This window comes from Biomphalaria glabrata, chromosome 5 (assembly GCF_947242115.1).
Source record: "Biomphalaria glabrata chromosome 5, xgBioGlab47.1, whole genome shotgun sequence".
Lineage (NCBI taxonomy): Eukaryota > Metazoa > Mollusca > Gastropoda > Planorbidae > Biomphalaria > Biomphalaria glabrata.
In genome coordinates, this window is record NC_074715.1 from 25,111,796 (window position 1) to 25,173,679 (window position 61,884).

General features: G+C 34.2%; 4 protein-coding genes across 8 annotated transcripts in view; 3 read left to right on the forward strand and 1 right to left on the reverse strand.

The window, feature by feature from the left end:
• LOC106060083 (ankyrin repeat domain-containing protein 29-like) overlaps positions 1–3,088 on the forward strand; it is a 12,546-nt gene extending 9,458 nt beyond the window's left edge. Inside the window, exons 9-11 of the mRNA XM_056030345.1 lie at positions 456–551; positions 777–875; positions 2,906–3,088. Of these exons, the coding sequence (XP_055886320.1) occupies positions 456–551; positions 777–875; positions 2,906–3,007 (297 nt within the window). The 3' untranslated portion in view covers positions 3,008–3,088. The remainder of the gene's footprint in view (positions 1–455; positions 552–776; positions 876–2,905) is intronic.
• Positions 3,089–18,602: 15,514 nt separating this feature from the next.
• LOC106060082 (mucin-4-like) lies at positions 18,603–48,617 on the forward strand. Of its 4 annotated transcripts, XM_056028382.1 has the most exons (18): positions 18,635–18,760; positions 20,653–20,695; positions 29,985–30,149; positions 31,161–31,336; positions 31,436–31,794; positions 31,957–32,060; positions 32,478–32,615; positions 32,843–32,988; positions 33,681–36,846; positions 39,264–39,423; positions 39,542–39,705; positions 40,255–40,453; positions 42,492–42,571; positions 42,658–42,822; positions 44,622–44,996; positions 45,208–45,327; positions 46,328–46,420; positions 46,508–48,617. In XM_056028382.1, exons 3-18 carry the CDS (start codon positions 30,024–30,026, stop codon positions 46,610–46,612), a joined length of 5,676 nt encoding a protein of 1,891 aa, XP_055884357.1. In that variant the 5' UTR covers positions 18,635–18,760; positions 20,653–20,695; positions 29,985–30,023; the 3' UTR covers positions 46,613–48,617. The 4 variants fall into 4 exon arrangements, with proteins under 4 accessions (XP_055884355.1, XP_055884359.1, XP_055884357.1 ...); XM_056028380.1 differs by lacking the exon at positions 20,653–20,695 and having other exon boundaries at positions 18,603–18,760; XM_056028383.1 differs by lacking the exons at positions 18,635–18,760; positions 20,653–20,695 and adding an exon at positions 18,922–19,079.
• Positions 22,680–27,117, forward strand: LOC129926158 (uncharacterized). 2 transcript variants are annotated; one of them, XM_056028385.1, is made up of 4 exons: positions 22,680–23,540; positions 25,097–26,396; positions 26,515–26,579; positions 26,735–27,117. In XM_056028385.1, exons 2-4 carry the CDS (start codon positions 26,153–26,155, stop codon positions 26,888–26,890), a joined length of 465 nt encoding a protein of 154 aa, XP_055884360.1. In that variant the 5' UTR covers positions 22,680–23,540; positions 25,097–26,152; the 3' UTR covers positions 26,891–27,117. The 2 variants fall into 2 exon arrangements, with proteins under 2 accessions (XP_055884360.1, XP_055884361.1); XM_056028386.1 differs by having other exon boundaries at positions 22,682–26,396; positions 26,735–26,816; positions 26,924–27,117.
• Positions 48,618–55,195: 6,578 nt separating the features above from the next.
• LOC129926311 (cannabinoid receptor 1-like) lies at positions 55,196–56,278 on the reverse strand. Its single transcript, XM_056029622.1, has one exon. The coding sequence runs from the start codon at positions 56,276–56,278 to the stop codon at positions 55,196–55,198; it is 1,083 nt and encodes a 360-aa protein (XP_055885597.1).
• Between the last annotated feature and the right edge of the window lie 5,606 nt (positions 56,279–61,884).

Genomic DNA, 61,884 nt, shown 5'->3' on the forward strand with positions numbered 1-61,884 from the left:
GGTCTTAATGTTCTTGAATGTAGTGAAGCATATTGTCTGTCTGAGATCAATGGGGAATGAGTTACAAACATTTGGTCCATGTACTGAAAAACGCCAGCAAACCATAACTTTTGAGGGAGAAACGTGGCATTGCTAGAAGCGTTGAGCCCACAGAGCACAGTGCAGAGACATATGGAGTAATTAGTTTACCATGGTACAAGGGTGTTTCTTTATTGTAGATTCACTGATGACAGTTGTAGTTAGTAATTATTACTTAGGATTTTATTTACAGAGTTGTATTTCTCTTGTATACTGTAAAAACACAGCTGTCTATGCTTGAAATGTGTACCTGTATGCTAAAAGTACTATAACAAGAAGAAACATGCTCTACAAATTATGATATCACAGTTATTATAATAGGCTGTGGGTTATTACTTCTAAATTTTGTTATTTCATCTTTTACTTTAATCTTCCAGGATGGTGCCACACCATTGTTTAAGGCTTGTCATAAGGGGCATTTAGATACTATTACTGAAATCTTAAAGCATAAACCAAATCTAGGTATTCTGAAAGTGAGTATTCATCATTTAAACTTTGCATAAATTTTAAACTGTTTTTTTTTTTCAAATTTAGATTTAATCCTTCAAAAATTTTATGTATTTAAAGTTGTAATGTGTATCTTTTTTTTAAACACAGTTTTTTTGTCACAAAATTAATTTCTACTACTGCTACAGTGCTAAGTAATGTTATTTTTAACAATTCTTTAAATAATGTTGAAGTGCTCACTATTTGTACAGAATGGTGAAACAGTACTACATGCTGCTGCTTTATTTGGTCATTCAAAAGCTGTTAGATTATTGTTACAGTCAGGAATTCCAGCAGATATAAAAAATAAGGTAAGTTTATTTTTTGTGAATTAAGTTTATTGACAATGGTGCAATTATCTGTTTATCATTAACATAAAATTGTTTATTAGCATCAAATGATTTTGAATTAAATTCACTGTCATGAGGAGTTAGTCACAGCATCCTACATTCCTTAAAGGGAAACTCCTATGGTTTTGAAATTTGTTGATATAATATTTGCTTTGATTTGATTTACATCAGCTGCGTAAAGAGGGGGAACTGATGTGTGGGCGACATCGTTCTGACCACAGCTAATGCCCAGGCATTCATCTCATGTCCATGAGATGATCCATAGTCGCTTCGCGACTGAAGGAGGCCATAGATTTGCTTTGATTTACAGATAATGAATATATATATTCTTTTTATTTTATTTTCAATAATAACATAGTAAGTTATGTTTTTCAGACATAATATTTCTGCGCATCCAAAACGGTCTGATTTTCCCTGGGTTCCTATGTGACGTCACACTAACCTATTCATTTAATCTATTGACTTACTGTATAAAGGAAAACCATACAGTATAGTTTTATAATCTCGTAAAAGAAATAGATTTGGTCATTGCAGTTAGATTGGATCTTTTAAGCAAAGAAAAAAACATGTTAAGAGTAGATCTACATGCTTGACTAACTATGTCAGTGTGTATTTTCTCACCTGACCACTCAACACACAACAAACATTATTGCTTGGTTGTCTGGTCATGACCAACTACATGTAGCCTAGGCTAGCCTTACACTGACCAGTTTGTTAGAATCAGTCAAGCACACAATGTATTTACTTTTTGGGACAGGGCGGGGTGTGGATGAAAATGTTACTTTTTTTTCTCAAGTAGTTTATCCTAATGCTTTTAGATCTATATAACTGTAAATTGACTTTCAGTATTATTGAGGCGATTGACATATATGCCTCACCTAAAAAAAAAAATGTCAAAGAACTGTGTTTTAAATGTCAAGAATTTACTGTCTAATTTATTAAATATAAATGTTTCTAATCATTTAAATAAAATGGTTAAATATTTAATATTACAACTTTTTACGCAGAATTTAAATTTTAAAAATGTTAATAACTCAAATTTGAAAAACCATCTGAGTTCCCCTTTAATTTTAAGCTAAAAGATCTTATCTTTATAGAGTAAAGACTCTTCATTGAGTCTGGGGGACTGTCTAATAGCTACCAATTTCCTTAAAGTTCCATTAGCTTTACTCCATGAAAATGGCCTGGCAGACCACGGTTCATTTGGAATAGTTCACTCTATTCAATACATTTGGATGATACATTTGTTAGACTTCATCCATTTTGTTGGGCTGCTTACTTCCCATTGTTCTTTACACCAGGAATACCAATATGTCAAGGCTTCAAGAAATAGTTGTGAAAAAGCAGATATTATATTGCTTTGCTTTTTTCAATACTGACATTTAATTTTTACATAAATAAATTCATCGATTATTTTGAGCTTTTCAATCATTGTAGTTGCAATATAGCAATCAAATTGTGTTGAACAAACCTAGTTAAAATGTCATTTTATGTTACTGTATGTAATACATAAAACTAATTTATTACTTACTTTCTGTGTTGGACTTGTAGATATTTAATGTAACTAATCTATAATCTTTCACAGTAATAAAAGAAATGCAACTAATATAAAATATTTCACAGTAATAAAAGAAATGCAACTAATATATAATCTTTCACAGTAATAAAAGAAATGCAACTTATCTATAATCTTTCACAGTAATAAAAGAAATGCAACTAATCTATAATCTTTCCCAGAAATGCAACTAATCTATAATCTTTCACAGTAATAAAAGAAATGCAACTATTCTATAACCTTTCACAGTAATAAAAGAAATGCAACTAGTATAAAACCTTTCACAGTAATAAAAGAAATGCAACTAGTATAAAACCTTTCACAGTAATAAAAGAAATGCAACTAGTATAAAATAAAACCTTTCGCAGTAATAAAAGAAATGCAGCTAGTATAAAACCTTTCGCAGTAATAAAAAAAGGAACTTTTTATTTTTCAGGAAGGACAAACTCCTGCTGAGCTTGCCATTGAAGCAGGCTACGATTATATTGCTACATATATCAATAGCTTTCAATTAGAGACTGATGCCAAATCGAATTGAATGTTAGTCCATTTGGACAAATCAAAATTGTAACTTCGTAGATAATCATTATTTATTGTTTTCTGTTGAAATATATTTTTTTTTAAATTAGTCTTGATCTGCCCCTGTATGGAAAAGCCATTTTTGGTTTTGTGCTCTCTCATTTTGTCCATCTGTCTGTCACTTTTAGATCTACTAAAAATCTGATTTTACCATTGCCTCTATTGTGTTCACAATTTGTGCAACTACTATTGGTGATTTGAAAGCAAATCCTTTTGTTTTCAAAATTAAATATGCAAACTGTTTAGTCACGTATGAACCTTTTGTAAAAAACATCATTAAAGTATCTTATATAGTTGTTAAGCAGTGAGAGCAATATTTCAATAGAATGTTTAATAAAAGGGGGGAGGGGTCAAACTGAACTGTCTTCTGTAACAAATATATAAAGTCAAAGGAATGATATGAAAATCTAATTTTTGTGTATGCTTATGTTCATTAATGCACAGCAACTGATGGTCTTTAAGCATGCATTTTTGTTTTTAATAACTAAGCATATAGTTACAGAGAGACATTTTCCAACACAATGTTTTAAAGGGAAGTTTGCATTAATGTGTACTCTATTATGTAATATACATGTGTGATTTATTGTGTGATGTGGAAGTATGGCAGACCACCAGGGGCTATCCATGAGTTACTGTTTAAGTTTATTACCTTTTTTAACTACATTTTTAAGTAGAAGTACGCTTTGATTTTTTTTATTGTGCTTGTGCTAAGTAGATAGATTTTTCTATAACTTATTTTTATTTTATTTTTTTTGTATAGTTTATTTTTTTAGTTTCTTTTATTGTTAATTTAATTTTGAAATTTAGTTACCATGGAATTTCTTAGTTGTTGTTTTCTATCTGGTTTAAAAACACTATATCTATTATACCACTATTTGTTATTATATACTTTAAAAAAGAGAAACCACGAAAAATTATTTGTACTAAATAGCTTAAACAATTATAGTGTAACATATTTGTAAGCATGTTCAATTTATGAGTTGGTTGCTTGTTTGTTGCTTGTTTGTGTGTTTTAATCTAGTCTTTTATTTATATTGTATATTACCCATAGCTTTTTGTTGATATATACATATTAAATAGAAACCTCACGACATTATTATTTATTGTATTTTTTTTATTTAAATTATTTATATTTTGATACATTTTACTGTTTTATTGCAATTATGAAATGTATTAAGAAACTGAAGAAAAATTTTACTATTACTAATTGGGGGGGGGGGGGGGGAGAGAGAGAGAGAGAGAGAGAGAGTTGGAAGTGTATTTGTTTAAGCATGTTCAAAATGTAAGGCTTGATATTCTTATGTTCTTTGTTTAAATTCTCTATTGTCTTGATTTACTTTTTAAATCATAGAATGATTTCATTTTCTATTTTTAAAACTAATTTAAAAACTTATACGCAATATCTGCTTCAAATGTTGAGCACCGGTTGATATTTAACTGACTTTACCTCAACTCAAATACAGATGTTTTCTTTCTGAATCTGTTGAATTATCAATGTCTTTTCAAGTAACCTGTTTGTTATTTACACCTGATGGAGGGAAGGAGGGTATTTTACTTTCTTGAAAAAAAAAAAAAAAGTGTATAGTGTTTGTTAAGGACAGAAATAGGAACAACAAAAAACTTTTAAAATAAAATTTGTTACTGTTCAATAGTTTATGTACTGAACATTGTAACAATTGAATCTACTTGTTACTGTTGGCAGTAAGTAACTACATGTTTTCAATGTGAACTGTAAAGTGTCAGTTTAATTGTATATAGCTTTCACAATAATTCATATGTAAAGGGTTTTTTGTAAAACTCAAAAATGTTGACAAATTTTTCCCCTCTAAAAACTAAGAACTTTCCAGTTACTCTATAAAAAAAAAGTAAACTATCATATTGACAGCTAAAATTTCTCTCTGAGAACTACTTTTTTTTTCCCCCTCCAATGTTACACATGAGAATAGCAAGAAATTTACTACTGTCCATCTGTAGAATTCATGTACAATTAGGCTCTTTAGTGAAAGAAAACATGAAAACCCAATGTATGAGAGAATTTGAGAGAATCAAAAGAAATCTCTGATATGTTACATATTGTGTGATTGTTAATAAATATCACATATAGAGTGAGATGTATTTATTCTCTTGGTTTTGAAGCATTTTGACATATATGAGTCTTTATGGTGTAATCAGTGTTTGCAATCAAAATTATTTTTTTAGTAACTGATATGCTTTTAGTTTACATTTTTTTTTTACTATACATTATGATCTTTAATCAGCATTCTTATGTAGCTGTATAAAAGCCCCATTATACAAATGTAGAGAAATAGATCTATTGAATGAACATACAAGTACAAGTGAGAAAACTCTGCAGTTACCTAAACAAACACTTCATAGAGATTTAAGGTTAGAAATATGCAGGAGGTTCAAGACCTTCTAGTCATATCTCTTGTCAAGGTTTACAAATTGATAAATAATAGATCTTTGTTCACACTGTTTACCACATTTTATACAAAGTTTTAGAAGATAAATTGAAACCCATTGGATTTATGGTATACAGCTGCCACGTTTACTTATTTATTATTTAGTATCTAATATTCATCTCTATAGATACATTATACAGACTGTAAGCTTTATTTGGTGTTAGTTCATTGGATTTTATGATTTTACTGCTTTAGTTATTCATAACAATTATTTTAACCACTTAATAGTAGTAAAGTTCATTTTGCCTTTGACGCTACCAGTATAAACATGTGCTAATGTATTTACTTGTATATTCTGCCAGTATAAACATGTGCTTATGTATTTACTTGCATATTCGTGCTGCAAAGATGTTTACCAATATACTAAGATGAGCACTTTAAAAGCAGGCTGCTAGTTGGTCATTTCATGCAGTATGTTCTCTGATGTCATCACAGCAATAAAATGTTAGGGTCTAGCTCATACATAGCCCTAGAGATGACCATCAATATCTCCTATGACATTGTGGAAGCTTTATTAATCTGTTCATAGACTGATGAATATTTTTCTGCTAGATTTTAGAGTACATGTTCAATACCTGGGTGGAGAAGAAGAAAATAATGTCAAAGTTTCATCCAATCATCTTGTTTTTTTGTTGTTGTTTGAGTGTACATTTGTCCTCAAACAACTGAGTCAGGTTGCAGGATGTAATGATCCCTGTGGCATTTTACGTCTCGAGAGACGATCTTTTCCCTTTGTAATGAAAGCATTAGTAAACCACTATCAACAATACAATGTACCTTCTGTTGGCTTCTTTGTTTAGTCAAGCTGTAGACTTAGTTTCAGTGCTGTTGTTGTTTAATGACCATTAAGTTTGCTTCCACTTGAGCAGTATTAATTTGCCCCCATCCTGTACATTATAATTGTGTTAAAATAACTTTTCAATTTCAGCAATATGCACAGATCACTAAAAATGGTTTCAAAAATAAATGTGAAACTGTTTTGCATGAATCTATATTACTTTTTTTTCTTTACGGTTGTGAAATTTTCTGCAGAGCTTTATAAAACCTGCGCTATATGTGCCATTGCTCAGGGTCTATATTCTACTAAAAGCCTGATACATCTACAACTTTCTCTTTTCTCTAAAAGTACATTTTCAACAATTTGGATGAGATTTCTAAAAAAACAACAAAATAAACTATATTTGTATAATTTTGAAATATCAATTACAGTAAATTGAAAGGAATCCTAAAAAAGCAACAAATGACATAGTACTTTTTGTTTTATTTTGTTGATTGCTGTATTGCTTTGTTTTAAATGATAATGATATAGAAGAAAAAAAAAAGTTGTATCATGATATGTCAATTTTAAAAATGCTTGTGTACAGCTTTTATCATATTCTCTACACTTTGTTAACATGACTTGATATCCAAAAGATTGTTATTATATCACTATCAATACCTTGGAGAAACTGTTGAAACTCTGTCCTCTTCATAAAAAAAAGAATTTTAGTAAATGATAATGTACAATTTTTAGACAGTAAATTTATGTATTCACTTTTTAATAGTATAAGAACTGGTATTTTTTACTATGTCTTTCAGAATTCTGAGTAGCTTTACTTTGTGGATTAACTTCAATACCTTCTTGGAATTTCCCACTTTAAAAAAATGAGACATGATGTTTTTTTTGGCAAGACACTGCATCTTTGGAACTCTTTTTCTTTCATTTGTTAAGGTACAAAACATGCATACAACAGTTTCAAAGAAAAGAAACCTAACTAGTTAGCTAAGAATCCCTGTTAACTGTTACCTCTTTCTTTCAATGTGTTGGACATGTCCATTGGTGCTGTCATTTTTTTTGTGATAACAAATTGCTTGATGTGAGACTAACAATAAATTTTTAAAAAAATTGTGTTTTTTTGTGTGTTTTAATGCTACGTGGAAAATAGTTATCCATGGTGGGCACCTGAAATCTCAGATTTAAATCTTATTCTCTATCATGATTCCAATTCAATCCCCAACCCCAATAAAGTAGCCAAGTGGTTTAGAGCACACAAGCACCACAGCTTCCCCTCCTTTAATATGAATGTCAGAAATAGTTTGTGTTTTATCATCTCTAGTTGTTTTCTAAGCATCAACTACAGATTCCTGTCCCTCCTAGTTGTCATGTGCTGCTGGGAAAAGGCCCCCCATTGTCGTGTGACTCGGGGGGGGGGGGGTAATTAAAATAAATTAATTATTGAAATAATTTAGTTTTGATGACGTTAGGTCTAGGGGTTTCAACGCCACCACAGACCAATAGACCAGCGTGCGTTACAATATCGGAAACAGAACACACAGGGGGTACCATACAATAGAGAAAAGAATCCCTTTAGTTAACAAGATAAAAATGTTGAATGTAATTTAGATAAAAGGGGGAGGTATTACAAAGGTGAGGAGTTCATCCTAAAGAAACATTTACATATATAATTACAAATAAAAGATGATTAAGTCATCATAATGACGTGCTGACTTATAAATGTGTACTTGCCCTAATTGTTTGTGTGACTTAGCTCTTAGGTTCCTGGATTTGGTCGCGGTCTCAGAAGTTTATCCCTCTGCCTTGGTGCTGCAGACCGGTGCCAGCTCCAGCTGAAATACTGGATTTGGATTGGGAGTATCCCGACCGCTGTTAGGTGTCCTCGGAGTGGGACTGGCACAGCGGGCTGGGGCAAAATCAACGATGATTAGGCAGGCTGCGGGTGCTGAGAATTGACTTCAGATGTATAACTTTGTACTCAGTTTTCGCTGATGCAAAGATTCCTTTCTCCAGCTACGGGGTTAAGGGTGGGTTCAAGAGGAACGGGAGCTCTGGAAGTCGTGGTATTGAGCAAGAAGGGCTGACGGGAATTCAGATATGGTAGCTGAGAGGAATCAAGGATTCGGAACCTGCAGTAGGTAGTCGCAATCAGGCACAAGGTCCAAGTGAAGAGGATAAGGGAGAGCATCATGAATGGAATCTGTCATTTTTTTTTTTTTTTTTTTTCAGCTTTTTAGCTTTTGACTTCAGTTGTCGAGCTGTTTACATCCTAGGAATCCTTGGGCCTTTGCCTCTTTTCTTTGCCTCTTTTTTGGGCATTGCCTCTTTTTTGGGCTATTGGCCTCTTTATTGGGCTTTTTTTTTTTTTTTTTTTTTTTTAATTTTTATTTTTATTTTTTTTTTTTATAAAAAAAGGTGCATATTTTATTAGTAAGCGTACAAATTAAGTAGTTACATTTTAAAGTACAATGATTGCAAAACATAGCAATGCATATAGTTACATTTAGGTTGTCATAATATTTTAATGTTTTAAATTGCTTTGTATATGGCGTTATTTTTTTTCCAATAGCATATAATGAATATTTTTGAAATTTAAGGTCTTAAAATATATGTAGTGAGAATGTCAACAATAGGTAATTAAATAGAAACAATCAAAGAGTGAAAGTAGAAACTTAAATGATATTAAAACATTTTAAACTTCGTAGTCACATTTTTATTCCACTTTGTCTACATTGCTTATGGTTGTTTCCTTTGTGCTTTGCTACATTACCCTAGTTCTTTATATTAACTTCTATCAAACATGCATACACATCTATGTGTGTACACACTTATGCGAACATAGGCATTTAAACTTTTATATTGTTTCTTTTGTTGTCTCCCTTTTAAAGACAATTTTTGATTTCCTCCCTTGAGATTTGGAAAACTACTTCCTCATCATCAAGGTGGAAATCCTGTCTGCTAGAGTCAGTATATCGGGAGTTTCTGTTCAGAAACAATTTCTCTGTGGCTGGTCACAGGGACCAATTAGAGTCGTTCTGAAAGTTATTTTATATGTATCTTTTTATCTCTCTATATATGTATATATATATATATATACTTTTTTTTTTTTGAATATTTTCCCCCTTCTCCTTTTTTTTCCCCCCTTTTTAAATTTTTCCTCTTCCCCTCTTTAATATATTATTTCTCTGTAGACTGCACAAGCATGCGCAATATTGACAATGGTAGTGGAGAATTTTTTTTTTTTTTTTTTACAACTTTTGACAATGAAACTAAATACTAATTTAGTAACAATTTGATCTACAAGCTTGTTGAGATATGAAGTTATGTTGATGCTCCATATTAGAAAAACAGAAGAAAAATAATATATGTACACACTGTAAACGTCTGCAAGGTAGTAAGAAATAATATATTTGTATGTAGACTGCACAGGTATGCACAATACGGATAGTGGTGGTATTTTTTCAATATTCGTAAAGAAGTCACTATGGACATAATTGTTAAAAAGTACAAATGTATACAAAGAGTTGTTTGCTTAGATATCATGTGGTCATGCCTGATTCTCAATACAGTAACAACAGAAGAAAAACAATGTTTACATAAAACGTAAAGGTCTGCCCTTGTTCTTGATTTCTTGGAGTTACTCTTTTCTTTCCCTTTTCTTGGGTTTTCACGTGTTCGCTCCTGGTTCCTCATTGTTTTTTCCGTTCCTTGACTTGACGGCCTAATGTTCCATTTCGATATGATTCTCTGTTTTAATCGAATGAGATCTCTCGTTTTCTCCTGCCTAACTCGCTCGTCTTTGTAGATCAAAACTTTGGTTAAAGTCTTTACAGTCACAAGGTCAAGGCGTGGCCTTCGTGATTGTGTACTGTCTTGAATTGTCTTAACTCTTGCCAATTTTAAGGGGCGATCACTGTTTTTTTTTTATTTGGAGTACTAGCTTTTTTAATGATATGGTTACAGGGTCTTTAAACATATAAAAAGGATCATTTAGGATATATATCTATACACACGCATACACACTCGCATACACATATTCATATATATATTCCCTTTTCTTTAAGTTAATGGACAATCTTGGTATTTTTATGTAGCACTATATTGTTTCACTTTGCGTTCAATAATTTTCTTAAAAATGTGATCTAATAATACTTTCGAATATTGTTTATTATGGTAGACAATTTGTAAGTAGGTATTCCAGATAAGGTTTCTATATTCTGATAAAATAATTACATTGATGTCTCTTAGTTTTGTATTTATGGCTTTAGGTACTTTGTTAAAGAAAATAGCAGTATTTACATTTGCACAGGTTTGACTGTTTGCGTCAATAATATCTTCTAAAGTTTTTTTTGCTTCCTCAACCAGCTCACATTCACTAAATAAGTGTTTCTCTGGGTTTTGGTTTTCTTTTTTACAAATTGCACAGGTATATTTGGACCCTGTTGTAGTTGAGAGTCTTCCTTTTATTGGGGTCATCCCGAAGAGTAATCTGTAGGCTACTTCTCGTGCTTTGGGTGTTATGTATTTGTTGTGTAAATGCGTGAATGTGTCTGTTCAGTTGGTTGGTTTAACCCCTAACTCCCTGACCCACTTTATTCTAACTTCTAGGTTTTCTTTCAACTTGTCTCTGAGTATAGTGTATATTGTTTTTGAGTCGTGGTGTGTTATGTTTTCATTGCTGGGTAGGTGTCTTGTGAGTGATCTATAGAATGGATGTGTATGGTTACCAAAATGATGGGGTGTGTTGTTTTGAATGGGGAGGAGTTTGTTTAGTCTAAGTCCAAAATAATATAATACTAAGGGGAAGTTATTGGGAGACCTTACTACTTTCCCTACAAATTTTATTCTAAGCGTTTTGATTTTTGTGTGAATGTCTTGTAAGCCTATCCCTCCTTCTTTTTTGTCTTGTATGAGAGCTGTGTGTTTTATGTTCCTTATTGTGTTTTTGAAAATAAAATTTCTGATAGTGGTATTGATGTTGTTTATGAAATTAGGAGGAGGTTCTACTATATTTGCTAAGTAGATTATCTTCGGGATGACCAAGTTGTTTATTAATATAGCTCTCCCAAATATGGTTGTCGCCATGTACTGAAACATTCTAATCACGTTCTTTGTGTGGGCCAGAATCTCCGCCCACTGTTCACGGCAATAGTGTGCTGGGTTGCTAGTCCACACGATGCCACATACTTTTATTTCTTTCTGTATTTTAAGGTTAAAGGGAATGTTGGGGGGGATTTCCCACCTACCTAGTCCCATAATTGAGGATTTATTAATGTTTATTTTGGACCCGCTCGCCCTCCCAAATAATGTAAATTTCTCTATAATTTTAGCTATGTCTTTTTCTGAGGTGGGGAAAAGGGTGGTATCGTCGGCATAAGACTTAATTTTTACTACGGGGGTTGTACCGGGGATTTTTATTCCTAAAATTTCTTTGTCTAACCTAATATTCTCTAACAGGGGTTCTAGGCAAAGGGTGTATAAAAAGGGGGATAGGGGACAACCTTGCCTAACAGATCTTCTAATAGAAATCTTGGTGCTTAGTGTTTGATTTATTATTAGTTGACTTGTGGCATCGGTGTAGACTAGCTTTATGTATGTTATCAAAGTCTTGTCTATGTCAGTCTTGTCTAGTATTTTGAATAAGTAGTCAGGGTCAATTCTGTCGAAAGCTTTTTCTTGATCAATGGACATGAGGGCTGCTTTGAAGTCTTTGTCTTTACAGTAATATATGATGTCTCGTAGAAAGTGGTTCAGTTCGTCTATATTTTTTTCCGGGTTGCTACAGTACTGGTCTTGTCCTAGTAGGTGGGGTATAAGGGGCCTAACTCTTAAAAAAATCATTTTGGTCAGCAGTTTATAGTCAGCATTTAAAAGGGAAATGGGTCTAAAGTCACTAGGTGTTGTGTTGTTTTCAGGTTTTTTTGGTAATAGTGTGATGTATGCAAGATTAAAGTCTGCAGGCGTCTGTCCTGTTTCTAACATATCATTGTATAGTCTTAGTAGTAGGGGTCCTATTTGGGAGAAAAAGGTTTTATAGAATTCATATGTCAAACCGTCTGGGCCAGGGGATTTGTTATTTTGTGTTGTGTCTAAAGCAGCCCTCAGCTCCTCTAATGTAAAGGGTCTATTTGTCTTTTGTTTTTCTGATGGAGGTAATGTTTTACAGTGTTTTAGAATTATGTTTTGTGCGTCTGTATCTGTTTGTTCTTCATTATACATGTTGACGAAGTGTTTTGTAAAAATTTCTATAATTTTGTCACTCTCCTGTATTTTGTTTCCTTCTTTGTCTGTTATGTTGTTTATTATTCTATTTTGTTGTGTATTTTGTTCTAGCGCCAAGTATAATTTATTAGGCCCTTCCGACATTTGGGTGTTTTTGCATCTGATTTCGGCTCCTCTATATTTGTGTTTGTATAACTCTTCAAGTTGTGTGGTTAGGTCTGTTTTTTCAATTTCATCCTGCGTTTGAGTAAGCAGATTTTTTATTCTGTTTTCTTCATTTACCCTCTTTGTTTGTTTGATTCTTGCTAAAATTTTGAATTGTTGTTTGATGGAATTTTTAATTATTGTCCACGTCTTGGTTAATTTGTATTCGTTTTCTATGTCTTGTGTTGTTGCTAGCAGGAGTTGGTTTATTACTCTTTGGATTAGTGGGTCTTCCAAAAGGTTGTTGTTTAATTTCCAATGGGATTCTTTTGTTTTTTTTCTTTTTATTATTTTTTTTCCAAGTTCCAAAAGTACACCTTTATGGTCGGAGTAATGTAGTGTTTCTCCTAAATGTGTCACACTAAGTATGTTGGTGTCCGTGGGTGCGTAAAAACGGTCAATTCTGGTTTCAACCTGGTAGGATCTGTGTCTTAATGTAGTTTCCTTGCCATTCGGTTCTAATTTTCTATAAGCATCTACCAGGTGGAAATAGTTTACTATTTCTCCCATGTAGTTGTGTGTTTCTGCTACCGGCTGAGAGGGTGGATATTGTGTGTGTGTGTATTGTTTGTCTAACTGTGCCTCTATAAAGTTAAAATCCCCTCCTATTATTAGTTGTTCTCCTATGTTTATGGTTTGTAGTGTGTCATTGAGGTTTTGGAAAAACTCACGTTTTTCTCTCCCTCTCTGAGCGGGTGCGTAGATATTGACTAGTGTATATTTCTGTTCTTGTGAAACTACTCTAAGTATTACTACCCTCCCATTGTTGTCGTTGTGAGTGTGTGTGATTTTGTATCTATCGGATGTTTGTAAGATGGCTACCCCCTTATAGTCTCTGCCTAAGCTAAAATAACCTCCCATGAATCCCAAGTGTGTTGTAGTTTGTTTTGCTTGATATGTGGTAGAAGTATTTGTTTCTTGAAGGAAAATAAAATCCGGTTTATATTTTCTAGCGAGATGTACTATGTATTTATGTTTATTATTTAAGCTACGGATGTTAAGAGTTAAGATTTTAATGTCTGCCATGAATACGTGATGATGGGTTGTGTGTATATGAGTGTGGGTGTGTATGAATGTTTGTGGTCATTTTATAAAATGTTTTTCATTAACCTGTTTTGTTGTTTATTTACTGTATGGATGTGGGGCTTCCCCCCTCGTCTATTACTAATTTAGTCGAGGAGTCGGAAGAATTCTCCTCGATCTCCCCCTCTTCTTCCCCTCTCTCTTCCTCCAACCGAGGATCTTCATTCGTCCTCTCTAGCTGTGTGTCCCCGTTAGGGTCGTCTGAGGAGGAGGATAGCGTTCTTTTTCTTGTCAATTTGGTTGGGGAAGTTGGTGTTGCACTGTCCCCCATCGTTTTCATTTTTTTGTGGGTTTTTTTCTTATCGATAGGATTTGTAAGGGAGAGATCCCCACCTCTTGTATCTGTGTCTACTGTGTTGGCCACGGCCCCATCCCTTTTGTGGTTACCCACCAAAATAAAACCATCTCTCTCTAGCCATGTGTCATTTTGTGTTTCATTTTGTGCGTTTTGTTTAGTACTTTTTTCTACTGTTTCCTCCCCCCTCAGGACCGAGGCATAGGTACCTTTAGCATTGTGCTCCTGTTTTTATCGGGGATTTTTCCCTTCCCTTTCAGGGTGGTCCTATTTGGACACTGATTTGACCAGTGTTGGTCTTGTCCACAGTGCCAACATTGCTGTCTTCTCCCCGGAATGGTGATAAGCACTTTATATACTCTGGGGTCATCTACATATTTCAGGTGGATGTAATGAGGGACTTCTGTCCCTTTCTTGATTTTCAACCAAGCGGCCCACTTGTCCGAATTGCCTAACTTGACAGGCTCTACTTTGGAACCTTCTTCACTGAAGGATTGGAAAATCTCAATGATTTTGTTTTTTACAATAGTGGGTGCCACCCAATGCAGTGTAATTTTTACTTTTTCATCCTCAATGGTTGAAACTTCAACTTTGAGGGTGCTTTCAGTCCCAAAAGTCTTTCCTAGAATACGGGCTCTCACCCTTGGACTATTGGGAACTAAGAACCAGACGAAAGGGTTCTCGAATCTATAGAGAGAACCCACTTCGTCAGGAGACAGACTTAAAACAGTCATGAGGCTAGCCATTGAAGCCTTAATAGACTCTTGCCCTATCAATTTGAGCAGCAGAGTACCAGAAGGGTGAACCAAACCACCTTCCAAGTCTTTCTTCTCAATTAAGAAAGTTTTTATTGACATGACTGTGTAAATAAATGTAAACTCAAATGAATTAATCAAATAGTAAATCAAATAGAAGTAAAGATGAACGAGTGAACAAAAAATTGAAATATCTAGAATAGAGTGTGTAGAGTGAATACACGAGTGAACAAAAAAATAAAATATTTAGAATATAAACACTATGGAGTGTGTAAAGTGAATACCAAAATAAAAGGGCTTCTCACGTCACACTAATAATCCATAGAATAACACAATAATCCAATAATGAATACACAAAAAAATACACAAAATACTTTTAAGAATTCATAGACAGAGACCGTCAAGATCAACTCAACTCGACAACCTCGGAAACCAAGATTTTTTTTTTTTAAATCTGTAAATGAGAAATAAAGTTGAGCGACTGCCCGCGATTGAAGAGGTTTGAAACTTATATGCCGCTTGTCCGGAAATAAGGATTGGGCAGGAAAGCATGTGATAGGTCAAGATAGATAATGAGAAACCCGGTCAAGTTGACCGCTTCCCACTCATTTATTATTAAGAACACCTGGTTAGAGGTCAAGCGTGAAGTGCGCTCAGGGTCTAGACAAAGGGGAGAGGACAGACTGGCTGTCTCGTAAGATGAAAGGATCGTCTCGCGCTAGTGATCAAGTCAACAATGTCGAGACATAGGAACACTAGACTAGAATAATGGAGGCTTGCCCAGATGGGCAAACTGGTGAGTCGCAAATGTGGTTTGACATTTGTGCTAAAATAAGGGGAGATAAGCAAAGGAGCATGGTCACGTGGTCGCCAATGTGGTAGAATTAGTCTAGTGATAAGAGGAAAAGGTGGGTTTTGGAGGGGAAATAATAAGGATGAAATTAATACATAATAATTATTGCTGTGATAAAATTCTCACAGTACACGTTTCAGTGTCTCCAGTTAACTTACAAGTGCATCTTCCCAAGAAACTTCTTGGTTTTTCTAAAATAACTTGTCACTTTCAACATTTCTGTTGGCTGTCCCTCTAGGTCATTCTAATATCATGTTTATCTATTCCGAGTCCCTCTAGGTCAGTGTAGGGTAATTTTTAACTAGACTATTCCCAGATATATGGACGTAAGCTCTAGCTATATGGACGTAAGCAATAGATATATGGACGTAAGCAATAGTTCTGAGGCAGTTTTTCTCTACGTCTAGAACATCTTTTGTGTTGAGGGACAAGTAGAGAAAAAAAATCATTAGTTCTCTACCCTTGCGGTGCTTTCTCGTTAGAAAACATGATAATGTGTCGTAGCTGCAAAGTTTAGAATTTCTCTAGGAAATGTGATTGCTCCATTGACTGGTCAGATATAATTGAAATAAGGGGAATCACACTTACAACCGTGAGAAGAGGCCTGATTCAAAGTACATACAAAATAAGTACTGAAAAATATAGAACTTATGGGGTAATATTTGAAAGCCTAAATGTTATTCAACCAAGTATCGTAGTTTATAAATTGCAGACGTTAGGCTACTTCAAAAGAGAAGATAATTACGCCATACGCGTATCTATGTCTCTATCTAGTCGTGCATGATAAAATAGTCTAAATACTAGCCCTGTATTTCAGAGGCGTCAATTACATTGATTTCACACGCCCAGTTAGCTAATCGTGATCGCAAATCATCCATTTCAGAATAAACTTTCCCAATAAAAACGTATCATTGTTTTGTTCTGTATTAATTGCAAAATGTATGTATTCAATCTCATCCGTTCGATACAATCAGTTAATCTGGAGGGGTTTTAAACTTAAAGCCCTCTGTAGGAGGGGGTTTAAATTTAAACGCTCATAGAATTTAGAGTAATTTGCTTTTTTTTTTAATATTGAAGAGTTGGTTTTTAGCTTCAAACACCACTGGCGAGGGGTTTTAAACTCAAAACCCTTTGGATGGGGTTTAAACATAAAGCCCCATGGTGGGGGGTTTAAACGCTCATAGAATCTTATGACTGACGTATGCTTTAGCCTTATACTGAAGATTGGGTTTTATCGTAAAAAAAAAATAATTCAGAGAGGGTTTTAAAATCAAATTCCCCTTTGACGCGCTGGGGAAAGTGATGGTTTAATATTAAAATCTCACCTAAAATAAACAAAATGAAAGCAAACAAGGTTACTGGGACAGTTTGTGTGGAAACACAAACTTAAAATCGGCCCCCAAAAACTGTCCACCCAGGCAGGTAAAAAGGCAGGTTTCAATATTTTCAGAAAGAGTATCAGCAGAATGAAATTCTATCAAAGGCAAATGACGAGAGGAATGGAGAGAGTAGGTTGACAGATCTTATGTGGTGCCCCAACGATCCAACAGACCAAGGGAAAGGTGAAGTTAGATGTGAACCTGGCCTATCAAATGATCATATAAAAATATAGTATATAGTCATCTCCCTTACTAAATAGCCTCCCGTGTTTTTGCTAATAATAGTTGTAAAAATGGTGTATTTTTATGAAAAAACTGCTTGCATAGTTGATTTAAAAAATTAACATTTTCGCTTTCAGAAAAGAAAAAAGTAGCCGTTTCGTCAGAACTTTCAAAGGTCTAAAATATCATGATGTCGGATTTTCAATATCTTTTCTAGTTTACGAGCTCTAAACGGGACAGACTGACATACAGACAGACCACACAATACCAATAGCGTCTATACCCCTTTCGGGGGCCGCTAAAAATCAGTCACAAAGTTATCCACTCCCCCAACCCCTCCCCCGGCTACGCCCATGTTAAACTAGCCTATATAATTATTTCCTTTAGCTGACAACACAAGAATCAATGAAAAGAAAATTAGTTAATTACCTACTGGTTATTAATTATTTTGTTTAGTATCTTGAACAAGGGAAAGGAATCGTACTTGACAGATGTGGTTTTACAAGTTGAATATATTAGTCCCCTTGAGAACTCTTGATCCCTGAGTGAAAATTTGTTATACATTTAAAAACAATTATTTAAATGTTCTCCAAGAGACCCCTTCTTCCTTCCCCCTTACACAATTCTAACTGGTCCAGATTTTAAAAAAAGTAATAGCTCTAGGTTCATATCGCATTGAGAAAGCTAAAAGCAAAACAAAAATAATTGGTAAAAATATTTCTATCGCAAAGATTTATATCTCTGGGTCAATCATGCATATGTGATATGATTACATGACTGATCTGAACTAATTGATACAATTACACTTAATATAAGATTTGTTTTCTTCTAAGTACATTATATATAGTCATGTTTTACTTGTTTGGGAATTAAATATATCGAAAAGTCAATAGGCCTACAAATGGTAAATATGGAGCTTGTGGATTTTCGCGAATTTCTACACTAAATTCTGAATATATCAATATTATTATATTATTTATATAGATATAAGGACAGTTTATTTCGGTTGCTCTGTTTCAATAATTAAAGTTAAGTCCCTAGTGCATCAGCATTCATTTTAATTTGTGAAAACAAAATGTAGATCTACTAGGCATAGACTTTTTTTTAGTTGGCAGTATATTGATATTAATATTCAAGCAACTTTTTACACATGTATTCATACGCTGTAGCGATAAAATATATTATTCCTTTACAAATATCAAGTTCAAAACGAAATCAAATTTAGAACTATTTTAATTTTATTTTTCAAACAACACTGAATCATTGCAATTGTAATATATTTATAATCATATTATGTTTAAAGACAAAGTTTTTATCGCGCACTATTGACTGTTTGGTTTTAGGAGTGCTTCGGTTTGTCATGGATAGTTCTTGAGTCTTCAAAGTAATGTGTTTTGTGTGCTATTCACTTATTGGATTATCCTATGTTCGTATTAATCGATACAAGCAGATCTACATACTAGTTAGTATTTCATGTTGTGCTTAATGCTCATTAATCTTTACTTTAAAATGCTGCATCAGAATGCCGGTCGACAACCTCAGAAACTTGTTCTGTAGTATTAGATCCATATTCTTTCAATAATCCTAGATCTAGATCTAGATCTGGTTGTCGTGTGTTTTGCAACACACGCAATGGCTGATTTTTGTGGACATTCGCAACACAGTAACTACAGTATCATTGAGATCATTATCCCCATGATCTTGTATGCTTAGTATAGGGCAAATAAATCAACGTGTTAGAATCATGTGCTAATTTCGTTAATAAGATTTAATCATGTTCGGTATGCTTCAACATAGATATAATATACTATTATAGATCTATAGACTTTCACATTATTTAGATCTATATACTATATTCTAAATGTAGTCAGTAGTGTCTACTGTGTTAGTAGGTCAGTTTGTAACGCCATCTTTTATTGTGGAAATAAAATGTGGAATGGGAAAACAATTGGGAGTAGGGGTGGGGGAACACAAACATTTCTTATTTTATTCTAAATACTAGAGTCATTTATATGATTAGATTATTTAGATCTAGACTCAAGACTAGATTCTTCTAGATCTAGATTATTTTACTAGATAGTCTAGAATAGTCTAGATCTACTATCTAGTCTAGATCTAATTAATCTGTCTCTGCACATCAAATCATCAAGTCTACAACTACAAGTACAATCTGTAACAATCATCTTTCAATTCATCAAATTTCATGGTAATTCTAAATTAAATTCATGATTATGATGATTATATTATTTAATTATTATTAATACAAATTATGATTCTAAGTTAACTAAGTATTCTAACATATCATAAAGTCATAAATATAAACATTCTAATCTAGTCCTAGTCATTCTACTAATTCTAGTCTTCTAGATCTAAATCTAGATCTAGTTACTAGTAGGGGTGTTCCGGATAGTACTTTTTGATATCCGGCCGGAGCCGGATATGACCGGATAGTAAAATTTGATATTCGGCCGGAGCCGGATACCTAAGTGTCTTGTTAATAGCTTGTGTTGCTGAACATTTTACGAAACTATTAAATAACATACCTATATTGGTTGGTTTTATTTTTTTTCCTTTTATATATCTTATTTTTTCAAACTCTGTTACTGATTGATTTATTCAAACTTAACAGTATTTCTAAAAATCTGTATAGCATGAGTGTGTCTGTATGTACGATACCACCAACTGTAAAGGATGTGTAGGAAGGTCAATGTAAATAATGTTAGTATATATTTAACTAATTACTAATGTAAATCTCTCATAAGTAAAGTGCAATCTGCCTTATATAGTGGTCGGATGTATGTGTTCATGCATTTCAGAGCAACAACCTGGTCAGATATACCTAGTGAGTCTACACATGTAGTCCTAGAGTAGTGTGTATAGTTGTTTGTGTTAACCATCAAGCATTGTTTTTTCCTTGAGCATACGCACGCAATAGAGTTGGGTGTCAGTCAAAAAAGACAACACATTGGCATGGTCAGTCAAGCATATAGATACATTATACCCGTCCACTAGTTAGAGGTCAAGGTTTTTTTTTGTTGTTTTTTTACACTCCAGCATATTGTTTCTTTGTTTGCTAGATCTAACTGCGGTACTATTGTTCAATTTATTTTATGCGATTTAAAAATTTACTGTAAGGTTTTCCGTTATTTATTAAGTCAAAAGAATTAAATAATGAAATTAGCTTTCTTTCTAAAGGTTTTAATACAAGGCAAAAATACACACACGCAAACATGCACATCTTTGTTTTATTTTAAAGTGCAAAGAACGTACGTAAGAAACATTAAATGCAAAGATCGTATGTTTGAAACATCTTTCTTAATTAATACTTATTAATTATTTTATTCGTGGTTTCAGTAACTGTTACAAAAGGGAACGATAGTAATTCTATGAACGTCAGGTATGTAAAAGTCGTCCTCGCCTGATACACAGTAGCTAAGTACGCATCTTAAATAAAAAAAAAATAAATAATAACAAGGAGTTGACTGTCACAAATTATTAAGAATATTGTTATCAAATCAAGACACTTAACTGCAGGAGTAATATTCAAGTTAACACGTTAGAAAAATTATTTAACGTTAATATTTATTGACAGTGTAATATCCTTTGTTAGCAAGTTGCGTTTTTTTCAATCTGGCTTAAAAATGGTCAATGTCTATCAATAAATTGGGTGTCAATGACCAAAGAAATAAAATAAAGAGTAGGGGGTGTTTAGCTCTCCATTTAAAGATAGCCCTGTTCGTGTCTTCTACAAAATAATTAGTTACTGGCTTACTGGGCTATATAGTCTCGCGGTTTGTGTTCTGTGTAGCTAAAGGTCACTCGTTTAGATGCGTGTGATCTTTAGTCCAGTTTACTAATTGAGATTTATGTTCAAGTAACGTAGCACACTTGAAAAGGTGTGGCCTCTAGACCAACCACGTGATTAAGATTTTTCTCCAAATAAGCAAACTCTTTGTACGGATACCCGTGTAGATGTTTTGCTTTAAGTCCAGGCCACCCCCCACCCACCCCAATTTAGATTAACTACTAAGTAAACAAACATAGTTCCCTCGTGTGACCTCTAGAGAGTGCTTATGTCCATCGTATCTGACTTGGGGTCACCTGTCAATCAATGAACTCAATGTGATGGACTAAACAAATAAAAGGGGGAGGGAGTTAATCTGGAAATATACCTAGTTACCTTAGAGGTGTGGCTCTTGTAGTCCAGCCCCCCTAATAAAGATTAACTACTAAATAAACAAACTCAGTACCCTAGAAAGGTGTGACCTCTAGAGAGTGTCAATACGCTGACATTAAACCTACGTCCATCGTATTTAACTTGTGGTCAACTGCCTATAAAAAAAAACTCAATGTGATGGACTAAACAAATAAAAAGGGTTGGGAGTTGTTCATCTCTTCCTCTGGATATATACTCGCACCGCTAGACAGACGTCTGGTCAGCATGACGTAGTCAAGGAATGTAGCATTTTAACATGTTAACTAACCTACTCAAAGGTCAAGACAAATTGAAAAAAGTGTCAGCCATTGCTGCTCTGTATGTAAAGTGCATTTATGATGTAAAGTTTCATTTCTATTTATATTAAGTTATTAACACGCCTTGTCTTTATAATAAACGATGTTTGGTGCATATTCATAATGGCTCTATTTTTAAGCACATTATTTTGTTTTAATATAAACATTAATACATTCTACAACAGACATTAATGGAACGAGGTCCACTTTATGCATATTAAATAGGTGTATTTTTTACTATCCGGTAGTGATATCCGACCGGAGCCGAATAGCACCGGATAGTAAAAAATGACGGATATTCGGCAGAAGCCGGAGCCGGAGGGACTATCCGGTGCACCCCTAGTTACTAGTAATAAAAAGTATAGATTTATAATAAATTAGAGATCTAGATTTATTCTAGATCCATAGATCTTTACAATAATACAAGAGTCCAGTTTCTAGATCTACAAAAAATATTTAATTAGACTTTAGACTACATAGAATCTCTCTATATATAGATTATTCTTATTATTATAGAATATTATAGATCTATTTCTATGTCAGCCTAGTCTTCTAACGTCTATTCAGTCTATTGTCTATTAATATTAATCTATTGTAAGTCTGTCACAGTGTCAGGCTCTGTCTTAGTTTCTAGTCTAGTATAGACTATTACTATAACTATAAGTTATATGTCACTGTAACTATATCTATGTAATATTATTGGTAAAAGTCTACATTCTACATTGACTTTACCTACCAATGAACTAGATCTAGAATTAGATCTAGATGGATTGATCATAAAATCATAGATCTAGAATTCTAGATTATTTATATAATATATTGTATTTACAGGTCTACTAGATTGACTAGATATAGATTCTATATGAGTGTTTCTCCAGTACTGGTTACAACTAGGTGTTGGTTCACTAAAAAGTCCGTATTTCATAAGATTGTTATTCAAATGTGACAATTTGCATTACATTGCATTAAGAAATGGTTAATCTATAAATTTTGATATTTTGAGCTCATAAGGTGCTAGGGAAATATTGAAATTGTAAAAAATGTGTGAAATTACTACCCAAAATGGCAGCTTTTGATGTAACACGGAACACCATGGTATGATTGAATTAATATCGTACTAAAACCAAGGGGCATAAAACTTCCATCTTTGTTGGAATATGTTAACAAGATCCTCATATTTCAATGTCATTATTTAGTTTTTCTCAAGGTTATTAAAATATTGATTAAACACGGCCACAAAAAGGCGTTTGAGGCGCATCGCGATGTGTCCCACTTTATACGGAATTACAATCCTCTATGAATTGTAAACAAGAAATAAATAATATGCTCAACATTGCATTTCTGTTACAACAAGCATTAAAGATTTCTTTTAAAGTATTTTTTTTGTTAAAAGCTTTCTAAACATGCATAACGAGCTTAAAATAGGTCGAGGTGTCCCAGATGAAGCGCCTGTGCTGCGTGTGTTAAGAATGGGATTATTTTTCCCACAACACTACTTTTTATGAATGAGAGTTCTTTTGAGCATCACAGGTATTGTGTAGAACAAAAGAAGTGCCGTTTCCGCTGGAAATACTGGCGTAGTAATTAACAGGAGTACGTAAACAATAGCGTGTCCCACAATAAACCATTGATGCGCCTCAAGCGTCGACACGATCAATCGCCGGCAATCTTGCACAAAAACCTCATTTAATCTGTTTTTTGTGATCTTTTGTGAATCAACAACCCATCAGGTACGTAGATATTTCATTATTCTACTGAAATTTAAGCTTATTACAAATAAGTTTGATTGCAATATCCAAATCGAAGTGCTTTTTTTATTACGAGGTTACTAAATTTAACCATTCAATCATGACGTCACGTGAAGCGTCTTGAACACAATTTAGTCTTAAATCGTAAAGTTAATCAATTTTAAAGCCTGTTACTAAACAAAAAGTTTATATTTCTAAAACAATTATGTTGATGTAATAGTAGACGTGTGTAGCGATTTAAAATAATTAATTTGTTTTTATTTTGAGAAGTAAATTGGATTAGGCGTTGAGGCGCTCCTTGGGACCCCGTGCTGGTGTTTTCCATGCTTAAATTATGGCGTCACATGTAGCGTCTAATGCGAGTTCAGGATTTGTTACGTTTTCTGTATTCATGGAAGTTTTAATTAAGATTAAATGATTTTAATATATGTAATAAACTATTTTCATAATTAATCATTTTAAATGAACATTTTTTGACATCTTTTATTTTATATTTTTTGTAATTTTACTTTACATCGTTTGGGGCGTTTCAGTGGACACTACTCCGTTTGTTTACAAATGGTGTCCTAGTTTGCGTCTGTTAAGTCCAAATAGATTTTAGTGATAGTTTGTTAAAGATTTTACAGTGTCAGATAATATTAGCTACATCTAAAAGAAATAAAGCGGTACTGTTTAAGAAATATTAAATAATTAAAATTTACTTATTACTGTAAATAAGATTTAGAACTATTAGATCTTTCGTTTGAGGCGCATCTCGGACACTTGTCTTTAAAACTTTAAAGAGCTTAACTCTAGATCTAGAAATCTAGACCTAAATCTAGATTTACTCTAGATTAACTCTAGATCTAGATCTAATTATGTAATTCATTATCTAGATTTACTCTAGATCTAGATCTAATTATGTAATTCATTATATTATAGCTAGATTTACTCTTGAGTCTTGATCTAGACCTAGAGTAGAGTAGAATAGTCTAGTGACAGTCTAGTCAGTCTAGATCTAATTCACTATCTAGATTTAGATCTAAACTAGATTATTAGATTAGAAATCATTAGATCTTTTATGAATCTAGACTAGTGACTCTAGACTAGATCATTTATGACTAGATTTAGAATCTAATTTTAGATTTAATAATATATTTTTCTTTAAATTGACCAGTATCTAGAAAAATATCTAGAGACTAGATCTATATTATAGACCTATTCTATATTAAAATGTAGATAGTATCTAAAACAAAGTTTGGTTTAACCTGCACTTAATTTCCATTGTATTGTTTATACAGTATATTCAATTATATTATATTCAGTTCTTTCAGTCTACCACTGAATGATTATAACTTAAGTTAATATAATTAACAGTACTAGTCCTATACTATTGATTGAGTCTATCCCTATCAAGCAATTATGGGCATTACTAGACTAGATTTAAATAATGCACCAATATATAATATATTATATGTTTATGAAATTTATTAGTAGGCCTATATTATATATAATAGATCTATTTATTTAGATACTTATACATTTTTTATAAATTACAGATTTCAGTAATGGAGTATCTGTTAGAGTTTCAAGGCGTCTACAAGCCAAGAAAGACTCTAAATTTACAAGCATCAAAGCCTGAGTCTCTAACACGTGTTGCTGTTTTAGAGCAGAGAGAAAAGGAAAGGTTGAGAAAAGCTGCATACAGGGCCTAGTTAAGCCCACATGAAAAAGCTTGGATAAACAGAAAACGCAAAGAAAGAAAACAGCAAGCTAATAGTCCACTTAATGTCATCTCAGCAGAGGTTGGTGAATCACTAGGTACTGGATTCCAGACTCCAGTGGCAAAAAGAATGGCTGTTTCAAGGGCTTTGATGAAATTGCCTAGGTCACCCAAGAAATATGCTGCAGTTTTTGATGGTCTCACACAAATATGCTCCCCAAGAAAAAGTAAAAGCTGTCCATGACATACGCTTTCTGCGCCTACCTGAGAGAAGAAAGCTCATCCTTCTAAACAACATTAAAGAAAGTATCAAAACCTAACTACACTCCACCAGCAAAAAAAAAAGTCAGATGTCTAGTGCTCATAGACAAGTACTCTGCAGTATCCTTAGTAAGTACAACAAACTCAGAGGTTGTGCTACTCATTTCTAACATTTGGTCAAGAAGTTTTATGTCCAAGTGCAAATCAGAACAAATTGCAAGAAAAAAAATGACGTGATTGCATTGCACAAAATGCCTTGGAAACAATATTCATTTTTTACAGTAGAGGGAACTGATCCCTCTCAATCATCTGTTAGTGCTCAAACAGGAAAACGTTTCATGCAAAAGCTACTTTACATAAGATGCAGTCTTGCTTATGTGAGTTGTGTTTGAAGATTTTTCTTTATATAGAGGGCATTAATAAATTTCTGATCAAAAAAGGACACAGAGAGCTGACATTAATAAATCCAGCTTCATCACTTGACTTAACTCTATGCCCAAGAACTAATGCCAATTGTTTTCATAAGCTGCAGTGCATTGAAAGATCATGTAGCAACTGTGGTGTGGATTTAATTAACAAGTATTGAGCCTTTAAAAAATTGCACAGATGAATTAGCAGAGTGGAGTATAGTATGTGGTCAAAGATGACGGATGAGTATGTTCAGAGTGATGGTACACTGCAAAAGGTATCAAAGTGGCGACCAGTAAATAAAGAAGGATCTTTTAATGACCTAGTGAGAGGTATTACACCTAACACTATTGCTTACAGAAATAGAAGCTGTTTCTGCTATCCATACAGAAATTCATATGGCAGTCAGTGCCTGCATGATGAAATATGTGGCTCTTGGAAGGTGTTCAAACTTCAGAAACAAAATGGTAAGTACTTGTATTTATTTATTTTTAAATAGCACTTTACAATTATCTGAGAAAAAAACATTATTCATTTTAAAATTACGTAATTGATTTCTAAATGAAATTGTTTCTTTTTCTTCAGTAGTGCAATCTCAGTCAAATCTTGAAGACTCTTTGGATGTCAGTCCCATATGCTCAAATTCAAAGGTAAAGAGCTTTTACATATAAACATTTTAAACATTTTCATTGAATCTTATGTTACCTGTATTGTATAAGTTGTTTTTTAATAATATACCTTGCTAAATAATTTTAGACTCATTTTAGAAATTAAGTATTTCAGCCCCATGTTGTTGTTTTTTCAGGCCCAAACAATTTTCTTCACTCATCAAAAGTACATTGTAAATAGCTGTGTGATTGTCAAGTATGGGGAAATATTCTATCCAGGTATAATTTTTTGCACTGTGTACCTTTTAATTTCAATAAACAAGTTCAAAGTATGTTTTAGATTGAAGTATTAACTTTTCAACATTGCTGGTAATTTTTTCTAACAGGAGTTGTGATAGAAGTCCTGGATGATCAGCGCAGAAATAATTTTTTAAAAAGGCACAGAAATTAAAGAAATATAGGACATACAGTTAGTGTATGCAGACAGGATTGTTACTGAAGTGATGTTGATACCAAGGCAATAGTTTGAGAGTGGAATGTTTTGATTTCTGAATTTGTCAAATAAAATTTGTGTACAGTTTTATGTGTTTTCTTTTCTTTCTTTTTTTTTTCAAACCTTTTTCTGTGTGTTAAAACTAACAAAAGATATAAAATATATATTTGTCAATAATTAAAAATAATAATGATCATTCACTTGTGCACAGATAAGACAAAAATATAAACTTATAAACATTATTTTAAAAAATGGTGTCCCATGAAGCACCCGCGACATTTTGTGAAATTAAAGCAGCATTTTTACAAATGGGTACTATATGACTAGAATAGTGAACTTAATAACAAGTCTAATGGATCACTTTAGTGCAAAAATAAAATAATTTCTATATTCTCACAGAATATCTTTTAAAAAAACTTTAACTTGTAGTGTCACAGGTGCTACGGTGTCCCAAATTTTGAATTGAGCTCAAATCCACTTTTTCTATGCAAAAGCATAAATTTCAGTATCTAAAGACTAATATCAATAAAGACAGTTATATTATGCTAAAATACAATGAATTTATCAATTGGTCGTTGTTAAATTATCAAGTGGTGTCCCGGTGATGCACCTGTGACGCAAAAGGGGGTACCCCTTGAATAGACACTGCTGTCAAAATCTACATCTTGCAATTCATTTTCTATTGATAAATTCTTAAAGTGAACTGGTTGAAGAAGTGAATACAGTTGAAATGAAACCAAAAACTTCAACTTTAATTTTTAGCATAATGTGACACTTTTTGGCACCAGTACTGGAGAAACACTCATATATATATATATTTAAGTATATATAATATTAATTCCTAGAATGTAGACAACTGAAAAAAATTGTGTAGCCCAGTGTTCAATTCCAGGCCAATCAGTGAATTTCCAGTTTGCTTAAATTATAATTTTAATATAATATATCGTTATTCTAATACTAATAGTTTTACATTTTATAAAGTCTTTATGTACCATCCCAACATTTGTATGTAATACTGCTTTCCCATAGGCGGACTGAGTGTAAAATCGGCCCTAAAAGTTTTTTGTGTCCAGATGCTTTTCACAATTTCAGCCTATTCTTTAAATTTAAATATTTCAATGTGCCTTTATCTAAACTTCTTTTACAAGTTACTTGAATGTTTCCTGATTGAATGTTGATTTGAGTCACTTGTTAAAAATCTTAGAAAGTTGAAGGCACACATGCATATCTAAATTCAGGAGGAATTTGAATGTTCTGCATCTTAGTGGATAGTTAGTGATACTTCATTATCTAAATGACAGCGTGAATTTTCATTCGTGAGTGTAATCATTGAGATTTATCAAGATTCTTGAATTGGTTGTACTAAACTGGCCAAGATATTAGTAATTTTACTACATCTCTTAGCAGAGAATTCCAGCAATTTGTAATTTTTTTCTCTCAATTATTCTTCCTCTCCGAACCTTTCTCTTTTCCTAACTGCAAAAAATTATTTGTGAAAGATTTTTTTGGCGTATAAATCCTGGGATCTTGCTACAAACTAACTCAATAATATAATTTATATAAACATTTGACTGGACACGCTGTCATCAAGTCAATTTTACAAACAGTGAATGTATCTATAAATAAATTGTATATATATATATATATTCTACCCCATTTTAATGGGAAATTCTTTATTAATTTATGTATAAGCTTATCGTCTTGTAGATTCAGCCTAGTATGTTCACACTAAATTAACTTCTACAGGACTATACATAATATAAAACTTGTGTTTTTTTTTTAAATCACTTCTAGGTGTATATAAATGATTGTAAATCAATGGTAGCATGGTTTATGGGTATAGGTCAGGGGTGGGCAAATTACGACTGCCAGCCTGTTTTATGCGCCGACACCTACATAAATCAGGTGTGCCCACGGTATATACATATAAAAATGCAAATATATTTAAAATAATATGTATATGAATTATTGAAACTGTCTTATAAAAAGTTTCAAGTAAACGAAGATTATGCTTTTTGGCTATACATCAATACACCCAATTCAAGACACAATCTCTGATCAGTATTTATTCAATGCTATGAAGAACTGTGTTGAATATTGTGTAGGCTTGGAACAAGATTGCAAATGTAACAACTGATGGAGCTCGATCTTTGACTGAGTGTTATTTTTTTTTTTTTTTTTTTTTTTTGAAATATATTTTTTATAAAAAATATCCCAACCATAAACTCTAAACAGGAAAGTTTGCACAAAGCTGCATAAAATTTCAACATACTGTTTTATAATATACATATCAATCGAACTTACTAGAGCTAGGGGTGTTAACCACAGGTAGTTCCGATTTAGGAACAAAGTAATCCAATGTATCTGCCAACTTAGCATGGGCAAGGCATTGAGAACAATATAAAATCTCAAGGAAGGACATTGACTGTTAATTTGTTACCAATATTTCTAATGAAGAGTGGAAGACAGATTTCACGTGTTTCATAATTGCTATTGCAAAGGGTATTTTGCATATGAAATGTAAATGCATGTTATATCTTTTCAAACAAGGCTTTCCCATTTCTACAAGCAAGCGAAAGAAAACAGGTTTAGTCATTTTCCTTAGCTGAAAAGTGAAACTATTTCTAGTAAAATTTATTTAGATTCCTTAATTGTGCAATTTTTAAAAGCAAATTTTAAATACGTCAAGAAACAGTTTTCAATATCATCAGCTCACCATTTAGCGCAGAAGCTGATTCAGCTCCAGAGGACATAATTCCAAGCAAAGAGAAGTTCCAGTCAGTACTTCCACGGGAGTCTTTTGGGTGCCAGAAGCTGTAACACTTAAAACTTTGCTGCTGTTAGCACTATTTGTAAACATATTTGTATATATATATATATATATATATATATATAGAGAGAGAGAGAGAGAGAATTTCATGCCAAACATATATTTATCTATATTTTGCTTTCAGAAAATTGTCCATCTCTAAAGGAGAGTTTCTGCTAGAAACATGGCTGACCCAGCTCCTCCAGACAAAATAATGGTTTTTAGACCTACTTTTGAAGAATTTAAAGACTTCAATAAATATATCGAATACATTGAATCATGTGGTGCTCACAAGATGGGTTTGGCAAAGGTATATTCATATTATGTGATGATGTCAGTTTCTTAACTTTAAATGCTGATATTACTTTTAAGTAAATTGATTGATCTGGCTGTTGGGGGGGGGGGGGGTGTAGGTTCTCCCTACATGCAGTTTTCTGTCATAACAAGCATCTTTCTCAGCCATTTAGTTTCACTACCTGAAACATTGAAGATGAAATTAGGGTGGTATAATAAGGTGACAAACACTTACTATTTTATCAAAAGTCATGACAGTGTGTATTGCTTTTTTGGTAATGCCCAAAATGGCTCTATGCATGGTGTACCTTTTTCTAAACATGACCAACCAATTGTAATTAAACTACATGTACTTCGAAGATACAGTAAGAGATAGATTGATACGAAAAAATTTGATTTTCATTTCATGCTCAGGTATAGGGAACTGTTTGTTTCAGTGGCTTAAGACTGGTAGGGTTAAATCACAAAGTAGCAGAGTTCTGTGCAATATTTCCAAAAATTCAGTTTATGTTTATACATATTAATTCAAGTTTGCAATTTAAAATATCATGTACATTATTAGACAACTTTGATTAATTTTGTTTTCTAATAGATAAAAGCTTTGCTTGGAGAATTTTTTTTTCTTCAAACATTTTAAGCCTTTGATAGTTCTGTAAAGCATTGGGAAAAAGGGGGGGGGGGGAGAAAAGATCATGTTTTTAATATTTTGGTTTGTATTTAAAAGGTAAAAATCAAAATTGTTTAAAATCATATATATATATATATATATATATATATATATATATATATATATATATATATATATATATATCCATTAAAAAATATATAATTGCTAAAGACAAAGTAAAAGTCATTTGAATGAGTTCAGACACACATTTTTTTATGTCTCTTTTTGAAATTCAAAACTTTATTGTACATAAACTTTCTCCTCTAGTTTTATCATGCAAATGCATGCCAAAGAAAAGTACTAAACAACCAACAAAGTAATACATTTGTTGATTTAACATATACACTTTTTGTTTTGTAGATTATACCTCCAAAAGAGTGGGTCCCCAGGAAAAATGGGTATGATGACATAGACTTAATGATTCCTGCTCCCATTGAGCAAATTGTTACTGGACACCAAGGTCTCTATACACAGTTTAATGTTCAGAAAAAAGCCCTGCATGTGAAAGAGTTTGAAGCTATGGCTAACTCTCCCAGGTAATCTTTGATTTTTATTGAAGCAGTCCTAGTTTATTTTTATTTTTTTTTTTTTTTAATGTTTTTCCCTTCTAAATTCTTTATTTTATTTGGTCACAGGTACCGCACACCAAACCACTTTGATTATGAAGACCTTGAGAGGAAGTATTGGAAAAATATTACATTTGGTGCTGCTATCTATGGAGCAGATATCAATGGATCTATTACAGATGATGATCAAGATTACTGGAATATCAATCGTTTAGGAACCATATTGGATCATGTGAAAAATGATTATGGCATCCAGATTGAAGGGGTTTGCACTGCTTATCTTTATTTTGGCATGTGGAAAACAACATTTGCTTGGCACACAGAAGACATGGATTTGTATAGTATCAATTATCTCCATTTTGGTGCTCCTAAGTCATGGTACTCCATTCCTCCAGAGCATGGTCAAAGGCTGGAAAGATTGGCTCAAGGTAAATGTATTACTTTTTTTTACATTCTGTTCTTGTCATTTAGTGGATCTGATCTTTTCATCAAAATGAGCATTTAGATATAGTTTATTTTTTTTTTTTACATAGCCAAGTGCTTTTGTAATATTATAATTGCTTATTAAAAATAATTTTTTGAATCCACAGGATTTTTCCCTACAAGTTTTAGTGAATGTCCAGCATTTTTGCGACATAAAATGTCTCTCATATCCCCATTTATCCTGAAGAAATATTCCATCCCAGTACACAAGGTAGGTTGTGTGGTTTTCAGAATGTAATAATGTCTAACAGTTTTACTGTTAAGATATTCAAACAAGCAAAAATAAAAAAAAATATTTGAAAAAAAAAAGGCTTATAAAAGGGAATGAACTGCTCAATTAAAGCCATTTTTTCAATACTGCAATATTCATTTCCCTTTTCTACATAAAACATCAATTAATTAGGACTAATTAATTCTAATTAATTAACTGATTGTTTAATTTTTTTTTATTGATATATGAGGTGTCATCAACATTGAATAATTTGATCAACTTGATCCGAGAATGGGAAGTGGTAAAAAAGAACATGTAAAAGAATCCTGCCAATGGATAGACAGTTGGAGTTACTTAATATATTATATTGTATTATAAGCTACGCAAAAACATATTCAAAGTATTTTTTTTTAACAGATTACTCAAGAAGCAGGGGAGATCATGATTACATTTCCTTATGGCTATCATGCTGGTTATAACCATGGATACAATTGTGCTGAGTCTACAAACTTTGCTACAAAAAGATGGATTGAATATGGTAAAAGATGTCTGCAGGTAATTCAGAATTACTTTTTAGTCTGTCTTCATTTTAGTTTATTGTGTAATGTTTTGCAATTGATGTCATGTAACAAGGGTGAACTTTTTATATTTATAACTCATTGTTGTTTATTGTTATGTTTAAGTTCCCATTATCAACTCACACTTTTGTCATAAAAAAAAAGTTAAAAATGAAAAAATTGAATAATTAAATAATCTTTTTATTTTTGTGTTGTATTTCAAAGTGTGTATGTCGTAGAGATGGAGTCAAAATATCAATGGATATTTTTGTGAAGAAATATCAGCCAGACCGTTATGAGTTGTGGAAGGAGGGCAAAGATATTGCACCTCATCCTGAAGGTCATAGAGATGGGAACAGATCTAATAATAGGTCAGCTGCTGTTTTCTTTTCTACAAAGCTTCTATCAACTCACTCTGTCAGTCTGGTCAAAAGTTTATACATGTTATATCTCCCACACCCAACCTTGGATCCAGTTGAACATTTTGCACACTTATTTCTTTTACCTAACAGAACAAGAATCAATTTAAAAAAATTAACCAATTAGTTAATTAACTATTGGTAATTAATTATTTTGTTAAGTATCTTGAATAAGGAAAAGAAATTGTACTTGACTGAGGTGGTGGTGTAAGTTGAATTAGCCCCCTTTATACTTAGTAGAGAGGAAAGTTTGAAATTAACAATCCTATTTTTGTGTAAGTGGTTAGTGTTTTGGCTTGAGGTGGCTTTAGCCCTGGGTTTTCGAATTCAGGTTGTTCATTTTTATTTTATATAATTGTATTTAGAAAGCCATCACCCAGATACCCCTTCTTTCTCCCCCACCCCTTTACAGAAACAATTGGTAAAATTATTTGTAATCGCACATAATTATTATTGTTAGTCTAGATGTATTACAAATGACTGATCCAAACTTATTGATTCAACTACGTTAAATATAAGCTTTTTATTTAAATAGTATTTTTTATATCTTTTGTAAAATGTTAGCAAGTTTGGACAAAGTCTGGCACTCTTGAAACCTGAATATTTTAAAAAGAAATCTACAAATTAACCTGTCTTTTTTTCAGATCCAAGAAAAAAATTGAAGCAAACAGCTCAGGCACTGCACATTCAAGACGCCATCCTTTAAAAGATGACTTCCCAAAGTCTAGCATGGAGAAAGTTGCTGAAGATTCAAATGGGGTGTTCAAATCAAAGCCTGAAAATGTATCTGGAGCCAAAGTAAAAACAAAATCTGTCAAAAAATCTAAAGCCCTCAATGAAACGGATGTTGTTTGTCCGGTACCAAAGAAGAAATCCAAAATGAAGAAGTCACTTGAGATGCCAGTTGATACATTACAATCTGTTGATGAGCCGAGTGTTAAGACAGATAACACTCCTTCAGAATCCCTGGAGAAGAATGAGTCAAAACTGAATGAATTGTCTAAAAAAAAAATAATTGAAAAATATCTCAAGCTTCCTCAGCCACCACAAGTATTTCAAAAGATTATACCTTCTCCCAAAAAAATGTCTCCATTTCAAGAGGTTTTCTTGAAGACAATAATGCCTGATCTGCCCAAAGTAAAAGAAGAGCCTTTGGTTGAAGATGAGGTAAAAGGGCGGGACACGGATTTGAAATCTTTGTCACTAAGAGATGGGACAACTTCATCCTTCATGTCCCATGTAAAACCTGAAAAGAAAAGCTGTATTTGGACTGCCATTCATGCTGGAGTGACAGGATTTCAAGTGAAACAGCCAGTAACAACAGTTACTCAAGTAAAGTTAGAGGGGACCACTAGTCACAATGTAATCATACCTCAGAGTGGTTTCACCATCAACACTAGTTCTGTTAAAACAGAAGTAGAAAACCCTCCAGTGATCAACAAAATGAATGACACAACTGCTGGTTTCAATTCTGCTGGGATATCACAGCCAGGCCATGTGATTGCTAACCAAAACAGTTGCCAGAGTAATACCACTGTGGCACAATCTAGTGTAAACCAAGGCACTATTACTTCTGCTAAAGTTAGTCATGGTAGCTTGAATCAGTCGAGACCAGTCATTCATCCCATTCATGTTCCAGCATCACGGCCAATGACTTTTCCTTTGTCTGTTCCTAACATAAGACAAGGCTCTGCTCCTGCAAGTGTAGCCTACCTTTCATCAACAACTAATCCATTGAATGTTGTCCTCACAAGACCATCAGTTCTGCCTGTGACCATTGCCCAAACACGATTTCCTACAAATGTTCAAACACGACATCAAGTACCAATCAACAGTCATACATCTGTTGTCAATCTTGGTTCTAAGCAGTTTCATGTGGGGGCCACACAAGCATCATTGTACAACATTCAGCCAGATTACATAAATGAGAAACAAGCTACACCTTTGGTTGTAAACAATGGACATCAACTAGTTAAAGAAAACAATGTGTCAGTAATTGAGGGCCAAGTGAAAAGTTCACCACACTGTTTACAAAATTATCCTAATAAGGGAAATCATTTAGAAAGTTTGTTTTCTTCAAGCCCTAAATTATCCTTGTCAGAAGATAATTTACCCTTAAAGTTGTTACCTTTAAATGCTAAGGTAAATTTTAGCAAATCAATGGTCTTGGACAGTTCCATTCAGGTAAACAAACCTGAAGTTGTAACTGATCCTAAAGTTACAGTCAATAATATTCTTGAAACAGCAGTTTTTAAGTCAACACTAACATCTCACAATACAGTCCCATCACAAGGCATTACTGGAACTGCTCCGAAATTAGTCAGTAGTAATCAAAATAGCTTGCTGAATTCTAATTCTCATTTGGTTTTGGGAAAAACAATGAATCCTGTTGGAGTCAGTCAGCATTATATCATTTCCAATCAGACCCAGTACTTTTATCCCAGATTAGTTCCAACCACTTCATCACAAACACATGTTTTCAACAGAGTAGGAATGAATAGCTTACCTTGTGATGCTCAAGGAACTCCGTACATAACTATCAGGCCTACAGCTTATCAGATCAGGCAGCCAAACAGTTCTCACTCCACACCACTTAGTATAGTGAAGCCAGCTTACCATCCAAATGCACCTTCATCAGTATTGAGTCACAACAAACATGTTCCTGAATCTAATATGTCTTCGTTATTACTAAACCAGCTACAACAACCAATTAAAGTAACCATTGTACCTTCAACAACTGTTTCTGACATGAAACTGCTTCCTCAACAGCATCTGTCTAAAGATGATCAGTCTAAAAACTTGCTATCTATCAAACCTATTGTTACACCTCAAGGCAGTTCACTTTATTCCATACTAAAAAGGCCTGAGATGAGTATATTTCATAGAAATTCAAATACACCTAATGTAACAGAGAATACCACAGGAATATTGAAACAGATTGACTCAATACCAGCCAAGAAGATTGTAGATAATACACTTTTTGATACAAGTAAACAAATTCTCAGTTCTTCTCAGTCTGAACAAGTTTTGAAAAGTCCTGCCAAAATAGTAGACAAAAGAAAATGTCCAAGGAAAAAAAAAGAAAAGATGGCTCAAGCAAACCCACCTGCAAGCAATATAAGTGCAGCAGAAGCCTTGCTTCAGTTTTCTTCTAGGGAACAGAATGTGGGACCATCAGTGTCTCTTGGTAAGCAGAATCAGGTGTTAACAGTCTCTAATCAAGGTGATCAGATAGTATCAACTCTTCCCATTGGGCTGCAGTCATTAGTGAGTCAGGTGTCAAGATTATCACCTCTTCAGGTCAACACAGTGGACTGTCCTAATGATGCTCCCTCTTTGTCTCCTCAGTTGTTAGACTGTACTTACCAAGCTCCAGTTCTGACACCCCAAAAACCAATATCCTTATTTTGTACACAAGGTAACACTGAGCTAACAAATACAACAACCACCCATTCCCAGTCTCGACCACCATCACTTTCTCCAGCTCTCAGTGAAAAAATGCCAACCCTTACACTCTATAGTTCTGGTGACACCACACACAGAAGCTGTACAGGAGTTATAACATTACCATCAACATATCACACTGAAGATAGTAAAAATAATCAAGAGACTTTAAGCAGCACCTTAGTCACTACCAGTGACACAACTGCCTTGGAACAAAGTGACAATACCCTTCAGTATCTCCATGAGTCTGAACAAACTAAATGCAGTAAAGTCAAAGATGTGAATACTCAAACTATAGATGATTCACCAAATTCTGAATCCTCCAGTCAATCTCAATGTTTAGACCTATCCAGTTTGTCTGCTCAGGTGAGGCCACAGCCAGAACTAAGTTCCTTTCAATCTAATTCAAAGAGCATTTCTATATCATGTTTGTCTTCAAATTCTAAGCTTCTCTTTAGTCTACAGTCTGGCCCAGTTTCACGTCAGTTAGTTCCTCAGCCTCTAATCTGCACATCACGGTTGATTCCTTCCTTTCCCATCAACTCGGCTCTGCCTTCCAGTGACAGTCAGTTTGTCAGTGTTAGGTCTAATACTAAAAAGCCAGGGAAAAAAGTCAATACATTCAAACCAACTATAAGGAATCAAAAGCCTCCACTCCTGACCAATGAAAAGACACTAAAGTGCATGACAGAAGAGAGGAACACCCCACCACATCTAGTCATTGTTCAACAACAGACTGGAAATCAACAGGGTGTGAGCAAAGGTAAACAGGTAGAAGTGATTCTGACCACTCCACCCAGTTTATGATTTTAGGTTCATTGTTGAAAACCTTTGTTTCATTGTTGCATGAACTTACATTGTTACCAATTGGTATTCTTTTGGCTGTTGTCTCTTTACCTCTTTGTTTCATTGAATACCAGTCTGACATGAAGACCTGAGTAGCATGGCTAGTTAGTAGTTGTATTTTGTTCTGCTTCAGATCTTTGTTACTTATAAATATAAAGCTTCTTTTACAATTATTTTACTCAGTGGATTTTCAAATATTTCATTCTATTTCTTTCATTTCTAAAAAGTAGTCCTTTTGCTCATCTCTGTTCACATTGCACACCTTGAAAAAATGAGCATAGTTCAGCATTACCTTGCAGTAAAACAAAAGGAATTTTGTATTGAAAAACAAAATTATTTTTATATTGGTACCTAAAATTTGTGCTTGGTTTCTAAACAGCCACTGCTGTGGATTAATCAAATCAAAATTTCAATTTGTTGGATATAGACAATTTTGAATTTTTGGATGTTTCTTGTGAATTTGACATATAACTGTATTTTTTGTTGATATGTGCTATTACTGTACAATATGCTTTCATGGTCTTGTTTATTTTGTATTGGGCATTGTTCACAGCACTATTAAAACATACACTAGAGGTTGTAATTTAATAACAATGAAATAATAATGACACTATAATGAACATTACATGCTTTTATTATAATAAGTTAATATACATTATATATTTACTGTAATATAATATATTTTATTATAACATTTGATCCCATTATTTGTTAAGCTTTGATTTATTCAATGTCCTTCTCTCCTTTCTCTAAACACTTAACGTTTGACTGGTGCTGTTGAGATTCACAAGTAGCTAAAGCATTATTATGTAGATATTAGTAATGAATGGTTTTACGGAAAGGGCTCTTGAGCAGTTAAGTTACAAACAGTGTTTGTGTTGTATTTTATTGGCCATTTTAAGAATTCTGGCTGTTGTTGTTAAGCTATGGATGTTTTCATGTGATTCTCTAAGTTACTTTGACTTGAACCAAATGGTGTACACTTTCTAGATGTTGAAGTTAGCAACTCTTAAGACAACTGGGAGATGGAATTCTAGCAGAAATACCTTGGCCAAGACATTTTCCAGTGAACAAAAGAGCATGTTTTACTTTCATAGTTAAATCCACCAAATACAATGCTAGCAAAAATGGGTCAGGTTTATTCTAAAGTGGATGATCTCAACTGAAACATGAAAGTAAATGAATGAAAGCCAATGAGAAACAGAAACATTTTCTTCATTACAAATCCTAAAATTCTCCTAAAAGAAAATGTAATATTATTGGTTTAAAATGTGATGTCATATATATATATATATATATATATATATATATATATATATATATATATATATATATATATATATATATATATATATATATATATATATATATATATATATATATATATATATATATATATATATATATATATATATATATATATATATATGCAAAGCAGGTGCTCTAAGTACACACTCTACAAAAGTTATATATATATAAACAAGAGTTAGGGCTTTTTTTTTTTCTTCAAATTTAACTCTTTCCTTAAATTATTTTCCTCATTTCGATAGAATTATTCATTTTGCTCATTTGAATTTTGCTGTGTCCTGTTATGATTAAACTTCAATAACGTTTTTGTTTGTTTATCAGAAAATGTTCTAGTTGGTATTGAATTATAGGGGAATGCATGCTTTTTTTATAAAACACAAATTAAAGTTTATACATCTAAAAATCAATTTGGTTTAATGAAGTCAAATCAATGTTGGCATCATCAATTAGGAGGGAAAGAGTTAAGACAACGGTAGTAACATGAATTACAGTTAGACATCTCTGACTTAGCTCGAAAGTGAGGTACAAAATATACTTTTTTTTTGTGTGGTTACACCAGCTATGGCGTCAAGCAGATCTTCAAACTAAAATTTCAATTCAAATAATTTTTTTTTATATATATATATAAGATTGCCCAGAAGCGTAAAAAGAAAGACAGTAAAAAACAACATAACAATGAGAAGCAACATGTAGATAGTGAGAACAATGAAGACAAAAGGAATAAGTCAGCAGAAACTATAGAGTCACAGAGAAATTCATTTTCTTCAGCAACTTCTGCATCTAGATTAGGTTAGTCCATATCTAGATTAGGTTAGTTCATACTTATTGACAAAATAATGTAGCTCATTGCAGTGCAGATAAAATGTTTCCAGCTTTGAAAACTATCATTTTTTCTTACATTTATCAGGTGATATTAAGTCAGATAAAAAATTAGAAGAAATCTGGGCACAGCCCTTACATCAGATTTGGCAGTTTGAGCCACATAATTTGTTAGCAATACAACAGTACAATAAGATGATATCAAGGAGACGGCCACATTGTTCAATTTGCTCCCTCTTTCAAAGGCTGGATGTAAGTCATTCATTATACTGGCTTTTTTCTTTTTTATATGTTTAGTTGAATCTAGGTACCATACTTTGAAATATATTCTTGACTGTTGACAAGTGGATTTAAAAAATGTACATCTTAACTTTGTTGAAGGTGGGAGGAACACTTGGCTTCTGAACTGAGGGCATCTAATCCAGGTGAAGACTGGGATTTTGAATTTCTGAATTAATAGTCACACTCAGTACTTCCTATTCAATTGGGTCCATGACAATCATTTGGAAAAGTAAAGTCTTTGTGCTGGCCACATGAAACCCTAGTTAATAATTGGCTACAGAAACATATGAGCTTTACATCATCTGCCCTCATAGATCGCAAGATCTGAAAAGGGTTCTCTACCTCTCTTTGAAGTTGGTTATTCTTATTTGTCAATTCTGGCAATGAAATAATAAAACTTACTCTTGGCTAAGAATTAATAATTATGAAGATTTATTTCAATCACAGTAGATTCTGGTGAAATAATTCACTAAAAAATAAATGGCATGCTTTTCATGTTGTATTAAAAACTATTAACAGACTGATAGTGATTCGAGCAATGTTCTTGACCAGACAAGTGAGCAAGAACTTCCTGAGAAATCCCTGCCAATGATACCAGAGGTTTCCTTTGCTATCAGTGCCATCAACACAAAGCCCTTTTGTGATTACTCGCCACTAGATGCTGATGGATTGAGCACATTATTGCAGTGTCACATCTGCCATGTGTGTGTCCATGCCAGTAAGTAAAGCTTAAATTTTTGACAATGTTTTGGAGCTACTAGACCTGCTTAGTGTTGCACACAAAAAATTAACAGAATTGGTAATACAGATATTGGAAACAAAATAAATTTAGAGAAAAAAAAAACATTTTAATAATTTAATGCCAGTAAGACTTAAAAATGAAAAAAAAAAAAAAAACACTTTATAAAAAAAAAATAAAGTTTATATTTAGCATAGTTGTATCAATTAGTTTGAATCAGTCATGTAATTAAATTTGTAATAGATCTATACTAACAATAAAAAAGCATTTATAAAAATGTTTTAAAATGGGGAACGACCAGAATTGAACTCATGGCTCAAGCCTTCTCAGTCAATAACCACTCTACAAGTGGAGAGCTTATGAACATGGAAGATTGTATAGTTATCTACTGTTTCTATAGTATCATCCTATTTTTCATGTTGTGTTCACTAAGACTCAGACCTATAAAGGAATTAATTCAGCTTTACCACCACTTCAGTCAAGTACTAATTCTTTCCATTGTTTGACATACCAAACAAAATAATAAATTACCAATAGTTAATTAACTAATTGGTTTTTTTTTTTTAAATTGATTTTTGTGTTGTCAGGTAAAAAAAAAATTCAAAATTTCAGCTTTATCCAAGATTGGGTGTGGGAGAAATAACGTACAAATCTTTTACCAGGGTGAGTTGATGCTTTGTAAAAAGAACAAGTGTAAGCTTCAGATTTAACAAAAATATTTTTTTTTAACTTGATCCAACCTTTGATTTTGAGTAATTACATGCTATTAACAACATGAACAAGAAGAAAATTCATTTTGACTTTATACATAATCAGCATCAAGCAGGAATTGTGTTGCAGCTTGACAACTGAACCAACAAGGATTCTGTTATTAAATTTGATCTCATTGCAGATAGGAATAAATGTGTACATTTTGTTATCAAACCATAAATGGCAACAACATAAAATATATTCTTATTTTCTTACATACCTTAGTGATTTGAGCACATTTCTGCATTTGTTGTATAATCAAAATACAGTAGTGAACATTTTTTGCTTATATTATATTATAAAGTTCTGCAACTGCAGTTTAAAGTTTAAAGCAAATCTTATCTCTTCCTGTAGTCCCATTAGGGGCATAGGCTACCAACCAGTTTTCTCAAGGAATCTTGTTTTTGGGCATGTCTCTTCCACTGTCCCCATCGGCATCTAGTATTTCACTTTCCTTCAGGGTTCCAGGTGAGGGCTTTTCTTGTGATCTGGATACAGGTGAGGCAGACCTGTGAAAGGTTGTGGCCTATCCATCAAAGACTTTTCCTGAGGCAGGTATTGATGAATACCTAGTGGTTCTCAAGGTCTCAGCTTCATAGTAGAATTGGCTTCACATTGGTGTTGAAAAGCATCATCTTGGTGGAGCTTATTTCTCTGGTATTCTTCAGCTTAACTAATGCAGGCTTTGATATCTGTATCTGTTCCTCCATGTTTATCAAGGATACTGCCAAGATAGGTGAAGCTTTCCATCTCTTCTAGTGCCTTGCCTGTGATGGGTGTCTCAAGACGTTACAGCTAATAGAACTATAAACTGATAGAATGTGAATGTCAAACCTAACTGGGGACCATGTGTTTACGAGAACGCTGAAACCATTGCTACATCCAGTTTAACATGGGCACTCAAAACTCCACAGAAAAAAAACAAACTTGGCGCTAATAGAAAATAAAACAAGCAATTAGCAGAAAGAGATAAACATTTAGGACATGTAGCAAGTATGAAAGAACAACAGTGCAGCAGCATCTTAACAATACATTTTCCTTTAATTTAAACATACAATCAAATCACTACCAAACTAAAGATAGGCAACAAATTTCACGCTTTGGATTTAATTATTTTATTTTTCAAAAGTTCTTAAAAGAGTAAAATAATTCCTATTTTGCTTGAAAAAAAAATTCTACTTATTTATTAGACATGACAAACAAATATATCTATATGCTTATTAGCATTTTTTGCATGTTAAAAAAAAATTCCTTGTTTTTGCTTCAGGTTGTTATGGTGAACTGAAATGTACATCAAGTGTGAACTGGACGTGTACAGTGTGTCAACAAGACAAACCAGAAGAAATAGTAAGTTGTTCTTGTGATAGAAATACTTTATACTCGCAACATTATCTAAAACATTGTGATCCATTCACTCTGGTTGTTTTCTTTAGGCTTGTCATTTGTGTTGCTTACGAGGTGGTGCCCTCAAGCCAACTACGGATGGCCACTGGGCTCATATCATTTGTACCTTAGTCATCAGTGAGGCATCATTTGTCAATGTGAGAGAAAGAGCACCTATAAATAATTCACAGATTACAGCCTCCAGATACAAACTGGTCAGTATTGAAAGGATTTATTTTCATTGCTTGTATTAGTCCAGACTGTGTTGCTAAAACTTTGATCTCAATGTTCTTTGACTTGTACAATGTGTAGGATGTGTCATCCCTGCTTTCCTAACTTGACACTACTTACACAAAGGCTTTCTTTTTTCCTACTTATAGACGCGTATAACAAATCATTTTAGTATTCTAGTCTTCTTGGCTCAATTGTCTTGTTGCATTGATTCTAGTTTCATTCAAGCTGTGTAATTATTTTACTTTTTCTTATTTTATGTATCCTATTTGTTAATTATCTACATCTCTGAATAAATGTCATTTTGTTATGTTGTCTTGGGAAAATTATAAATAGGGTTTCTTGTAATGGCACAAAAAAAGCAGGCTTGGATTCCTCCCACCTTATTTCTTTACTAAAATGTAATAGCAGACCTGCCTACCATTACGCAAAATGCGTATTCATTACGCAAAAACTCCCAAAAATGACCGTCAGTACGCAAATACGCATTTAACCCGTTGCGTTGTTGTTTTTTCCTCTCTTGACTAGCTTACGAGCGGTCACGGAGGTCACGCTAAGCCGTCCTGTTGGAAGGGGGGGGGGGGGACAGAAAAGGTGGGGGAACTCATTGTGTCCATATCTATACGTTGATTGGTTCTTAAAAGCATTTAGATTTAGTCTAGAAATGAAGAACGCGAGAGTGAGGGAGTGGCGGGTTGGTTCCAGGTTGGTACCGTCAGTTAGCTGATACACCAACGTGACTTTTTTTTTTTTAAGTTCATTAGTGAAATTAATTATGTTGAATCCCGGATTCCCATATTCATTTGTATAGAAAAAAATATAGAAGTGCTATCGATTCAAAACACATTGAGTGACATTGTAGATATCTAGTCTAGATCTGGACTCTATATCTAGAATCTAGATAACTTGTTATACAGGAATAGATATAGCTAGTCATTACGTTATGTCATGATTCTCTACATTACTCTACAATCTAGATCCAATTTAGTTGTAGTATGATTTAGATTGACTAGATCTAGATCGATAACGTCTACTACTATCTAGTCTAGATCTAGACTAGATTCTTAGTCTTAGTAGGCCTATAGAATAGATGAAGGATGAAGGTAGGCCTACGAAAGTTTGGAGTAGACCTACGTTTGTAGTGGATCCACGGCATCGGTAACACTCTTGAGCCCATATCTAGAGTAGATTATATTCATTATATTATTTATATAGACATAGATCCAGATCTAGTCTAGGTATCATCTCTATTGTCGTATTGATCTAGATTTAGATTGTAGATCTAATCATGATATCTAGATCTAATATAGATATATATATATATATAGGACAAAATAGTGGATCGCGTAAGTGTTACGCATTCTGGTGCCAAAATACGCATTTTGACCATCAGCATTACGCATTTGGACTTTTTTTGGTAGGCAGGTCTGTAATAGTGTTTTTTAATTCAGCTTCTCTCAAGTTTTTTTTTTTTAATTTTATTTTGTTCTATGAAGTGCATTTTATTTGATTCTTGTATAAAAATAATAGATCCCTATCTTTTCCCAAAACAGTTTGATTTTTAAGTTAGTCACTTGTTTGTGTTGGACATGTTCAGGGTACTGTCACAATTGGTCCCATTGTTATTGTTTAACAAATGTTTAGTCATAAGTTATTCAACAAAGGGGAAGTATTTTTAAATTCTAGCTTTAAGAGAAAGCCTTTGAGTCAAACCTGTTAGCCACCACACAACATGGCTTATCTCATTTCTTGAAATAATTTTAACCTTTCTGTTTTTGTTTAGAAATGTAGTATGTGCTCCGATGTTACTTCAGACAATATCAATCACCCAACTGCATGTGTCCAATGTTCCTTTGGTCGCTGTGCCAAATCCTTCCATGTTACCTGTGGCTTTGCTGCTGGTGCCAAGTTTGAAATCAGTGATTGGCCTGTGCCTATTTATGTCTCTTGCCTGAAACATGTGACCTCTCATAACAAAGCAGAAGGTCGTCACCTTGAGCAGCTCCAAGATCTGATGGAAGGAGAGCTGGTTATTGCCAAGCACAGAAACAGAAGGTTCTACTGGGCTAAAATTGTGGATGTTTGCAAGAAGAGATTATATGAAGTAGACTTTGAGGATGGTTCCTTTAGTGAAGACTTGCTTCCTGAAGATATTGAGGTTAGTTTTAATGACAACTTTCTTAGTCCAAAAGTTAGTTCTAGTGACAACTTTCTTTGTCCAAGACTGACATCTACTTGAAGTTAGAATTCCTATGAATGAGACAAAATGCATCTTAAAGTCTAATATCAAATACTAGTCTTTGTTTCTTTATGTATTGAATAAGCATTTGTAGCATATGTTTATTTTTTAACTCTTGACTATGTTACAGTGCAGAGATTGTGTGAGAGATGGCCCCCCAGAGAAGGGGGAACATGTTTCTGTCAAATGGACCGATGGTTATGTGTATGGTGCAACATTTCGAAAAGTTAATGTTCAGGATTTATATACGGTAAGTACTAGAGGTGCACCCCTAGTAAGTAATTTCATTTCTTGATAGGCTGAATTCAAAGGTCATGACATTTTGATCAACCTGGCTTTTCTTAAAATCCAAAAAACAAAATTCTTATACATCACAAGCTATAGTAATTGTATAATCAAACTCTCAGTCTATGATTGTAATTAATTCTACTGTCACCTATTTAAATTCTAGGAGGAAAAAATAGACCACAGGCTGTAAGAACTGATAACTTGTTAGCTAAATTTTGAAATGTAAATCAAAGTTAGATTTACTTTAGTTGACTACAAAAAAAACAACACCACTGTTTTATAGACTACTTAGATATAGAACTAAATAAGTTGTAGATCTAGGCAAATAAAAAAGTAAATCTCTGCATTGATGTAAAGTTTTTGTGTTCATTGTAAATTTGATGAATTAGGAAACCAATACTTCAACAGATCATCTAGACTAGCTTAATCATACAGCCTTAGAAACATTTTTTTTTCTTTATAGTAAACTAACCAGAATGCTATTTGAATGCATTTCTATGTACATTTTGATCTCTTGATATAATCTACATATCTAATGCAAAAAGAAAAAAAATGTTATACAAAGTTCTAGCTTTGTGTAATCTTCATCTAGTGGTTATTGTCAAGCAGTCAATGAGTTAATTTCCAAACATTTTTAACTGATTACCTCAGTGTTATCAGACCCAGTATAATAATAGTACTTGCTGTGAATTTAAGAGACATTTTTGTAATCAGCTGTACTTACTTCATCATATTGACATTAAAAAGTAAGGTTTGTGTCCATTCTTCAATTATAGGTTAGTCTGGAAAATGCCAGAATTTAATTTTTACAAAAGTTCTTTCAATCTTTCTTTCCATCAATTGACACTATAATTATTTTGTAACCATTACTTTAAAAGTATCTTTTCATAAAGATATGAATTAGCCCTAATTTTTAAAAAAAGCTCTAAAAATTATTTTTTTTTCAAAATTTAACTTTTTAGGTTGAATTTGAGGACAGTTCTCAGCTCCAAGCTAAAAGAGAAGAGCTGTGGTCCGGTTCAGAGGAATTACCTAAATCTGTGAAAAATAGAATGGTAAGCAATATTCCTATTTTATGTGTGTACAACAATTATCTAAGAAATCTTTTTTACTCAAGAAACTTGTCTCTTGTTCTCCTGCAGTCTGAAGCAACCGACAGCAAGTTTGAGTCAGCACAATGGCAGCTAGAAGGGAAGAGAACCAAGAAAGTTGTGAATTACAAGTTGATGAAAAAATTAGATCTCTGAAATTCTGAGTGGCTTGTGTTTGTTCAATGCTGCTGAGGATGAGAATGACTTGTAGAACAGATAGTTCAATAAGATACAAATGTCAGGGATGATATGTTGGTTTTAGATAATTTCATACAATTATTGTATTGTAATAGACTACTGCGCTCTATATTGATTGTCTTATCACAGAAGCCTATTGAAATGATAGGTGTCAAGTGTATTGGTCTCTGCTTACACTGCCCACTTGACTGAACATGAGTTACCTTTGGGGCTGTTAACCTTGAATCTATGTTGGTTTGTTTTTTTTTTTGGCTTGTTTTTATGTTGAGCGAGTTAAGTGTTGAGATACATATCTGACCAATGAGATGAAAGGCTCTGCTCAAGTTACTGGAACAATCTGATGGTAATGTTTCAAAACTGTGCTACCCAGATAGTGATTTATTTTTTTCTATTTAGGAATTTTATGAGAACCTGTTCTCTAATACCCAATAAACTACTGACTTAGATTAACTCTTACTTTCACTTTGAAATGACATCTTTGGGTTTATTAATGATATTTTGTTCTCAGCTCAGCAAAAAAAGAATGTTGCCTTTCATCACATTGGGTCAAATTAAATTCTTGCCTCTTTCTGCTGTTTTGAGGAGGCTCTTGTCTGAGTTGTGTTATTTAGGCATTACACATGTCTTCTTTGTTCTCACTGGACCTACTTGTTCACCAAAACTACTGCATGGTTTCTTACTTATTGTAGCTGTTGATATGCTTTTGGTTTGATGGTTTGGCTATTTCTCTGTTCCTAATATTTGACATGATCTAGTTTTGTGGACATCAAACTGTTAGGTACTCTCCTCAGAATAACAAGAAATCTTTTGACAATTATTTCATGTCATTTTTATTTTCAATGTTTTCATTGACATTGGTGTGAAATTAATCACTTGGATCATTAGAAAAAGCAACACCTCCAATCTAATCTTACAGACTGGGAACAAAAAAGTTTTTTAATTTTTTTTTATTGATATTATTTAACTTTATCTCTGGTGAGTAATCAGATATTTGATAAATATCCTTTGCATTGACATGTTCTGTAAGTCTTGTTTCCACTGATACAGGTTTGTGTACAATTAATTTGTGTTGAGAAGACCTCCATCTATTCCTACTATGTATGAAAACATTTCTACTGCTGTGTTGTGTGTGCAGTGCTAGTCCATTGTGGACTGAACTAGCAGCTACATGTTTGAACTTCCTAACTGTAAAATGTACAAATATTGTTTGAAACAGCCCAATAATAATAACACTTTTCCTGAACAATTTTGGTTCAATTTTCAGTTGAACATTTTTTTAATAGATTTGATTCCATTTTCAGTGATATGTAAATTAGCTATTTATTGATTTTTTTTTTTAAAAAGAGATTCTACCCATGTTATATAGTGACAGTTGATTCCCAGCTGAGGGTTGTCTACCCAGTGTGTATAGGGTCACATCAAGGAGATCAGCAATAGAAGTCTCTCTCTGGTGGTGTGTGACTGCACTAGCTGGGCTGACTTCAAGTGTTGAGCATGTGCATCATGTAGACATTGAGATTCACATTGAAACACAATTTACTTTAAGGAACAGATTAATTATAGAACAGTTTTTTTTATATCTTCCTACTGAGGCTTATACACACACATACACACTGGGTAAATGAACTGGTGAATGTCTTTCTAGAAACATGTGCTGGAACAAATTATCCACAGTATGCTGTCTATACAAGGGATTTATATATATATATATATATATATATATATATATATATAAATCTGTGTGTATGTATATATATCTATCTATATATATCTTATATGTTTCTAAAGTAATGACCCTCATGTTTCTCCATTGTTCTATCTAGATTTGTAAATAGACATACAATGTGTTTGTGTTCTCACTAGTCTTAGTATCTCAACATGATTGGATCAAATCATTCTTAGAGCTACCTAGAAATCATGTCCATACTATTTATATTTGTAATAAACTGTTTTGTTTTCTCAATCTGATGTGTTCTATGTTGGTATTCAACTGGGATGTGTGTGTACAAAGAACTTAATGAACAATACAACAGACAAGGTGCACTTTGTAGTAGAGTGAAGTAGTCACTGTGCACTTTGTAGTAGAGTGAAGTAGTCACTGTGCACTTTGTAGTAAAGTGAAGTAGTCACTGTGCACTTTGTAGTAAAGTGAAGTAGTCACTGTGCACTTTGTAGTAGAGTGAAGTAGCCACTGTGCACTTTGTAGTAGAGTGAAGTAGTCACTGTGCACTTTGTAGTAGAGTGAAGTAGTCACTGTGCACTTTGTAGTAGAGTGAAGTAGCCACTGTGCACTTTGTAGTAGAGTGAAGTAGCCACTGTGCACTTTGTAGTAGAGTGAAGTAGTCACTGTGCACTTTGTAGTAGAGTGAAGTAGCCACTGTGCACTTTGTAGTAGAGTGAAGTAGTCACTGTGCACTTTGTAGTAGAGTGACGTAGTCACTGTGCACTTTGTAGTAGAGTGAAGTAGCCACTGTGCACTTTGTAGTAGAGTGAAGTAGCCACTGTGCACTTTGTAGTAGAGTGAAGTAGCCACTGTGCACTTTGTAGTAGAGTGAAGTAGTCACTCATAGGACCAGAGAGAATACAGAACAACAATGTACTCATAAACTGGACAAGTTTATATAATATATATATATATATATATACATACATATATCAACATAAAAGTAAATGGAGTTTATGTTGCACAAAACTCATGGGTGGTTAGCAATTTTTAACACCACATGAAGGTGAAATTAGTAACGCCTATTTTGAATTTTGTTTTTGATCAGATGTCTATAGACAGTAGCGGTCTTTGATAATAGTAACATAACACTTGAGTTCACTGTCTATGCGTTGTATTTCTCTGTAGGTATTATAACTCGGTATGCTTCTCTTGGAAGTTACTTCCCAATTTCAACGTATCTTGGCAGGAAACTTCGTAGATTATTCCCAAAGTCTATATTTAATTTGCCTTTCATCCTATGGGGTCTACAAAGAATAATGTAAAAAACAAATTCCAAAAGACTCCGGATATTTCTTACATCAAATCTCTATTTCCCTAAAAAAAAATTATTTTAATATTTATTAATTACCTTAGTTTAAACTTAGACTTAGATCCTTGTGCGGCGTATTGGGCGGCAAGCTGTTTCCACAAAGATCAGTCACTGGCACTGCATTTCAAAGCTGCCAGCTCCTAAAGGGTGAACATTTTTTTTTTAAGAGAGTCGCTTTGTTAAGTCTTCAAAGCTACTAGGAAAAGCTTTCATTTAACAGTATTGTTCTGAACTAGCTAATGTGTACGAAATCTTATGTAGAAATCATGACCTCAACTATTAATTCAAGAGCTCCATTGTGCAGAGCTTACTAAAATGTCCCCTGCCCTTTGCAAACATTAGAAGAAAGAGATAGAATGAGAACTGAGAGACTTTCGTGCATCAAGGAGGAGTGAACCTCATCAAGGAGGAGTGAACTTCATCAAGGAGGAGTGGACTTCATCAAGGAGGAGTGGACTTTATCAAGGAGGAGTGGACCTCATCAAGGAGGAGTGGACTTCATCAAGGAGGAGTGGAGTTCATCAAGGAGGAGTGGATTTCATCAAGGAGGAGTGGACCTCATCAAGGAGGAGTGGACTTCATCAAGGAGGAGTGGACTTCATCAAGGAGGAGTGGACTTCATCAAGGAGGAGTGGAGTTCATCAAGGAGGAGTGGACTTCATCAAGGAGGAGTGGACTTAATCAAGGAGGAGTGGACTTCATCAAGGAGTGGACTTCATCAAGGAGGAGTGGACTTCATCAAGGAGGAGTGGATTTCATTAAGGAGTGGATTTCATTAAGGAGGTGTGGACCTCATCAAGGAGGAGTGGACTTCATCAAGGAGGAGTGGACTTCATCAAGGAGTGGACTTCATCAAGGAGGAGTGGACTTCATCAAGGAGGAGTGGATTTCATTAAGGAGTGGATTTCATTAAGGAGGAGTGGACTTCATCAAGGAGGAGTGGACTTCATCAATGAAGAGTGGACTTCAACAAGGAGGAGTGGACTTCATCTAGGAGGAGTGGACTTCATCAAGGAGGAGTGGACTTCATCAAGGAGGAGTGGACTTTATCAAGGAGGAGTGGACTTCATCAAGGAGGAGTGGACTTCATCAAGGAGGAGTGGACTTAATCAAGGAGGAGTGGACTTTATCAAGGAGGAGTGGACTTCAACAAGGAGGCGTGGACTTCAACAAGGAGGCGTGCATTGAAACAAAAACGTTGTAGTTTACATTACTTGTATTACTATTCTTTGTGTAAGTGTAACAAGTAGATCTAGGATAAAAGATAAAATGGCTTTTTATGTGCATGTTTATACAGTATACAAAAACAAAAGAAATGGTAATAACGGAGCTTCTCTATGCCGATGATTGCGCCCTGCTAGCTCACAATGAACATGATCTCCACATCGCGGTCAACGAATTTGCATACGCTGCCCCCTCTTTGGTTTATCTATAAACATCGAGAAAACAGAAGTCATGTCACCCAATAAAACCTACTCAGACCCAAAGATCACCGTAAATGGACAGCACGCTTTCAAGGGAAGTTGATAACCGCCTGGCCATGGCCAGTAGTGCTTTTGGTCTCCTCCAGGCGAGAGTTTGGCGAAATAAATCACTCTGCCTGCCTACAAAAATCAGTGTTTACCAGGCGGTGTTTCTCTCAACCATTCTATGTCGATCTGAGACATGGGTATTATACAGAAAGCTACTAAGATTACTTGAACGCTTTCACCAAAGATGCTTGCGCTCCATCAATGACAAACGGTGGCAAGACCGCATTACATACTGCGATATCCTTGCGAACGCCGGTATGGACAGTATAGAGGGACTTCTTATGGTCCGACAGTTACGCTGAGCAGGACAGGTAGCCTGCATGGGGGACAAACGTATGCTAAAAGCAGTCTTTTTTATGTGAGCTAAAAGGTGACGGCGAAAAGAAAATCTAAATCGACCACCAGCGGACAATGGTTATGCTTGCCCTGAATGTGGCGAAATTCGTAGGTCACAGCTGGGGCTGCGTAGCCATTGCATTCCTCATTAATCTTCGGACAACACTATCTTTTGTATACAGTATGCAGACCTAATTTAAAAAACAAAAAATAAATCTGTTTACTTTAAGAAGAAAGTAGTCTTTGTATTGATGGTTAGTTGTATGAGTTTTAGCTCTAGAGATCTAAACTTGATGGAATGACAAACAAGATCGGCTCTTCTTAATGGGAAGAAAAAAAAATAGGCGAAAATGAGCTGCCAGTGGAGATGTAGGCCTCTATCTAGATTAAAGTTTCCTAGCTTGAAGTTAAAAGAGTGAACATGAGACGACAGCATCAAGGAGACCCAGTAGCATAAATGTCAAGCTGACCATGTCCAGAAGATGTAAAAATAGTACCATACATAAAGCGTGCAGCTTTCAAAGCTATTCTTATCTGTGACCATCCAAACAGTTCGGTTCCCTCTAAAGTTTCTCATCTTCCTTTCAGAATTGCCAGAACTATGAAAACATACACAATAGTTGAGAAGATCCCGTTGCTAGCGGACAAAGACATTGTTAGATTGGAACCCAATCCAGTATTGAAGTCAATGGAACTCACTGTATTTTGGAACTCACTGTTTGATTGATTCATCAACAAGTATAAATTAAGTAGGCAAAAAGTAAAACAAACCGTTTGTTAGTTCTGTCTTTTTCAAAGCTAGTCGAATGTTTTCAAACCTTTATAATGAGTTGGATGCGTCCAACAATCTTCTTCTATTTCACACTTAAGTGAAATGGTTGCCAACAGGAACATTTTTTTAAACGTTTCTGATGAACGTAATGAACTAAAACAGTTTTTCTTGAGATTAGAAAACACAATCACAGTTGGCAGTGACGAAACTGAATGACTGATGATAGTCCGCCTGCTTTAATTTATTACCATTGGGACCAAAAGCAACAAGCCTTAGTCGTTTGTTTGTTTGGATCCGATTCTTACAAATAAAACTTCAGCTTTTGGCAATGAAAAGTAGAAGAAAAAAAAATTTACAAATAGCCACACTTAACTGCTTTTTGTGAGGGAAATTGCATTGAACATGGCCAAGGGAATACAATGATTATTTCTGTGAACGAACATTTGGTCAATACTTTTGGACAGAATGTCATGTTTCCAAATCTTATATCCCGTTTGCAGTTGCCATTCCAGAAACATCACAGAAAGCTTGCATTGAGCTCAAGTAACAGCGCTACTTCGAAAACATATTTTTTTTTCTAAATGTTAGTTACACAAATCTGTCTGAGATTATCTTGCGGCTTCTTTTACAACAAAATAACTTTGCGAAACAGTTTTCCAGCCTGTTATAAGTCAAAGTACAGAAGTAGAGACTTGATACAGACGATGATATTCGATGTAGGCTACTCTTGTTAAGACTGCCACGAAAATATCCACAAGAAGAAGTGCTCTACGAGATGAGCCATTGCGTTTCGAAATTGAAGGTGTTCAACCAATCTAGTCTCTCTAGAACGAGAGTCATTGTCGTTTTAAAATTGAAGGTGTTCAACCAATCTAGTCTCTCTAGAACGAGAGTCATAGTCGTTTTAAATTGGAAGGTGTTCAACCAATCTAGTCTCTCTAGAACGAGAGTCATAGTCGTTTTAAAATTGAAGGTGTTCAACCAATCTAGTCTCTCTAGAACGAGAGTCATAGTCGTTTTAAAATTGAAGGTATCCAACCAATCTAGTCTCTCTAGAACGAGAGTCATAGTCGTTTTAAAATTGAAGGTGTTCAACCAATCTAGTCTCTCTAGAACGAGAGTCATAGTCGTTTTAAATTGGAAGGTGTCCAACCAATCTAGTCTCTCTAGAACGAGAGTCATAGTCGTTTTAAATTGGAAGGTGTCCAACCAATCTAGTCTCTCTAGAACGAGAGTCATAGTCGTTTTAAATTGGAAGGTGTTCAACCAATCTAGTCTCTCTAGAACGAGAGTCATAGTCGTTTTAAAATTGAAGGTGTCCAACCAATCTAGTCTCTCTAGAACGAGAGTCATAGTCGTTTTAAAACTGAAGGTGTCCAACCAATCTAGTCTCTCTAGAACGAGAGTCATAGTCGTTTTAAAATTGAAGGTGTCCAACCAATCTAGTCTCTCTAGAACGAGAGTCATAGTCGTTTTAAAATTGAAGGTGTCCAACCAATCTAGTCTCTCTAGAACGAGAGTCATAGTCGTTTTAAAATTGAAGGTGTCCAACCAATCTAGTCTCTCTAGAACGAGAGTCATTGTCGTTTTAAAATTGAAGGTGTCCAACCAATCTAGTCTCTCTAGAACGAGAGTCATTGTTGTTTTAAAATTGAAGGTGTCCAATCAATCTAGTCCATCAGTGACAGTCGTTTTTCAATTGCAACCCAGGGCCGGTCTTACATATTGTGGGGCACAGTTTAATGTATACTTGCGAGACGTCTCTTCTACATTTGTTTACAATAACAACTATTACTATTAATTAGATCATTATTTCAACATTTATTATACAGCATGCATATGAAGCAACTCAAATCTGAAAGGCGCCAGTGGCTTAATTAAAGTTACGTCAATCGTACAATGCACAAAATAGATTAAACCTTTACGCCCTACATCTGTGACAAGAGCCATGATTGATAGTGATATCCTAAATGTAAATTGCGGGGCCCCTACCAGGCCCAATTCAGAGCAATCTGTCAAATCGGCTCAAGGTCGCCCCTACTACAACCAACCTAGTCTCTCCAGAACGAGGAAATAACACGTAAATTCGAAGCGAACTTTGTCATATTTTGAAGTGTTTATGTGGAGCCATGCCTGGCTCACTTAGCCTACTGGTGAAAGGGGGAGGGGGGAAGCGGACTCAATTTTATGATTTCATTGCTCTATTTGAGTAGAAATTCTTTTATTAATAAAAATATTATTTTCTACTTCATTAATAACTCCTCTTTTTCTTGCGACTGATCCGTCTCGTCTCCCCCTCCTCTTTTTCTTTTTAAATCTAAAGAAAGAAAGAAGAAATCTATTCCATTATTTTTAAGTTTATCGCAAACGGCAACTTACTGGCTATGGACCATATTGTGATTGGAAATGTCCAATGCATTATGGGAGACAATCAACAAAGTAGTGAGCTCTTTGGTGTCTCCGGTGTACAACATTGATAAGCGACTTTTTTTGTAAAGATAGATACTTTTTGTTGCACTTTTTAGCAGAATCAGATTTTCTAAGCTTTTCCGTTTGTAGCCTAAGGAAAAATGTCAACATGAAAGAATCCTTAGAGTTTGAATGTATGACTCAAACCATAGTTTTAAATCTAATGGACATCTAACTAGAGATAGCCTAATAAAGAAAAGATTTAATCGACAATCATCGGTAATATTTTTGAAAGTATAACTCAGTTCTTGTATATTTAGTTGGCAAGAAGGAGGTTCAGTCTAGCATCCTTCACATTGTTCAGTTGATCGTGAACTTTTCCTGTATGAATAGTGCTTGCCTAAAGCTATTAAACTATTCTGTGTTCTCTCCTCCTATCGCGATCATACTCTGTAGTTTATCCTTTACTTTGTACTGAAACATTCAGCTTAAAACAGGAAGGAAACATTTCTTGAACAGTGGATTTATATTTGCCGCTCATTCTGTAATATAACAGCATGTTGATTGAGGAATTTACGGAATGCAATAGAAACCCGAAAGACCAAACTGCTTCAAAGATGTTCGATTGTCTTCCGGTGATGGAATAGTCTTGAATGACGGCAGAGACAATGGAGCTCACACAAGCTGGTGTATAGCAGACGATCAGAACACAGGCGACCACTATGACCATCCGGACAGTTCGGTTCTCTCTTTTGGACTTCGTTTTTGTCTGATCGGAGTCAAATGTCGACTTCTGACGCCATTCTGCATTTTTCTTGAAAGAAACGATTAGAATAGAAGTAAACATGACGGTGCAAGCAAAAGCTGCTAAAGCTAAGGACGCCTGGAAGATATACAGCAAGTCTTGGATGACAAGTTTGTTACTTCGGTACGAGACGCCCAGAAATGTTGTGTTCTTTGCTGGTATAAAGTTCCAGCTGAAATAAGCTGAGAAATATAAAGGGACCAGGGAAGCCACGTTCACCAGGTAAATAAACAGAAGTATTAGAGCCTTTCTTTCAAAAGTAACAATCTGTTTGATCTTGAGCGGCATGGCGATAGAAAGACACCTCTCGGCTGTGATGTACACTGTAATCCAACCAGTTATGCGCACTAGACAAGCATTAGGTTTGCCGGCGGTCAAAATCTGGATCTGCCCAAAGACTAAAGGCGCATTGATATAGCTGACGTACGGATTTAAACAGAAATTATGCCACAGCTGTGTTAAAAGTCCCATTAAATCTGTTACAGCTAGCAAGAAGAAACATAGATTTAAGGATTTTTTAAGACCTTGCTTCAGAAAGACCAAAATGTTAACACTATTGGCGCCCACACCAAACATGCTGATGAAAGAACACAGGATGACGTGATTGACTAAAATGAAAAGATTTCTTCCTTCAGTACTTAGTAACTGCCTGTTGGCATTAGGGAAGTTATCAACTTGGGTGTAAAGTGTGCTCTCATTGGTCCAGAATGAAGTGAGACTGTTATTTGAATCCATCGAGATCTAGATATGTTGAGAACTTTCTTAGAAGAAAATCAGCTAGTCGACCTTTGGAACAAAAAAAAAAGTAACAGCGAAACATTAAAATTAGAATATTGCTTTCGTAAAGAGGACAAACGATTCTGAAATAAATTGCATATCATCTTAATATTAGATTTACTACGAAAGCTTGAGATAAATAATATTCAAAACACACACACACACATATTCCACATTGATTTGAAAGTATTAAGATAATCATGAACAATATACAGAGTGCTCTTCCTTCCCTGGTGCCTTTAGATGTCGTAGGCTAACAGATCTGTGACGTGGCAACGAGCTATTGGTCTAAACTGCCCACAGGTTGTGACGTTGCAGTTCAGTGTTCAGGCCTTCTCTAATGACTGGTCAGGATATGGAACAGATCTCCTGAAGTAGACCTGAATAAAACCAGTGACTAGTAAAGTAAGTCTCAAAGGTTAACATATGGATTCTAGTAGAATAGGATGCTTTTGTGTTCTATTTGAGATAAGTCTGTAAGCTACAAGATATGTTGGTGAAGTTATTCTACACTCGTACTTAAATCTGAAGAACTGTCTTGTAAGGACAGCAACAAAGTGACGTGTTATTTTTAGATCTTAATTCTTATATTCTTAAAACGACTTTTAGGAGGCAATTGTTTATTTATCTTTTGAGATTATAAAGACGAAATATTTCACTGGTAATAATAAGCAGAAACACGCACATCAAGAGTAATAATAAAATATATATATGGCTCCTTTTTGTCTCCGAAGGCAATGGATGCACCCAGATGAGTCACTGGTTTTGGTTTAGTCTTGAGACGGGGCAGAATCTGGTGTGGCTAATCAAGCCGATTCTAGAACGGCAGACTTTGCCTTAATTCATGCACGTGTATGCATCTGATTCAGGGCTAGCTGATATGGCAGCTTTCTTTTTTTCCCTCTTGATTAAGGGCGCTTCGTTTCTTTTACTCTCAGCGAGGATCGTCCCAGCACGCACAGTCTGTCTCCATGCACTCCGGTCTTTGGCTATTTCTTCCCACATACTTTCGTTGATGTCTGTGGCTCTCATATCTCGCTTGCAGACATCTCTATAGGTTAGTCTTGGGCGGCCCTTGGATCTGACTCCCTCCACAAGCTCAGCATATAAGATATCTTTCGAGATTCTACCATCTGGCATGAGGGTGACATGTCCGAGCCAGAGTAGTCTTTGTGTCAGGAGAGCATACATGCTGTTCATATTGGCCAATCTCAAAACTTCCTGATTGGAGAGAGATGCGCATTATGCGTCTCAGGCAGCGCAAGTAGAAACTATTCAATCTGTGCTCTTGGTACATGTATGTTGACCTGCTTTCCCCTCCATAAAGAAGAGTGCTCACAACACAGCCATTGTAGACTAAGATTTTGGTTGCTGTGGTCAATTTGGCATTTTCCCAGACGCGCTTGGAGAGTTTTGCCAATGCTGTAGTAGCTTTTCCTATTCTTTTTGTCATCTCGATGTCTAAATCTAGGTTACTAGCAATTGTGGAACCCAAGTAAAATATTTAATACATGTAATAAAAATAAATCCAAACAGATATTGAGAGAAACCTTATATCTAGAACTAAGATTCACCAGCAGACGCCAAGCAGCTCTTGTTAAGTCCTGTTAGACTCGTATCCCTTTGTCTCAATTAATTGTCTAAAGCAGTGATGGCCCGCGATGTGGTTCTATCCGGCCAGCCGAAACGTCAGCACAAAGTGTAGAAAATCCCCCCCCCCTTTTCATACGTTAGGACACTTTAGCCATTAGCATTTGTGAATTTATGAAATGGGACTCTTAAAATGTTAATTTATTATCATGTTCCACTAAAAAGTAAAGATCCGTTCACTTTTCCTGGTAGATTCTACATTCAAAGAAAATCTTTCTGTTTAAAAAACAACATAGGCTATATAACGGCCTTATGAAACAAGTATGACGGCATTCTTGGTTTGAGCCTGAATAAAAGATTGTTAAAGGATTTTTGAGAATATTTACCAAAAAGAGACAAGAAAATAAGTCGGTTGTAAAGCTACCTACTATGTTGCTTACATTATATGTAGATAAAGGAAGCCACTTTCTGACGCGTAAACAAAGGACAAACTTCCAATGTCTCATTCATTAATATAAGTTTCTAATCCAATAGTTTCAGGTTGATTTCATTTCTTTTTTGTACCTTTTCGGTCATGTGGCCTACGACACGAGTGTTGGAAATCACTGGTCTCAATCCTATGGCTGACCTCTTTCTGTGGTAATAAGATTTACCTTACCGCTTGGATGGAAGATTGCACAAAAATACAATGCATGTATCTGTAAGACTTACTTCTATGATAAGTAATAGTCTAATCTGCTTTCAACATGAAACTTTTTGAAATTTTATTCTGTCTATTTAAAAAAAGAGATATCGAAAGCTCATTACGCATGCGTGATTCTGAAAGCCATTCAACTTATCACAGATTAGGAGTCTATTAGTACAAAACTTTTTCTAACATACCGGCCTTGTATTGACTGCAGTATTGAATAAACTTTTAATAGAGGGTTCATTGAATTTCTTAATGCACATGTTTGATGATATAAATTAAGTGTAGACTTAATATTTGATTAGTTAAAAAGTCCCATTGAGCTACCGAACCTTTTATAGTGTTAAGAAGTTGTCTTTTTTAAGCATGTATTGAAGGAATCATATTAGAAAGTCTTGTAACAAGATAGACATGAATTTTAAGTTCAAACAAAACATTATTTCTCCATCTTGTAGCCAGAAAGGTATCTACCATTTATACCATGTATAACAAATGCCCAAATGTATTCTCTGACCACAAATAATTTCTTACACCAAAGTATGTTAGGGTCTGTACTCTATTGTTACGACATTGTTCATTGAAGCCAGACTTTTGCGAAATGTTAACTCATTTATGTTTTACTTAGACAGTGAATGAGCGATTCTTGTATGAAGGCGTACAATATAAAGAGAAGTAACAAATGGCACACATTGGTAAAGGATCAGCCGATTTTAGTATTGCCCTTTCATTCGACTGAACCAATCGATAATCTTGAACTTTTGAACTTAAGCAATTGAAGGCAGTAAGTCAAATCACTACAAATGACACATCAATCGTAAACTAATTTCTAAATGTTCTCTCTCGTCTGATCCAATGCTGTATAACTTATGTCTCCTTTCCACTCGAATTATAAAAGTTCAACTGAATGAAGACATTAGTTTAAAAATTATATCACTATAAAACGAAAAAAAATAAATTCAAGCATACTACTCATTCCATTTTCTTGTGTAAACTCATTTTTTGATATCACTGTTTTTATAATTTAGCGGTAATAATGACTGTTAATACGCTTGTCAGTGCGACCAAGCGTTTGGCCAAATTGAAAGTTTGAGACCAAAAGTTGATTGCTTGTATTTCTACGCTGCATTAAATGATTGATTTGGTTCAGTTGATGTCATTTCTAAACTATTTAGTTGTTGTTTTGTATACCAATTTTTTTTAAAATTTCTGGAGCACAATGTTTAAATAGCTATTTAAAAAAAAAAAAGACTTTTATACCGAGTAAAAAAATCTCGCAAAATATTGTGTTTGTCAATATAACATGAAATAATTCTACGATTAGAGCTTTGATTCTATTGGCTACAGAGAGATACAAAGATGACGTAGCCTACATCTTTGACTTAGTCAAACAGATTACTAAAAAAAAAAAGTTGCAAAGAGAACCTAACATTGAGTAATTCAGGAGTGAGTAGACTAGCCTATATAACAATTGAAAGTAATATACAGTGACAAGTTGTTCGAATATTTGCCTTCAAGGAATAGAGGAACAAAACACTGTTGTGTACAATATATTGTCATAGCTGAACATCTTGTTTTATGAGACATACACATATCTTCTCAAAACTAAATTTTCATTTAAAAAATAAGATCCGACTTTTAAAATATTTTTTTTTAAATAAAACAAATAAGAAATTCCTTGTGTAGTTTTTCATAAATTATATTTGTCGCCAAGTCGACAGTAACTAGTATTCTGTCATTGGACTACATCTAGTTCTTTCAAGTTTATTGAGGGAGACAGCCGCCGTGTTTTGGTCCAAGATATCTAAGTACAAATGAAATAGTATTAATACCTGGGTATCAATGTAAACAATTTCCAATCAACAGTAAATTGTATCTATAGAAATATATACAGATATATAGGTTTGTGATTGTGTCCTATAGAACTGTATAGTAAGTCTATCATTCTGAGCTTCAACCAGGATGAGCAAGCAAAGATACAACGCTAAGAGTTCAACCGTCTTACTGGTGATCGTATTGATGACAATTTTTGGTTGGAACTTCTTTGCCATTCTCCAAGAAGTGTTTGTTTACATCATAGAGCTTCACGTGTGTACACTGGAGAGTTCTACAGTCAGTGTACGCACGATCATGGAACACTGTGTCACCCAATTCATATTTCAAGACAGTGTCACGTTGGAACGAACTGCTCTCCCTTTAGTTGGTGTCTTCATTGACCTCATTGCTCCTAGACCTATCCATACATCTGTCTATTGTTCCGTTTATTTGACTTTCAACATACAACTTGTACAGAAGGAGATTGTCATGAGTTCAATCTCGGTAGCAATGTACAAAGTACCCGAGCAAGTGTGTATCGACATTACGTCCTGAATACAACAATTAACCTTTGAATAGCTTCCCTTCATTGAACTGAACGTTTCGAGCATTCCTTCAGAAATGAAGATTATTTCATTCTAACCCAAACTTGATGACTGAGGTCAGGGTTCGAACTGAGTTTTACATTCATCAGAGACTAGGTTTTCATAACAATGTCTGATAGTTGAGTGGGTTTATCTAAACACTGAATTCAACCTAAAGATTTATTGTATTCAAACTATCTAGAACTACGTCCTTTGAGTATATTTATGTGTATACTTCGCTAAAAACAGACTTGATGGTGTTAACACTTTAGGACGCAGTGAACTAAATCACTTGAAATTAACTTCCATAATTAATGACTACCTACATTGCTTAAGAAAAACAGACCAGAAGAATTGGTTTGATCGCATATTAGACTGTGAAATTTTATAACTGTCATAGAAGGACAGTATCCACGCCTTAGCAAAAGGATTCCATCTTTGATGGACTGAACTTAGACTGTTTGTCTGACACTCGCCTTCTTAAACAATTATTTTATGAGGAACTGTTCATTTGAAGTCGTTCTCAAGGTGGCCAATGCAAGAAATATAATTTCCCAAGAGTTTCCTCAAGAAATGGACACCATAATTAGGAAAGTAGCCCATGATCTCTGCTCATGTCCGGAGTCATTGAGCCCCGATGTTTCGGGCTATGGACTTAGAGGACAGCCAACAACTGTAAAGAAAAAAAAATCAAAGCAGACTTAGAAACTACAACAACAAGCCCATCCGACCATTTCTCTAGAGTTTATGTCCAACCGACCATTTGAAAGTGAATATCGAACATCAGCCATTACAAGCTTACAAGAAAGGAGATTGTGTTATTCTTTTATGAAAAAAAAGGAGAGGCATGTATATGGCCAACTTCAGTCGCGAAACTACTATGGATAATC

What these genes read in the sequence shown, in the direction of transcription:
- LOC129926158 (XM_056028385.1), top strand. Translation starts at nt 26,153, where the DNA reads ATGTGGTCAAAGATGACGGATGAGTATGTTCAGAGTGATGGTACACTG. An exon ending in CAAACTTCAGAAACAAAATG is followed by an intron (nt 26,397 to 26,514) that starts GTAAGTACTTGT and finishes CTTTTTCTTCAG; the next exon opens with TAGTGCAATCTCAGTCAAAT. An exon ending in CCATATGCTCAAATTCAAAG is followed by an intron (nt 26,580 to 26,734) that starts GTAAAGAGCTTT and finishes TTGTTTTTTCAG; the next exon opens with GCCCAAACAATTTTCTTCAC.
- LOC129926311 (XM_056029622.1), bottom strand. Translation starts at nt 56,278, where the DNA reads ATGGATTCAAATAACAGTCTCACTTCATTCTGGACCAATGAGAGCACA.
- LOC106060082 (XM_056028380.1), top strand. Translation starts at nt 30,024, where the DNA reads ATGGCTGACCCAGCTCCTCCAGACAAAATAATGGTTTTTAGACCTACT. An exon ending in AACTTCTGCATCTAGATTAG is followed by an intron (nt 39,424 to 39,541) that starts GTTAGTCCATAT and finishes TACATTTATCAG; the next exon opens with GTGATATTAAGTCAGATAAA. An exon ending in ATGTTCAGGATTTATATACG is followed by an intron (nt 45,328 to 46,327) that starts GTAAGTACTAGA and finishes TTAACTTTTTAG; the next exon opens with GTTGAATTTGAGGACAGTTC.